Source organism: Perissodus microlepis, chromosome 3 (assembly GCF_051167445.1).
Source record: "Perissodus microlepis isolate ML-2025 ecotype Zambia chromosome 3, ASM5116744v1, whole genome shotgun sequence".
Lineage (NCBI taxonomy): Eukaryota > Metazoa > Chordata > Actinopteri > Cichliformes > Cichlidae > Perissodus > Perissodus microlepis.
The window spans coordinates 43,146,678-43,203,813 of record NC_140463.1 but is presented as its reverse complement, the minus strand read 5'-3'; the positions used below and the strand labels follow the sequence as shown (position 1 = coordinate 43,203,813).

The 57,136-nt window shown below is 38.2% G+C and overlaps 9 protein-coding genes and 1 pseudogene across 9 annotated transcripts; 1 reads left to right on the top strand and 9 right to left on the bottom strand.

The window, feature by feature from the left end:
- Positions 1–209: 209 nt before the first annotated feature.
- Positions 210–4,587, bottom strand: LOC146391614 (uncharacterized). The gene is made up of 6 exons (XM_084922878.1): positions 4,539–4,587; positions 3,997–4,341; positions 3,843–3,881; positions 1,893–2,000; positions 1,751–1,782; positions 210–332 (listed from the first exon to the last, which is right to left on the bottom strand). The coding sequence occupies exons 1-6, from the start codon at positions 4,585–4,587 to the stop codon at positions 210–212; spliced, it is 696 nt and encodes a 231-aa protein (XP_084779004.1).
- A 2,836-nt stretch (positions 4,588–7,423) lies between these two features.
- Positions 7,424–8,977, bottom strand: LOC146391613 (uncharacterized). Its single transcript, XM_084922877.1, has 6 exons — positions 8,929–8,977; positions 8,460–8,804; positions 8,301–8,339; positions 8,071–8,178; positions 7,934–7,956; positions 7,424–7,546 (listed from the first exon to the last, which is right to left on the bottom strand). Exons 1-6 carry the CDS (start codon positions 8,975–8,977, stop codon positions 7,424–7,426), a joined length of 687 nt encoding a protein of 228 aa, XP_084779003.1.
- A 5,704-nt stretch (positions 8,978–14,681) lies between these two features.
- Positions 14,682–18,133, bottom strand: LOC146391612 (uncharacterized). The gene is made up of 6 exons (XM_084922876.1): positions 18,088–18,133; positions 17,581–17,925; positions 17,447–17,485; positions 17,245–17,355; positions 17,104–17,135; positions 14,682–14,798 (listed from the first exon to the last, which is right to left on the bottom strand). Exons 1-6 carry the CDS (start codon positions 18,131–18,133, stop codon positions 14,682–14,684), a joined length of 690 nt encoding a protein of 229 aa, XP_084779002.1.
- A 4,900-nt stretch (positions 18,134–23,033) lies between these two features.
- On the bottom strand, positions 23,034–25,879 carry LOC146391611 (uncharacterized). The gene is made up of 6 exons (XM_084922875.1): positions 25,834–25,879; positions 25,301–25,645; positions 25,174–25,209; positions 24,971–25,081; positions 24,836–24,864; positions 23,034–23,232 (listed from the first exon to the last, which is right to left on the bottom strand). The coding sequence occupies exons 1-6, from the start codon at positions 25,877–25,879 to the stop codon at positions 23,110–23,112; spliced, it is 690 nt and encodes a 229-aa protein (XP_084779001.1). The 3' UTR covers positions 23,034–23,109.
- Positions 25,880–29,870: 3,991 nt separating this feature from the next.
- Positions 29,871–31,786, bottom strand: LOC146391610 (uncharacterized). The gene is made up of 6 exons (XM_084918941.1): positions 31,738–31,786; positions 31,268–31,612; positions 31,109–31,147; positions 30,844–30,954; positions 30,710–30,738; positions 29,871–30,033 (listed from the first exon to the last, which is right to left on the bottom strand). The coding sequence occupies exons 1-6, from the start codon at positions 31,784–31,786 to the stop codon at positions 29,911–29,913; spliced, it is 696 nt and encodes a 231-aa protein (XP_084775067.1). The 3' UTR covers positions 29,871–29,910.
- Positions 31,787–35,231: 3,445 nt separating this feature from the next.
- LOC146391609 (uncharacterized) lies at positions 35,232–37,183 on the bottom strand. Its single transcript, XM_084918927.1, has 6 exons — positions 37,138–37,183; positions 36,675–37,013; positions 36,523–36,564; positions 36,292–36,402; positions 36,153–36,181; positions 35,232–35,484 (listed from the first exon to the last, which is right to left on the bottom strand). The coding sequence occupies exons 1-6, from the start codon at positions 37,181–37,183 to the stop codon at positions 35,362–35,364; spliced, it is 690 nt and encodes a 229-aa protein (XP_084775053.1). The 3' UTR covers positions 35,232–35,361.
- A 2,206-nt stretch (positions 37,184–39,389) lies between these two features.
- On the top strand, positions 39,390–41,324 carry LOC146391608 (immunoglobulin alpha-2 heavy chain-like). Its single transcript, XM_084918915.1, has 2 exons — positions 39,390–39,749; positions 40,678–41,324. The coding sequence occupies exons 1-2, from the start codon at positions 39,497–39,499 to the stop codon at positions 41,121–41,123; spliced, it is 699 nt and encodes a 232-aa protein (XP_084775041.1). The 5' UTR covers positions 39,390–39,496; the 3' UTR covers positions 41,124–41,324.
- Positions 41,325–43,822: 2,498 nt separating this feature from the next.
- Positions 43,823–45,161, bottom strand: LOC146391607 (uncharacterized; annotated as a pseudogene).
- Positions 45,162–47,895: 2,734 nt separating this feature from the next.
- On the bottom strand, positions 47,896–49,968 carry LOC146391606 (uncharacterized). Its single transcript, XM_084924560.1, has 5 exons — positions 49,910–49,968; positions 49,091–49,756; positions 48,400–48,522; positions 48,283–48,305; positions 47,896–48,133 (listed from the first exon to the last, which is right to left on the bottom strand). Exons 1-5 carry the CDS (start codon positions 49,962–49,964, stop codon positions 47,999–48,001), a joined length of 1,002 nt encoding a protein of 333 aa, XP_084780686.1. The 5' UTR covers positions 49,965–49,968; the 3' UTR covers positions 47,896–47,998.
- Positions 49,969–52,021: 2,053 nt separating this feature from the next.
- LOC146391605 (uncharacterized) lies at positions 52,022–56,192 on the bottom strand. Its single transcript, XM_084922874.1, has 6 exons — positions 56,150–56,192; positions 55,729–56,073; positions 55,306–55,638; positions 54,646–54,771; positions 54,528–54,550; positions 52,022–52,264 (listed from the first exon to the last, which is right to left on the bottom strand). Exons 1-6 carry the CDS (start codon positions 56,190–56,192, stop codon positions 52,022–52,024), a joined length of 1,113 nt encoding a protein of 370 aa, XP_084779000.1.
- Between the last annotated feature and the right edge of the window lie 944 nt (positions 56,193–57,136).

The window sequence follows — 57,136 nt, the reverse complement described above, 5'->3', positions numbered from 1 at the left end:
CTCTTCCTGTCAAGTGATCAGTATCTCGCTCATGCCTCCCTCCCCCTGAAGACGACCTGACTCTCCCTATGAGTAACTTTATATGCCCATATTTTATTTGACATGAAGACAAATTAAGGCTGAAAAACAAACATAAAAATGTTTAGTCAAAGGTTATAAAGACTAAACCACTAAACACGTTCTACCATCATGAACACAGAGAATCAGCTCTATGCACTGGCAGCATAAACAACATGAGTTTCCACTTGTGTCTCTATTGCAGGCCTTCTGCTTCTAGGTGTTTGTGGGTGGAGTCTCAATGCTGCAGAGTTCAGGTAAACGGAGTCCACATTCTGTAGGTGAAAACATTTACAGTCACAGACCAAAAAAAAAAACACAGAGTCAATACTTTCACTATTCTTGACTGTGTCAGTCTGATAGCATATGAGAGATAATTGGACTTGGCTTCAAAAAAGTAGGGTGAGAATCAAATCAAAATTTATTTATAGAGCACATATTAAAACAACAGTGTTGACCATAGTGCTTCACAGTCAGTAAAAGCATGAGACAGTTAAAACAAACAATAAAAGAGGACAACAAACAATAGGTAACAACACAACAAGCTAGACCAGCCAACTAGACCGAATCAAAAGCCAATGTAAAAAACTAAGTTTTAAGACGTGATTTAAAAGACTGGATAGACTCGGCAGTACGAATATGAACAGGGAGGTTATTCCAGAGTCTAGGTGCCACGGATGCAAAGGCCCGGTCACCTCTCGACTTCATTCGAGTCCTAGTTTGTGCTAGGAGCCTGTGATTGGACGATCTAAGTGCTCTGTTGGGATTGTATGAATGGAGTAGTTCAGAAAGATAGCTGGGCGCTAAATTATTCAGAATATTAAAAGTGAACAAAAGAATTTTAAAATCTATACGATATTTAACAGGGAGCCAATGTAATTTGGCTAAAATTGGAGTTATGTGTTCATGGATTCAGCTGCATTTTGAATTAACTGAAGCCGGCAAAGAGAGGAGTGTTGGAGGCCCGAGTAGAGGGAGTTACAGTAGTCCAATCTGGATGTAATAAATGCGTGGATAAGCTTTGATGTTAAATTTCAGATGCTTGTGATTTAGAAAGCATCTGAAATCTACCACAGGTGTCAGTGGTCAAGAGGCTTGGTAGAACCTGACCAGGCTTTCATTATGTAGAAGTGGCGCAGCCGGGCAGGGGAATCAAACCTCACATTTGAGCTGCAAAAGTTTAACCATGATACATGAGCTTACTCAGTGTGACTGTATTACAGTCTAATGAAGACAATGCAGAAACATATATTAGTCTGTGCCCAGATCAAAGTCAAATTAATTTCATTAATTCAATATTCTCTGTGATAAATTGATCAATCAGTCTGATTGGTGTCACTGCGATACCAGCAGTGTAAAACGAACTATATGCATTACATCATCATGTAATCACTTGATTGATGCAGAAATTCAGTGAATATCATTTGGACCTACTTTGTTTCTGTGATGTTAGCAAGAAACTGGGCGACATGTGTAACATGAAAATATGTTGCAATGAATGATGTCTGAAAAAGATTTAGTGACAATGTGGTGCTTGTAACCTTTGACAGAAACTCTGCTTTTACATTTTTCCTCAATAAGGGGAGAGATTTTCTTCCTTGCTTGAAGGCCGAGGTTTTTCTTAGATTAATCACACATTTAATCCTCCTGTTAAATCGTAAACCTTTTAAAATTGCAATAAAGAATGATTTACCTCGCTGCTTTGCTCTGGCTGCTGTTGTGGAGCTAAATGCCAAATATAAAAGTGTGATTAGTTTATTACCAACACAGTACTTTTATTAGGACTTGTTGATCAGCTTGTAAGAGTAGGTGAAAGAAATTATAGCCACATTTACCTGTTTGAGGTTTCCTGACTTTTAAAACCAGAACAATGACCACTATAGTGAGTAAACCAGTCAGACCAGCCAGGATGATGATCAATGGTTGTGTCGTTCTGTTGAACTCTTCCAAAAAAATGAATTAGATTAACTGTGTGATTAGTGTGGTTAAGACCAGTGTTGGGACTAACGCGTTATTAAGTAACGCGTTACAGTAACTACGTTATTATTGTGGTAACGAGCACGGTAACTAGTTAGTATGCCAAAACCAGGAACGCGTTACTCGTTACTGGGATTTAGATAGGCTCGTTATTCGTTACTTCGTGTGGTGGTTATCGCGGAGCTTCCACAGATTCAATAACATTAGCAAGTGGTGGAAGCCAGCAGGTGGATGAAGGAAAAGGGAGGCAAGAGGAGAGACCCGAAGCGGCCGCCGGTCCGAGTATCAGGTGAACTGAACTGAAGCTAGCATGACGGAGTTTCTATACAGCTGGGTGGGTGCTATGTTACTGATGTTGAACTTTATTTTGTTCATAGGTTAATTATTAGAGTTGCCAACTGTCCCGTAAAAAACAGAATCGTCTCGTATTCAGAGAAACTATTACGGGTTTCGTATTGAGGTGAAAAGGAACATTTTGTCCCGGACTTCAGCTACAATGAAAAAGACACAAAGCTGGAGTTATTCTGTGTTTACGCTGCACAGCTGCCTCTTCTTCTCTCATTCTCTGCCCCTCCCTCTCCTGTTTCTACTTCAATCATGAAACTGATCAATGATCAGCTGATCGGCTTTTCTCTCTTGTTTATTTATCGCCCACTTTGCACCAGAAAGAGGAAACCAGGGGATGTCGCGCTAAACAACAGCAGCACGTTTAAGCTTGATCAGCTGTTGTTAGAATTTATTTAATATTACTTTCTACTATCAGCTGATGTTTGCTGGAGCCACAGCTGTAAAGCTGCTGGTCATGATGTCGGTTTGGATATGTGGTGAGAGGGAAACATGAAGATGAAACCAGGAGATGTCCTTACTGGATCATCAGAGCTGAACAGGTGATGGAGAAACAGGTTTACCTTTTAGGTGACAGGAATGAGTTGAAGGGAAGTTATGAATTGTTTCTGAGAGACAAATAACACCAGGATCCTTTTTTTACTTAGCTGACAGCTGGTAACTGTGCAGGGGCGGGTCTAGCAAAGTGTTGCCAGGGGGCCAGGTAGGGCATTAACAGGGAAAGGGGGGCACAAAGAAATACTTTTCTTTCTTATTCTCATTTAAAATGTCTCGCTTTTAAAAAAATAATTATCTGAGTCTTACAACAAACGATTGATAGATTAATGCATATATACCATCAGAACAGTGTACATCACTGTCACAACAGCGTTTGTTTTCATTCAAAGGCTTTATGATTTTTCCTATAATGGTGGGCCGGTCTCTAGTCAAATTCCCCGGGACGATTTTTTTTTCGTCCCAGTCCAGCCCTGTAAGCAGCTCATCTGCAGTCTGGTGTTACCTACATCTTCCTATTCAGAAGGCAGAATTTCTGAGTTCTGAGTACAATCGAAAGCACCACGACTGCAGTTTTTGTGTTGGATGTAAAAAGCAACGACGGTCCAGGCGTGGGATTTCTCTCATGGAAGTGTGCACATTATTTTTTTCCTTTCTATTGGTAGGTGGCACAGTGCAAGTAAGCAAGCTAGAAGACTGGCAGTCTGGCTGGGTATCCAGTTACGGAAGCAACACATTAACAAGAGAAGTCTGAGTAAAACCAAAGTTACTTTCCCTAGTAACTAGTTACTCTGAAAGTAACGAGTAACTTGAAGTAACTGAGTTACTTTTGATAGAAGTAACTAGTAATGTAACTAAGTTACTAATTTAAAGTAACTTACCCAACACTGGTTAAGACATATTATACAAGATACTGAAAGTACTTCACAGTGAAGATTAAAATCTTTCCACTCATCACGGAATCTCACCTTCAGTCATAAAATCCTCTCCTTCACTGGTTTCACCACCTGTGACCACGATTGTTGTATTATTTTACAATTTGCTGTTTGTAGTTACTGTGTTTCCACATGACATGATGAGAAACACTAAAGTTGCAAAGAAAGGTTTTTAACCTAAACTCACCTTGAATTCTCAACTCTACCCTAGTGGAAATAATTATATGATAGTCCAAGAAAAATCCACAGAAATACAGGCCAGCCTCAGACAAATCCACTGACTTTATTTGAAGAAAGACGGCGACGTTGTTGGAAGTCATATTGAATTTTCTATTTTGAAATCCATGACAGAATAAAGCTTGTCCATTGGAGCCATACATAGAGGCAATGCAGCTCAACGTAGCTCTGTTGACCACTCTGAACCACTCTGTATGCGTTGAACTTCTGGAAATGTTGGAGCACTGCAGTGTGACTTCTTCACCAGACTGGACCTCCACAGTCTGAAATTCAGAACCAGAGACAGAGAGCCAGCCTGAAACAAACAGCAAAGACAAAATTAGATCCAACTCAAAGTGTACAGTACAACAGACGCTGTAAGAGGGCAAAAACGTTTCATTTCATATATTTACTTAACTATTTTGTAACAATCAAATTTTAAATCGAATGGGTCCTCATGCCATTACTTGGAGCTGAGAGTAGTAAATTGCCAGTCAGTCTGTAGATACTTACTGAATTTACAGAAAAACAAAGCTGTTATAAAGATGAAGCTCGTCATCATGTGTTAAATCTTGTCACTGCTTGGACTGTTAGTAAACCACACACCTCTTAAAAAGGGGTTTAGAGGGGCGGGGTGTTTTTTTTTTTTTTTATCTGTCCAATGACCTGCCAATACAATACAGTATATTTGCATATATTTTAGCTCTTGTCAAATTCAAATGTTGAGGTTATTTATTTCGAACATAGCTTAACAATGAGTCACAGATACAGAAAAAGACCAACTCCTCAGAAGCCCTTGGAGTTTTAATGCCTGGCTTGGTATATACAAGAAAACCACTAAGAGCTAGAAGAAGGGGGTCTTGGTTTGTTTTTTTCATTTTACAGAATAGAACTCGTAGCTCAGACTTGTTAATAAGACTACCTCTTGTGCTGTTGGCCAACAGGGTACAGTTGGCTGAAGACAGAAGAAGAATGCTTGCATGCTAGGAGGCAGCAAGAAAAAAGGAACTTTAAATATAGGGACTTAGACTGGTAAATGAGATAGCTGGGTGATATGATGGAGAGATGGAAGGTAGGTAGTCTGTCAAAGAGACCAGGTGGAAGGTAAGCAATGCCAGGAGCACTGAGTTCAACCTGCTCTACCATAGCCTAGATAGGAAGAGATATCATTTAATGGTAATCTTTAAGGAAGAAGAATATGTTAATAGTGTTGTGGAGGTGACAAAAGTGTCAGACAGGTATATGAGTTTGAAGCTGGAAGTTGAAGGGGTGCTTTCAGTGTGCATGGCCCAAAAGATGGATGTCAATAGGAAGAGAGAGAGGAATTATGGAGTTACATGGACAGGTGAGCAGAACGGAGTTCTAAGGTGTTGGGTAGGTATAGTGTTAAGGAAAGAAATGCAGACTGCCAGATAGCAGTGGATTTTTCAAAGGGATAAAAAAAAGCTGTGGTGATGACATACACAAAGAGGGAGGAACATAAGATGATGCATAAGTTTGGAACAATGTGCACACATCTAGACTGGTAAAGAGAGAAGTTGCAAAGGAAAAGGCAAATGATGATTTGTATGTGAGGCTGTACACTAAGGAAACCACAAAGGCTTGTATTGGTTGCCAAGGCAAAGATCTTGAGGTGGAAAGGACCCAGCCAACATGCACATATGGGCCTCACCTGGGATTTGCTCGGGGTGGATGAGTACCATGTGGGCACTGGCTCAAAATGGGCTTTTTGTATGGGTTCCACTTGGGTTCCTCACATTAAACCAATATGGACAATCCAAAGTGGGCACATATAGTAGGTCCTTGCTGGGTCAAAGATGGGAAATACTTAACTTGGTTCGAAATGGGAAAGACACGTTCACGGACTCACTTGGGTCAGTTGGGGCCCATTTAGTTTCAGATTTTCCTACCACCATATAACACTTATATGGACATTTAACATGGGGCCATTACAGATCCGTGGTCATTCCTGTATGGGTCCATTTTTCAGCCCATTTCTAAACCATATGGGCCCCACATGTAAATGTTGGCTAGAGACGTGCAGCAGGTTAGGGTGATTTAGGATAGAGACGTAAATGTTATGTATGGCTTTAAATACTTATTATACACAATAAATATTGAACACTTTGAGGCAAGTTAGTTGCATCAAGAAACCCTTTTTGTTGAAGACTCATTTCTTCTGTTTATTAGCTAGGTTACAAAATTGTCTTTTGTTTGCCTTTGGTTCACATTTTGTGATATTGCAAAATGTGAGCTTTCTCCTGAGGAAAGACATTGAGACATTTTCATTATGTGTCAATTATTGAGCAGAAATGAGACTAAAAGCCTGAAATACTCAAATTACATCATCTACTTAAAAAAAATAGATGATGCATATTTTTGCATTTTGTTTTCACCAAGTGAAAAAAAAGTAGAGCACGAGAAATGACTGGGACTCTTTGCTAAGAATCCAGGATAAGGAGACAGGTAAGAGTTACAGGACACAGCCAGAGCTCAGGCACCACAATCTCTCAATCTCTCAATCTCACAATCTCTAATCAAATCACCTGGTAGCAACTATCACAGCTACATCAGGCTGCTTTTATGGCATTACATTCGGTGCAATTTGCAGAAAATCACATACATTAAACCTTTAAATAATATTTTACTATGATTTAAATAATAAAATGTAAAAATACAGGAGCCTCTTTAAATGGTAAATAGCCTGTATTTGTATAGCGCTTTACTAGTCCCTAAGGACCCCAAAGCACTTAACACATCCAGTCATCCACCCGTTCACACACTTTCACACACTGATGATGGCAAGCTACATTGTAGCCACAGCCACTGACAGAGGCGAGGCTACCGGACACTGGTGCCACTGGGCCCTCTGACCACCACCAGTAGGCAATGGGTGAAGTGTCTTGCCCAAGGACACAACGACCGAGATTGTCCAAGCCGGGGCTCGAACCGGCAACCTTCCAATTACAAGGCGAACTCCCAACCTAAATCACAACCTTGCCATCTTTATGCTTCCTTAAGAGCTCTGACTTCAAAAATCGCATGAATTTCATCTCAGTTGTTGTCAGACAACACTGGGTATTGCTTGCAAGGAAATGTGTATTGCTCTTCTCCCAGAGCAGACCATGAAACATTCCTTGAAAGAAAATTTCACAATCAGCGTTAGACCATTGTCTGACTTCTGCTTTATCTACACATTTGAAGCTCAGTGTTTTTCCTTTCAAACAAATGTGCACAATAAAAAAGACAGAAACACAAAAGTAAAGATACAAAGACTTTAGTGCAAATTTTATTATTTTTATTTTTTGCCAGCCAGTTTTTGCCATGTCATCCACAAAACATCCACAAAACTACATCAGCAGGTTACTATCATAAAGCATGAGCTCCACTTATTGAGTCTATCTGGCAGCAGCATACACAACATGTGTCTCCAGCTCTGTCTGTGCCACAGACCTGCAGCTGCTTTTGACCTTCATCTGTATATCCATCCCCGTGTACTTCAGATTTTCTGAGCTCACTTTCTGAAAATCAAATAGTTACACAGCTGAGTTACAACACATATGTGAAATGTTTATTGACTTGTGGTTTGTACCCAAAAAATATTTTGCATTAAATGGGATTTTTTGATTTTAATTCCATAATACCTTATCTATACCAGTTGGGCAGCACAGTATTGAACAAAATTAAATTAAGAATCCAAGTTAAGTTAAAATATTATCATATCCAGTAAACTAAAAGAAATGAGGAGAATTTTAATGACATAAGTCCTACTGATGTTACAGTACTAAAATGTTTCCCTGCTGTGAGTAATAACGTTTTGCCTGATTCAGATAATATTTGGGATATTTGTTTTCAACTCATAACATTAAGCTTATAAATTCTAATTTAAGACGAATTTTTTTTTTCACCTTGTTTCTCTCTGGTTTAGGTTCTGCAGATAAGGAGCAAATATAAAAATGTGATTAGCTCTTTAATACCACCATACTTTGCTTTGAATTTCAAATCAACTTATAAGAGGAGGCACAACAATTACAGCAAATTTTACCTGTTTGAAGTTTCCAGATTTTTAGAACCAGAAGAATGACCACCACAGTGAGTAAACCAGTCACACCACTCAGGACGATGCTCATCACATGTGTATTACCAGGCTCTTCTGTAAAAGAGATTATAATAGAACATCACTCTAATTCAATCTGTTTGATTTACACCTAATATTAATAATAATAATCATCACAATGAAAAACAAAATGTTAAGAGTCAGAAAAGTAATTTTACTTTCAGTCTTAAAATCCTCTCCTTCATTGGTTTCACCGCCTGTAAAGAAACATGGCTATTATAATATTTTGTGATTTCCTTTTTGTCTGTGAGTTGATTTTGGATTACATATGAACATAAAACTAACCTGGAAGACAAAAGTCCTCCCTACAAGCTTACCTTGAATTCTTAACTCGACTGCATTGGAAATGACCGTATGCTTATTCACATAAAATCCACAGAAATACAGCCCGACATCAGATAAATCCACTTGTGTGATTTTAAGAAACACAGAGGTGTTGTTGGAACTCATATTGAATTTTCCATTTTGAAATCCATCACAGAATGAAGCTTTGCCCTGAGATCCATACATAGCAGCAATACAGCTGGGCTTAGTTCTGTTGATAACTTTGAACCAGTCTGTCTGTGTTGGATGACTCGAAATGTTGGAGCACTTCAACGTGACTTCTTCATCAAGTTGGACCTCCACAGTTTGAATCTCAGAACCTGAAACAGAGATCCAGCCTGTAATGAAGAACATGATGTTTATGTCTGAGCCTACAGTGTTACAGGACAACAACATCCATTATATCTCTTTAATGACTTTACTTATTCCATTATTTGAAAGTACTGTGGTGCCAGTACTTACTGAGACTGGAGAGAAATAAAGCTGTGCTCAAGACGAGGCTCCTCATCATGCGTTTAGTCCTGTAACTGCATGGATATGTTGTACAACACAACTCATATAAAGGGGTTCGGAGGGGCGGAGTGTATTTTTCCTTTTTATCTTGCCAGTGATCTGCCTATACAATGTAATGCTTTTGCATACATTTCTGTTTATAAATCCAGTTACAAAGTTTACAAATGTTACCAAAAAACTTGTAATATTTTCACAGTGTGGCAGAAATTCATAAAAAGTAACTCTGAAACTCCCGCAGTCCTCTCCTCGGCCCTAAAATGGTTTACATTTAAAACGAAACAAGAATGTGGTACTTTGGCATCATAGTGGGCCCATTTTTCTGTTGAATTTCAGCTTCACTGAAAATGTGTTGGAACAGACATTTATGAGAGATGTCCTGAAACATGTCAGAAGTTCTTATTTGCAGTGTGAGCTAAGTATTTATTTACTCAGTCAGAGGCAAAACCACGTGCTTTGTTTGTGGAGAACAGATTGCTGTATTTAAAGTGGACATGGAACACCACATTTATTAAGGCTATTTTACACCATAGAGCCCTACTCTCAAAAACTGTCATAGATGTAACACTGTCTGCGCAGCTGGGTTTAAGAAATAAGTGCTTAAAGTTAAAGTTTTCAAAACATGTTTAGTTGGTTGGTTGCAGTCAATAGACTTACTTTATTTATGTTAGCTAACCAACCCTAAAACTAAAACTAAGGATATACATTAAGGATATACTGTCCACTTTCACTCTCTGTCTTATTAGGAGGTTCTTCATTGTTTGGCTAGCTGCACTGAGACAGAAAAACCTAACTGTTAGCTGTAATGTTCGGGTTTGTAAAACACTTTATAACACAATGTCTTTTCAGCTACTCCAAGCCGCTCTGCTCTTTGCTTTTGCTCTGGCTCGAGCTCTTTTCTAATCATCCACTCTCTCTGTCCCTCCTGAACTAGGGCTGGGTACCGTCACTGATTTCTACAACTGATTAAATTCTGATTCAAAAGATCCCTATTCAATTCAATTCGATTCCATCTTGACTCAGGAAGTCAGAAATATTATAATTCTGATCATTTATATTGGATATGTACTGTCAAAAGAACCCTCTAAACCTTGTAAATTTAAAAAAAAAAATACTCCAAATTATTTGACTATTTCTCTGCAATCACAAACTCAATGTAAACTATTTAGGTATAAAAAAATTGACACTTGTGAGACTTCATCAGATGTTTTTGTGTCATGGTAATTAAAATATGAAGGAATTTTTCCTGGCCTGGCTTTTTATAGCAGATCAAAAAACAGAAGAAAACCATGAATCAACATATGAACATTACCTGATGCTGAAGTGAAGTAAAGTTACAGAGGTTTTATTAGAGACACAGCCAAGTGTTTTGCAATTTGGTATAAGTTTAAATTTCTTCAGTACTGAACAGCAGAAATAAGGTTTCTTGTTGGAGGTCATTTTTGAAAAAAAATAAAAACAGCAGCCGACAGCACTGAACACAGTGGTAGACTGGTGCTTAGTAAGCGAGTGAATAATGCACAAAATAGACATTTTTAATGGGAAACTGGTCTTGAAGTACACTGAGAAGGAAGTGTGATTTTATCATGGTGGGAGCAAACAGCAAAAGTAAGAGCGAATTCAAGCATAGTTTTGATCTTCTTTAGCCGCTGGTTGAGTGAATTTTGGTTGGAGAGTGACGAAACCTGCAGTTTCGGAACCTGTAAGATTTCAGTTTTCAACACCCGATAGTATATAGGTACACGCTAGTGCTGTCTGGTCATCAGTGTTGGTCAAGTTACTTGAAAAAAGTAATCAGTAACTAATTACTGATTACTTCCTGAAATAAGTAATACCGTTACTTCATTGATTACTTATTTTCAAAAGTAGTTAGTTACTTAGTTAATTAGTAACTTTTTAAAACATGATTTATCCCCTAAATAGGTAACAAAGCAATAGATCTTTCAGCCCAATTCTACTTTTTCTACATAATCCATCATACAAAATGTAATCAAATGGAAAAGTCTCTTGCAACATTCTCTGACTGGAAGAAATTTGTTTAACATTTAAACCTATTTTCTGCACATTCCAGCACATAAAATAAAATATTGTTTTTTGTTTACACTCACTCTTTCAATAGATGCACGTAAAACACAGCAGAAAATAAATAAAATCAAAGACTCAGCGGTCCCGTTGCCCTATTTTCACCTGTATAGCAGGAGTGGGGCAGGCGGAGGTTTACCCTGGTGCAGGCGTGCCGCAGTAGTCAGTGGAAGGATACGGCAGTTTGTCTGTGAATTTCCCATTCCGTGGTAGCGTACTTGGTACTTGCTCGGACATTTAGGGGGTTTTTCACTGTAAAAAGAAGTTTTCTTCCCACGCAGTGAGCAGTGGAGGCTAATGTTTTTGTCACTTTTCACGGAATCAAACTCAAAGTGAGGTCAGTACTTCCACGCTTTAAACGCTGCACGCTCATACTCTCTTCCGCACTCGTTATATTATCCATTTTTGAGTTGCACACAGCTGTTGCCACGAACGTCGCACTCGCTTACGTCACTGTCATGAAACACACTCGCAAAAAAATCACGGTTTTAGTAACGCAGCGTGCTTACGGGAAAGTAACAGTAATCTAATTACCTTTTTTGCAATAGTAATCCCTTACTTTACTCGTTACTCGAAAAAAGTAATCGGAACGCGTTACTGCCGAACTCTGCTGGTCATGCTTTGTGTTTACATATTTTGGGCAATCAGTTTACCTGCTCTTTAATCGTTTGTTGTTTTAGCTGTTTGCCGTTTGTTGAAATACTTTTATGAGCTTTAAGCTGAGATTCTGGCATTTCTGACAAAATACATTTATATTTAAAATCAATTTCAAGAATTAATGAATTGATATTGCATTATTCACATTAAAATTGATTTGAATCAGGAAATCCATTTTTTAAACCTACCCCTATCCTGGACCCAGTATGCTACTGAAATAGGGAAAGTCTTGATGGTCATGATGAGGAACGGCTGTGGCCTCCACCCTCCCCTAAGCTCTGCCTCTGCTGCTTCATTCCTCCCCTATAGCTGAGCCACCAGCCACACCCCACTACAGAGACCTTTCCACATATAAGCATACATGATCAGAAGATGTTAGTTTTCTTTGAACCTCCTTTCATATTTGAATAAGCAATGATGAAACAGTTCTAAGTGATGAAGTCTAATAAATCCAGATATAGATCTTCTTTCAGTAACAATCACTGTCCACTATCCTTTGCATTTAAAGCTCAGATGTTGTCCAAAACACACTCAATTTCACCCACCGTAAATGAAAAACGAAAAAGATGGTAGCTAAAGTTAAGCGCTTTAAGATTTTGTCAAAACCTACAGATTTTTGTGTTGTCCTCGGGTCAAAAATGACCCCAGGTGTATGGCAAACAAGTGTATGGGAATCCCGAGGACATTACAAGGGTTAACTAGTGATAAAATATTGGCTAATTCATATTTTCATTGTCTAATTGTAACATCTACCCATACCTGTAGGGGATTTTTGAGCCTGATGTTTATATAACTCTAAATATTTATATGATCAATAAATTATCAAAAGTAGAAGAAGATTTAAGACCGCTCCTTATTGAATATCTTTTGCACACACACACATGTACTGAATGTGTTCTGTGACCATGGCAGATACATAACTTGCCTCTCTAAATTTTCAAGGCTTGTGGTCCCTCTTGGTTAAAACACATTCAGACTGCTGCCATGCTGTCTGTATTGCTGTTTGTTGTCTTTGTAAAGATGAATAAAACTCATAAAGAAATCTTGGTTTGTGAAGTGCATTGAAGATGTCCACAACAAACTCTCAAGCACCTGTGTGGTGATACAGCTTGAGGGAAGATCAATTTACTTCCACAACCATCTTCACTAACCAATCACTAACCACACACTTTTTTTTCTGGGGACATCAAGGCTTTTATGGCAATGGTTCTCATGCAGAAGGCTGATGGCCAAACTTTCTGCACCTTGCTGATAGAGACTCTTGTTCAGATTCAGTAGCACACTAGGCTTTTATACTCTCCTTTAGCAACCAAAGTGCTTTATACTGCATGTATCTATTTACACAAGCACTTTTTTCTACACTTCAGTGCTTTCCATCCAATATTCACTCTCCAGTAAAACATTGGGAATCAATGTGGGGTTCAGTATCTTGCCCAAGGATACTTTGGCATGCAGACTGGAACAACAAGGGATTGAATTACGAACCTTCTCAAGAGTTGATGACCTGCCTCCTGATCTACAATTACCTTGTTTTTACATGCTATGATTAGTGTATTATAGGTTGTTTTTAAGGGTACATCTATAGCCTTAACTTGAAGACTGACTATCTATCTATCTATCTATCTTCATAACTACACTGCAGAAAGGAAGAGTGTCAACGTGTTTCACTTCCTGCCTACCTGAATGTGGAACTGTGCATTCTATGTACAATGCATGAAGCTGAGTGGAGTGAGCATGTCAGTGGCTCCGCAGAATAAAGGGCGGAGCCTAAGATAAGAATGCCACACGTTCACACAGGCACCTCCCACAGTAGAACATTTAGGAAAGTTAAAGTCATAGCATACATTCAGAGAACATGAGTGCTTAACTGAGTTGAATTTTTGTCACCTCAAGTCAGCCTAGCACTTTGCCACTAAAGAGGCATTTTGACAAAGGGAAGCGCTGCTCACTGAAGTTTTCTCTCAGAGCCCTTTTTTTCCCCCTAACCCGATCAGTAACCCTATCAGTAACCCTATCAGTAAATGCATGTGAAAACAGTGAATCCAACCTCTGCTCATGGTTAAAGTCACTTAGATCAACTATATTCATTGTTCTGATGCATGCAAAGAAAGAATGAAGTGAAATAAGTAAGTGTGAAAACAACACAGTATTTGTTGCGTGTGGTTTTAAAGGCTAGCGTTTCTGTGGCTTTCAATTCGGCTGATAAACAGTGCTGTCACCACAGTGGAAAATAACAGGGGGAGGTGCACAAGACCTGTTGCGCGCCAGAATGTGCTCAAGAACATGGTCAGGCAAGAAAACTGTTGATATACACACTGACTGTGTCAGGATGTAATAGAGGAAAATGAAAAAAAAAGTTTAAATAAATTTAGATGATGTAACTTTAGTATAACTAATGTACTTTTAAATCTGTGATTTCATTGTTTCCATCAGTAAAGAGGTAACTGTTGCAGGATTTTAATTTTCTTTGTTTCTTAATCATCTGTAGTCTTGAAATCAGCAAATCCTTACTGTTCCACAGATTTTATTCATGACTCAAACACTGTTTTTCATGAAAGCTTGCAGGATGGAAAAAATTTTTAATTACATTTCATTATAAAACATATCATTATATTTTTCTAAAGTCTGTGAAAATACAAAGGTTGGTGTTATCTAGTCAAAAGATATTTGCTGCCTCTTCTTAAACTTTGCTGTGAACCATTACTGCCTGTACAGGCCTTGTGAGTTCAGCACTCAGACCACACTGTGAAGTCTCTTCCTGTCAAGTGATCAGTATCTCGCTCATGCCTCCTTCCCACTGAACACCACTTGACTCTCCCTATTAGTAAACTTTATATGCCCTTCTTTTATTTGATATGAAGACAAATTAAGGCAGAAAAAAACAAACTTAAAAATGTTTAGTCCAGGGTAAAAAAAAAACTTAACCACTAAACGTGCTATCTCATCACGAACACAGAGAATCAGCTCTATGCACTGGCAGCATAAACAACATGAGTTTCCACTTGTGTCTCTATTGCAGGCCTTCTGCTTCTTGGTGTTTGTGGGTGGAGTCTCAACACTGCAGAGTAAACAGAGCCCACATTCTGTAGGTGAAAAATTTACAGTCACATACAAAAACAACCACAGTCATTACTTTCATTATTCTTGACTGTGACCGTCTGATAGCATATGAGAGATCATTCTGGGCTTGGCTTCAAAAAAAGTAGGGTGGTCAAGAGGCTAAGTAGAGTCTGATCACGCTTTCATATGCAGAAGTAGCCCAGTCAAGGCAGGCGAATCAAACCTCACTGCTATGAGGCAACAGTAGCAACACTGCACCACTAGATATACTGTAGCACTCTGGCATGATAATTACTTTAACATACTAGCTGCACATTTGAGCTGGAAAAGTTTAACCATGATACATGAGGTTACTCAGTGTGTTGAGATTTGACACAGTATCACAGCCTAATGAAGAAAATGCTGAAAACACATTAGTCTGGTTCATCTTTAACTGTGACATTTGTTCTTTAGATTAATTTGAAGCCACAGTCAGTGATAACAGGTGTCATGATGGTGTTTACCAGCTACAATGTCTTCTACATCTCTGTGTACGCTTACACTAAATGTGATGTTTGATACATATTTTTTTCTGCACACAATTGATAGATACGGTATCGAAGTGTCATGAACTGGCTGTGTGAAGCAGGCAAGATAGGACCCAAAACAGACTCACGGAGGCGAGAATAAACTCAGAATGCAGCTTTATTGCTAAATACCAGAAATACAAAAACTAACTAAACAGATAAGCATGCAGGTAGAACACACGGCGGGGAATGAGGGAGATTGCAAAGCAGCATAGAGGGAGACGCAGGCATAAATACACAGAAGCGTAATGCGGGAAGTGAACATGATGCCACAGGGGAAGCAGAACTAAATACGCTGAACATGGAACACAAGACTGTCAAAATAAAACTGACTGTGACAACTGGACATGAAACACGATTAACTGGGGAGACAGGATGGAACACAAGGAGAGGAACATGGGAACAGAAAAGGAAACAAGACACTAGGACACACACAAATACACCAAACATACAGAGAGGGACACAGAGAATCTCAGGATTAACTACATGAACCTTAAATAATAAGCCATAGTACAAAATGTCCCGAAAACACAATAAACACAAAACGCTGGGTCAAAATTACCCAGAATCAAGACAGGTAGGTATGAGATGATAATAAGAAAGCTTGGCTGTTGTAAAAAAACATACAAAAAGAACAAAAAACCCCAAAAGAAAAAGTATGTTGCAAAATCATTATTTCAGTTCAGCATGCAGCCCTTATTTAAGGAGCCTCTTTCAACCTGTCCAGGTTTTCACATGGAGAAATGGTCTAGCCAGGCAGTGGGCCATCAAAACCCCTGGTAGCAACTATCAGTGTTGCCACACTAGGCTGCTTTTTTGGCAGATAAAGATAAAAGATAAAAACTGAAGAAACCACAGTTCTCAAACTAAGTGGGAGAGATTTCGCAAGTCTGGGGGCCACTGTGGTGAAATGCTTTATGTCCTTCAGTTTTGTCTAGTCTCGTATGATGTACAATAAGTATGATAGCTGCTGCTTCTCCATGGAGAGCTCTAAAAGTTGGAATCTTGAAATGTGCTCTGGATTCAAGGCAGTGCAGCTGAGTTAACAATGGTGAGGCATCAGAGTACTTTAGTTTGTGTGTCAGAGGAGGATAATAGCAGTGCAGTCTACAGGTTTACTGTTTGCAAGCATCTGCACAGATAGCATGCTAGCCAAGAACCCAGAGTGGAACTAAAGCCAAGTGAATGTCAACCTCAGCCCTTGTCCAATGAGCAAAGCCAGCGACAGGTGAACTTTATCAGGCAACAAACTATTGAGCAGTGAGGCTGCAGCCTCTGTTTCTATCGGTTCATGTGTCTATAGATGAAACACTGTAGTGATGGCTTTACAGGCCCTTTGTGCTGGTTTTCATTTTTGCTTTCTGCTATCAGCTTTGTGTTCATACCATATTCAAAGAGAAAGATCACATGTGTCTCCTCATTAGGATAGGGATTTGACTTGGTGTGTGGAACTGGAGCATATAGGTTTATATTTTCAACTAATAATTATGAGAAAATGTGTTTCAGGTCATTTTATGGAGAAATATGAAAGTATTTTCAGGGGTAGTATAATGAATTACTTTTTCTTCGGAATAGTAGTAACCTAAGTACTGTGTTACAAAAGAGTTTTAAGAAAAGTAATACATTACTTTTTTTGAGTAATGACCCCAACACTGATCACAGCAAAAACAGAAAATACCTCAACCAAGCAAGAGTCATCAAATGTTTAATGGTTCTGTTAAATCATAAACATTTTATATATAGAGATAATAAATTGATTTACCTCACTGCTTTGCTCTGGTTGCTGTTGTGGACCTAAAGGCCAAATATGAAATTGTAATTAGTTTATTAGCAACACAGTACTTTGCTTTGGGTTTGTTGATCAGCAGCAGGAGTAGGTGAAACTAATTATAGCCACATTTACCTGTTTGAAGTTTCCTGATTTTTAAAACCAGAATAATGACGACCATAGTGAGTAAACCAGTCACACCAGCCAGGATGATGCTCAATGGTTGGGTCATTCTGTTGCACTCTTCTAAAAAGAGTGGTTAAGATATTTTTTTACAAGATACTGAACGTACTGCACAGTGAAGATTAAAATCTTTCCACTCATCACGGAATCTCACCTTCAGTCTTAAAATCCTCTCCTTCACTGGTTTCACCACCTGTGACCATGATTGTTGTATTATTTTACTGTGTTTCCACATGACATGATGAGAAACACTAAAGTTGCAAAGAAAGGTTTTTAACCAAAACTCACCTTGAATTCTCAACTCTACCCTTGTGGAAATAATTATATGATAGTCCAAGAAAAATCCACAGAAATACAGGCCAGCATCAGACAAATCCACTGACTTTATTTGAAGATAGACGGCGACGTTGTTGGAAGTCATATTGAATTTTCCATTTTGAAATCCATGACAGAATAAAGCTTGTCCATTGGAGCCATACATAGAGGCAATGCAGCTCAACGTAGCTCTGTTGACCACTCTGAACCACTCTGTATGGGTTGAACTTCTGGAAATGTTGGAGCACTGCAGTGTGACTTCTTCACCAGACTGGACCTCCACAGTCTGAAATTCAGAACCAGAGACAGAGAGCCAGCCTGAAACAAACACAAGATTCATTCTAGAGAGCGCAGTACCAGAATATTGTAACAGTGAAACCGTTTTAATGAATTTGCGGTGTCCTAATAATCAAATTGAAATACTGGAAGGTTAGCTGTTGCATAATTTGGAGTAGAGAGTAGTAAGGTACCACTACTTACTTATGCCGCATTGAAACAAAGCTGTTATAAAGATGAGGCTCCTCATTGTGTCATTAAATCTGCCACTGATCGGATAGTTTGTAACACGCAGCTCTTATAAGGGGTTTAGAGGGGCGGGGTGTTTTTCTTTAACTTACCAATGACCTATCGGTAGTGTGCAATGCCTCTGCATGTAGTCAAGTTTCATCTGTTATCAATAGAATACATAAATGTTTTGTACATGGAGATTCCATGCTTTTCAGATGCAAAAAGAATATCTCCTATGAAATTTTTATTATTTTAAACTATTATCCTTTTCTAGTCCCTAAACATCTGGTATAACATGGAAAAGAATACCTGTAGTATCATTATGTTATATTGGGTACAGTTTTCTATGGTTTCTATTTGGAGTTTTCTTTTTGAGGCTGATATGTGTCCTGGTGAAGCTCACCAACATTTTCACATTTCTGGTGCACACTCAGGTCTTTCTTAAATTGTACATGTAAAACAAGTGTGTTCTGGTTACATACCTGTTTCAACTTAGTACATAGTTTAGCCAAGGTACATTATATAACTGTGTATGTGTGTGTGTGTCTACATCTAAGGTAAAATGTGATTTTGTCTGACGGACGCAAAAGTAGGTTTACATAGTTTTCTGGGCGATACAGTCATGAAACTTTACAGGCGTGTAGCTCAGTTCAGAGAACTTCTGTACATTAACATTAGCATTTTAATTATGCTGGTATTTTTGCCCCAGAAGTGACAACATTTAGACAGGAGTGGATAGTGCTATGTTATCAATGCTAACATTAGCAGGCTTGATTATTCAGCAGCATTTAAAAGTTACAGACAAGAATAGGGATGGGTATCGAAAACCGGTTCTTGTTGAGAACCGGTTCCCACTGTTTCAATTCCTTGGAATTGTTTGCCATTTTTGCAAACGATTCCCTTATCGATTCCAGTCGCCCCGAATAACGTCACCATGTTGCGGAGCGTCATTTACCTGGCAGGAAACACGGCGCCTAAGCGGCTCAAACGCTCAAAAGTTTGGTTATACTTTACGAGAACGGATGACAACAGGGCAACTTGCAAAGTAGATATTTCATTTAAGGGAGGAAACACTACGAATATGCAAAAGCATTTGCTAACAAAACACGCGATAACCTTAAATGAATGTCGTGTTTTTAATTCCGCTCCGGACTCGTGAATCTCAACCCAGCAGCAGCGGTAACGTTTGCACGTCCTCTCCCGTTAATGCGGCAGGTAAATAATCAACTAACAGTGCATATTATGTTACCGCGATCTGCCTTATTACAAAACCTGCCATTACTGTGCATTTAGGTGACCATGATGAGAGAGACAGACAGAGTCTGGCTGCCTCTGATGCTGGCAGTACTCGCTGCAGTCTACCGGTAGCGTCTCCTTTCAGGCCAGGATTGACGAATGTCACCGAGCAGTGACTAAGTTTGTGGTAAAAGGCTTGCACCTATTTTCCACAGCAGATGCCCCCAATTTTAGGTAAGTGAATGTGTTTAATTGTAGGCAGGGACATTACTGGATATTCTTGTGTAATTGCTACAGAATAATTTATGTTATACTTTGTTATTGCTACAGAAGAATATTTATTTTATTATTTTACATTTATAATTTTTTTTTCCTGGGGACCCTGTGACACCCCATTGAAGAGCCGTAGGCTGTGAATCTCTTAAGATCTCACTGTTGGGTTTGTAAGGCCATGTTACTCCTAAATTTCTATCTTGTTCAAAGAGAAGATATAAAACAAAGTTCTAAGCTAATCGACCTTAGTGTTCTCCTTTTTTAAAAAGAATCGGTAAGAGAATCGATAAAGAATCGAATCGTTAAACAGAATCGAAAATGGAATCGGAATCGTGAAAATCTTATCAATACCCATCCCTAGACAAGAATGACAAAAAGTACAATTTACATTCATACCTGCCAACTACTAAACCTTTTTAGTTCATAGTGACTCCATGACCACAGAATCACATACCTGTTTTAGTGTTTTTCACATGGTTCTTCATACAGCATTGTAGTTACACACAGACCAAATCCTTAAAACTGCAATTTTAAGCATAGTGTCATAATAAGGGTCTAACACTGAGGCAGAGACAGAGTTTGCAGTTTATATTTTCTGACAGAAAAGACTGTCTGAAGAGGGAATATTCAGACGTTAAGTGGGAATAACTGAGCTTTGGACCAGGAGTAAGCTTAATAACTTTTGTGTTTCTCTCAGGGCAGCAATGACTACAGTTGTGGTTTCAACTTGTGCTATATTAGATACCAAAGGTTTAGTCCAGACTTATTGAAAGGACCAATTTTATCTCGTTATTTTGTCCCACTTATAAGCGCCTGTTTAAAGTTATTTTTAGAGCAATGCAGCACTTCCCTTTTTATCTATTTTTTAACTCAAGCCCAAGCTTGGAGAAGCCAAAAGGTGTGGGTTTAATCCAATTTAATACAACTGAATCCTACAAAAGTGAGAACTCACCAGATGCTTTTGAAACCTCTCAGCTTTGATGGCTTTCATTGTACTCTGTACTTCCTGTAACTTCTGGTTTGTGGAATGATGATACTGTGGTTTTTCCACCTTTGTCAGGAATGGGACTGCATCTTCCATACAACAGACAGAGGTGTTAAAGCATCCACAAACCTGATACACTGGGTTAGATGTCATAGTCTCTTAGACATGCTCTTAGAGGAGTGCTACTCACCACAGTTCATTTTCTTTTCTTTTGTTGAATAAAATATTTAAGAATAGCTTTTAAACAGCATCAGATTAAGAGTGTTGGTTATTTATTTGCTGATCACCTGAGTGATTACTAGTTGCTGGACTGGGACAAAAAATCGGCCCTGGCATTTTTGGTCCTGGCAGCCCACCATGGTCACTCAAAAAGAAAAGAAAAAAGGAAAAAAATAATGTATATGTCATGCATACACATATTATGTGTATACTACCAGTTAAAAGTTTGGACACACCTTCTCATTTAATGATTTTGCTTTCATACATCGAATATATGATGCAAAATATATGTAGCAAAGATTGATAAATAACTCTAAATATGTCTTACATTTTAGATTGCTGAAAGTAGCCACCCTTTGCTTTGTTGACAGCATTGCAAACCCTCGGCCTGCCCTCAGTGAGCTTCATGATGTGGTCACCTGAAATGGTTTTCCCTTCAAAATTTCGATCAATGTCGCCTGCACTGGCACCTGGAAGAAAATTGACTATGGTTGCTGGTGTCTCTAGCTTCACATGTCTCAGAACAGAATTGTCAAAAACCAAAGTTTGATCTCAGTCAAGTGTGTCGCCGAGTGGGGAAAAGCGTTTAGAGGCTGAGGAGTAACTAAACATCTGACACATGAACAGGAAAGTGCAGGAGGGACAGGTAAAGAGGCCATGCTGCTAGCGTGTCAGCTATGAGCTAAGCTAAGCTAGCAAAACCCTAAAGACACAGTGAGTGAATACTGTAACTATGCATTTACGAGTGAAGCGAGTGTGCTACGGGTGAAGCACGTGAAGATTACACTGCTACGCAGATAAGCTACCCAGCACATCACCGTTTGATGGAAAAGGCAGGAAGTGATACTCTACCACAGAAAGAGTGAACACCAAGTGACAGCGCCTCAACCTAGATATTTATACACACATAAAGGTTTCTGAAAGTCAAAACTATTGGATTTATGAAGCTGAATTTAATAAATTGTGCATAAATTAGCAGCATTTATTTTCCGATTTGGATGTACGCATTTGTAAAATAGTTTTACATGTAACCAAATTGCTGTGTATCTGTGGGTGGATTCAAGCATGCGCTTGGGAGTCTTCAGAAGTTGCACACAAATAATTGTACACAATCTTAAAGCTTAGTTTACACTTATGGATCATATGTTGCACATTTGCAACCCTTTTGAGACATATTTCTCTCAATACAGCAGCAGCATACTGTCACTGTGAGGCCAGGTTACTAGCTATAGCTGGTACTACTGGCAGCACTGACAGCTAACATGCAGGTTAATTTTGTACATTTTGCTGAATCTATTTTTAGTTTATTTTCTTTTTATTGTTTTCTGTCAGCTTTTGACCTCCACCTTTTCATCACTTCTTCTAGAAGCTGCGTAAGAGGTTTGATTAGGCATTGTCCAGTGTAAGTAATGAAAAAGAAGGAATGGATTGCTGTCAGTGCTTGTATGGCCAGTACATCGGCCCAAAAGTGTGTAGGCCCACCAAGAAAATGCCCAGTAAGCCACATTACCAGTCCAGACCTTGTGGTGCCCTGACTTTAAATCTATTTTCACAGTGCTTTTCATTTATGTTGATCTGATGTCTCAGCAACTTGAATGAATTTCAATGATATTTTATGACTCTGACACTTGGATTATGTGATGACACTAATCATTGATAAAGAACATTACTGAGAACACTGAGATATTTTTTAAATTAAAAACTTGTTCATAATATGACCAAAATATGTTCTGTGTTTAATCTCTAACCATAGGCATTATGATTGTATAAAACTGAAGCAACTTGTGTAATAAAATGTTGAGTTACGTTGTTATTATTGCCCAGTAAGTTTGTTTGACAGCCTAAGAAATTTAAAAGACATTGAAGATAAAGTTAAGACATATAAACACAGAAAGCTAGTTTGAATCGATCATTATTCTGTTGCTTTTATATCGTCCACGAGCTCTGATTTTAGAGCCCTTGTGGTTTTCACCTCAGCTCTGCTCACACCACACTGTGCTTTTCTTATTATCTGTCTCTTCCAGACCATTAGACTCTGAGAAAATTGCATTAATCAGTTATTTCTAAGTCTTCTTTATCATGTCTACGTTTTTCTTCTCAGCAACATGTGAATAAATAAGAAAAACAAAGAGACACAAAGCAGAGATTTAGAAGAAAAAACAACCTTGAATGCAAATTTTATTCATAATTTTATTTTTTTCCAAGATTCATGTCACCCACAACACAAACACAGAAATATATCAGCAGGTTATATTAATAAGAACTAATTCTTCTTCCTAAGTCTATCGTGTGGCAGCATACACAACGTTAGGCTCCGGCTCTCTCTGTGTCGCAGGCCTGCGGCTTCTTTTAGCTTTTGTCTGGAAACTCAGAGCTGCGTAGTTCAAATCATCTGAGTTCATATTCTGGAAAAGTAAAATACTTTTTTAAACAGATGAACACAATCAACACAATCTGAAAGGTTTGTGGATTTGTGAGTCACATGACATACGATTTCAGTAAGATTTTATTAGTTGAATTAAACAAGAATCAATAATGATTCTAACGTCTTAGAGTGGTTGCATTAATTTTCTTTAAAACACTGTTTTGCAACTGATTTACCGGTTGCATATGGATTTCACAAACTACACAATGTAAAGAACAGCAGAGCAGAAACAGACATTTCTATCCTCCCCAACAAAGTAACTTCTAACCAACCAGGAACATTTATTTTGAGACATATTTTAGAAGAATAATTTATAATAATAATCTAATATATTTATAATTTTTTGTACACTAACTTTTAAAGTTACAATTGGTGTTAGAAATCGAATTTCGCCGACAATGTATCATAATGGTGTATGTATTCCTTGCATTTTTGTGTATAATTTTTAAACTAAACTATTACTTATTTGCAGCTATCATCAAGCTTTTTTTCTGATGGGATTATTTTTTTACTTTTTTAAAATTTCTGTCAGATACTGATGAATGTGGTTGATGAGAAGAAAAGACATATGGATGCCATAGGTTGATATTAGTCATAGAATAATTACATGTTAAAAAACTAGTTCATGCATTTATTACTTCCAGGCTGGACTACTGTAATTCATTATTATCAGGATGTCCAAAAAACTCACTGAAAAGCCTTCAGCTAATCCAAAATGCTGCAGCAAGAGTACTGACAGGGACTAGAAGGAGAGAGCATATTTCTCCTGTTTTGGCTTCCCTTCATTGGCTTCCTGTTAAGTCCAGAATTGAATTCAAAATCCTGCTCCTCACATACAAGGTCTTAAATAATCAGGCCCCATCTTATCTTAATGACCTTGTAGTACCATATCACCCTATTAGAGCACTTCGCTCTCGCTCTGCAGGCCTACTTGTTGTTCCTAGAGTATTTAAAAGTAGAATGGGAGGCAGAGCCTTCAGTTTTCAGGCCCCTCTTCTGTGGAACCAGCTTCCAGTTTGGATTCGGGAGACAGAAACTATCTCTACTTTTAAGATTAGGCTTAAAACTTTCCTTTTTCCTAAAGCATATAGTTAGGGCTGGACCAGGTGACCCTGAATCCTCCCTTAGTTATGCTGCAATAGACGTAGGCTGCCGGGGGATTCCCATGATGCATTGAGTTTTTCCTTTCCAGTTACCTTTCTCACTCACTATGTATTAATAGACCTCTCTGCATTGAATCATATCTGTTATTAACCTCTGTCTCTCTTCCACAGCATGTCTTTTATCCTGTCTTCCTTCTCTCACCCCAACCGGTCGCAGCAGATGGCCGCCCCTCCCTGAGCCTGGTTCTGCCGGAGGTTTCTTCCTGTTAAAAGGGAGTTTTTCCTTCCCACTGTCGCCAAAGTGCTTGCTCATAGGGGGTCATATGATTGTTGGGTTTTTCTCTGTATCTATGAAGCGCCTTGAGGCGACTTTTGTTGTGATTTGGCGCTATATAAATAAAATTGAATTGAATTGAATTGAAATGCATCTTTTTAAATCATGACATACAGTTCACACAATATGAGTAAAAACACATTTACCTTTAGTTCTTCACCCTTAGGTTCCGTAGCTAAACAGCAAATAGAAAATTGAGATGAGTTAATTTTCACAAACATATTTTTTATCTCCCTGTTTCAGTTTACTATAGCAGGTGAAACAGTTACAGCCAAGTCTACCTGTTTGTAGGTTCCTGACTTTTAGAACCAGAACAATGACCACCATAGTAAGTAAACCAGTCAGACTACCCAGCACGATGCTCATCAGGTTTATGCATCTTTCAGTCTCTTCTACAAACATAATTGGAGTGGAATATTTCAGTCTGGTTGAAGTCTGAGCTCAACAACAATCAAAATGCTTAGAGACAGGAAAATAATCTTACTTTCAGCCTTAAACTTTTCATCATTCGTTTCACCACCTGTAAAGAAACATGGGTATTATAATACTTTGTGACTTCCAGTTCTTATTGAAAGTCTCATCATGTTGTTCTGCTACTAAGGAAAGCTTACCTTCAAATCTTAACTCTACTGCATTGGAAATAATAATATGCACATCTATGTAAAATCCACAGAAATACAGCCCAGCATCAGATAAACCCACTTGTGTGATTTTAAGAAAGACAGAAGTGACATTCGAACTCATATTAAATTTTCCATTTTGAAATCCGTTACAGAAAGAAGCTTGGCCATGAGACCCAAACATAGAGGAGATGCAGCTCGTTTTAGTCGCGTTGATCACTCTGAACCACTCTGTATGTGTTTGACTTGTGGAAATGTTGGAGCACTGCAGTGTGACGTCTTCACCAGGCTGGACCGCCACAGTGTGAACCTCAGAGCCCGAGACAAAGATCCATCCTGAATCAAACAACAAAGACAAAATGAGATTTAACTCAAAGTGTACGGTACAACAGACGCTGTAACAGGGCGACAACTTTGATTTGATTTAATTATGTCACTGCTTTCTAAACTCAAATTTAAAATCTGTTGGGCTCCTCGTTCCATTACTTATTTTAAGGTGAGAGTAGTAATGTGCCAGTACTTACTGAGGCTGCAGAAAATCAAAGCTGTTATCAAGACGAAGCTCCTCATCGTGTGTTTAATCCTTCACTGCTCGGACAGCAGTGAACCACACAGCTTTTATAAAGGGGTTTAGAGGGGCGGGGTGATTTTAGTTTGTCATCTTGCCAATGAACTACAAAGGCAATGCAATGCATTTACATATCTTTTAGCACTGGCTATTATCAAATAACATTAATGTAGTTTGTTTATTTGTTTGTTTATTTCTTATTTTGTGTTATGATATTCACACTCTTAGGATCCAGTGTTTTATCTGTTTTTTGATCAAGTATCCTAGTTTAGTCCCTTGTGATCTGGTGCAGCATATAAAGGAAAACAAAAATGGGGAACAATAGTGTTTTTAAAATTTAATATACTTTTCACATATGATGTTTGCATTCAGTAGACCTAAGTTAAAGCTCATTATATATATCCTAAAGTTGTGAAATTATTTAAAGCTGTTTAACCCTGTAGTTGTTTTCCCATACTTTCTGTGAGCTTTTGCAATCAGAATTATGCAGATAACCCTGCAAAGTTGATAGACGATGCATGCACATCACATGACCAATTTAAGATGATATAGCAGCAAGATCCACCCTTGATTAGTCTTCGTTTCAACTTGTGTTGAAAGTGCAGACTCAAACTACCAAGTAATAAAGGCCAAGTAAAAACAAAGTTATGATAAATAATTTACACCATACTTTGTCTCAATACTATCATCATTTATTACAAGAAAAAAACGAAAACAAAAAGTATTTTCTAAGAAACATGACTTAGTTAATAACCTTAAAGATGTAGGGATGTAGATCGACCAGTATATTGAGAGCTTCCCTCTTGCGCTCAGCTCTCTTATCACCACGACTGACCAGTACAGCATCCGCGTCACTGCAGCCGTAGCACCTATCTATCCGTTGATTTCCCCCTCCCCCCACTTGTGGACAAGATCAAAAGACATCCTCCACTTGAGGCAAAAGCTCATCTCTGATCCGGAGCGGGCACTCAACCCTTTTCCGGTTGAGGACCATGGCATCAGACTTGGAGATGCTGATTCTCATCCCCACCATTTCACACTCCAACAGAACCACATCATCTGCGAAAAGCAGAAACAAGATTTTGAAACTACCCAAGCAGAATCTTTCTGCCACTTGGCTATGCGAGAAATTCTGTCCATAAAAAAAATATTTAAAAAATCAGTGACAAGTCCTAGCAGTCCAGGAACAAGTCTACATCGCCACTGACACCGGCCTCCTGCTAAGTAGGGCTGGGTATCGTCACTGATTTCTAGAATCTATTCGATTCCGATTAACAAGGTCCCAAATCGTTTTGATCCACGATTCGGTTCAATTCGATTCGATTCTTGGAAATTTGGCCTCAGACAGTCAGAAATATTATAATTCAGATCATGCATCAGTACATTTCCATATTTTTTATATCTGTAAAAAGAAAGCTGACACTTGCGAAACTTTATCAAAGGTGTGAGCATCACAGCAGATGCCTTTGTGTCAAAGTAGCTGAGGATAAAACACAGAAAAACATGAAGGTAATTTTCCTGGCCTGGGATTCTATAAAAATATTCTACAGTAGATCAAAAATGAAAGAAAACCATTAATCAACATATGAACATTACCTGATGCTGTTAAAGAGGTTTTATTAGAGACACAGCTAAGCGTTTTGCAATTTTGCATAATTTTAAAAAGTTTAAATTTGTTCAGTATCGAACAGCAGAAATGAGGCTTTCTTTTCGGAAGTAAGTAAAAGGAAAAAAACAGATTTTTAGATGGGAAACTGTTTTTGAAGTACACACACAGAGAGAGAGAGAGCTGTGCATGAAGTGTGATTTTATTGTGGTGGAAGCAAAACAGTAAAAGTCAGAGGGAATTCATGATGATGTTTATGTGAAGCGTAGTTTGGATCTTTTGCTGCTGGTTCAGTCAATATTGTTTGGAGAGAGATAAAACCTACAGCTTCAGAATCAGCGCAAAAAGGGCGTAAACAAAGCGTGGACCCGCCGAAACATCAGAATCAGCGAGCTGTCGGCTTTCAGCCCCGACCGTGTCCGTGCCGTCGGATGAGAAAGGCAACATCTCACTGATTCTGATCCGTCAGCGGGTCCGCGGTTTGTGTTTACGTCTATGTGCAGAATCCCTGTACCTGCTCTCATTTACTGTTTTAGCTGTTTGGTGGTTGTTGAAATTTTGTGAGGTTTAACCTGAGATTCTGGCATTTCGGGCAAAATAAATTTATATAAAAAAATCAATTCAGGATTTTAATGAATCGATATCACGTTATCCAAGCTAGATTCAATTTTAATCGATAAATTGATAATCAAAACCCACCCCTACTGCTAAGCCACCTGTAGCTCTCTTGTCAACATTCTCCTGTCAAGCCACGCGAGGATTCCTGTTTCTGATGATGGCGACTTGGCAAACCCGAAGATCAGGCCTCAGAGGCCTCAGCCTCTGAATGCTGCTCTGCGGCCTGCAGACCACCTGAACTGCCTTTAGGTTTTGGTTTGTTTTTTTTTTTGGACTCTTGTGCTTCAGATTGTCTTTGTTCAATTCTTAATCTAACAAATGTACTTCTGGAAGAATGGTCAAAACTTCCCATAAATACACACCTAAACCTTGTTTGGACCAGTTGGATGGCATACTATACACAGTATATACACTACCAGTCAAAAGTTTGGAAACACCTTCTCATTTAATGGTTTTTCTTTATTTTTACCTCTTTTCTACATTGTAGATACAAACTGAAGACATCAAATATATGAAACAGGAAATTTGGAATTATGTGGCAAAGAAACAATTGATAAATATCTCATGAATAAATAAATATGCTTTATTTTAGATTCCTGAAAGTAGCCACCTTTTGCTTTGTTGATAATATTGCAAACCCTTGGCCTTCTCTCAATGAGCTTCATGATGTAGTCACCTTAAATAATTTTCTCTTTTTCGTTGGTGGAAAAGTCAGGTTGGTACCCAGCTGACAGCAGTATTTGACAACTGTTAGAATTCATATTATAGCCAGAACCAATCAGCTGAGTAAAAAAAAAACGGCAGTCCATTTAAGAACTGAAGGTCAGTTGGTCCAGAAAATTGCAAATTGTAAATGTGTGCAGTTGCAAAAACCATCAACTACTCCTAAAAACTGTCCTCAACTAGACCTCAACTATGTCCAACTGTTTATTGAATCTGATTTGTGGGTTCAACCAGCCCCACGCTATGACAGAGGTCCAATAATGTCTGGTAGTGCCAGATGGATCGGACACATTGGGATATAAGGACAAAGCTGAAAGAGCAGTTCAACACACTGATCTCCAATTGAAGCTCCTGCACATTGGATCTGCAGTAGAGACTGACAATCATACACCTGGTAAGCAGAAATGCTATTACACCACCAGCAGGAAAACCAACAACAGAACAAAAGCAACAACAAAGTCAAATCTGGGTCTTTTACCCCAACAGAGCAAACAGACAGAGAGGTTTTCATTACTCTTCAATTATTGCGTAAAAATGTAACTAAAAGTCTAAAAGACTGCAAATTCCTCTACTGTAAAAATTCATTTGACTGCCTGCAAAAAAGGAACTGTACAGTGTTCTTCCTCTTTTTAATAAAAATATAAGTAGAGCACAGGAAATATGTGACACTCTGCCCTAAACATTTATCAAAATGTCTAAACATAACAACCGGTTTAAATTAGAACTATGTCACCTTTATACTTCCTGAAGGGCTTGGAAACCTTGTGATTTTAACCTCAGTTGGGCTCAGACCACACAGTGCTGTCTCTTCCTGTTAAAAAATGTATTTCTACTCTCCCACAACAGAGCATTAGACTCTCCCCAAAACAAAGTTCCACAATCGGTGTAAGACCATTGACTTCTCCTTCATCAACATACTTTAAGTGTAGTGTTTTTCCTCTCCAACAAAAGTTGGACAAATAAAAAAGACAATGACACAAAAGTAAAGATACAAACACAACTTGAATGCAAATTTTATTTGTTTTATTTTTTGCCATATCCTCCACAAAACAAAACCTTATCTGCAGGTTATCACAAAGCATGAGTCTATCTGGTGGCAGCGTACACAACATGTGGCTCCAGCTCTCTCTGTGTCACAGGCCTCCGGTTTCTTTGGACGTTTTTCTGGAAGTTCAGAGCTGCGTAGTTCAGATCGTCTGAGCTCACATTCTGAAAACCAGAATATTTACACAGCTGAGTTTGCTACATATATATCATGCATTTGAAGATATGTGGGTTAAACCAAAAATGATTTTACATAAAATGTGATTTTTAGAGTTTAATACTAAAACATCATACTGGAAGAACACCTGTGCTGTCCAGTGTTAAACACAATTCAATTAGATTATACAGTACAAAAAGAGTTTAGCTTCAGTAACATAGGCCAGAAATTGGAACTAATGCGGCTATCTATCTAGGTAAAGATGTCTTTAAAAAAACATTTTCAGAGAAGAAAACAATAATCTTCAGAAGAAGGAAACTACTGAGCAGGGATAGTTCAGTAGGTAGAGTGGTTGCCCCATAATTGGGAGGTTGGGGGTTCAAATCCACTGAACGGCTACCCTGAGGTACACTTGAGCAAGGTCCCGTCCCTACACACTGCTCCCCGGGCGCCTGCTTAGTGGCTGCCCACTGCTTCACTGAGTGTATGGGTCAAATGCAGAGAAAAACAAGCAATTTCCCCATGGGGATCAATAAAGTATACATTATTAATTCTACAGTTACCATGACCTTAACAAACTCTTAGACACTTCTCTTTCCAACATTAATATATCATGACATATTGGTTGTGCATTCTAAGGAAAAAGAAAACAACAGTAACAACAAAAAACAAATAAACATTTACCTTGTTGCTTTTTGGTTCTTGTTCTGCCACTAAATACCAAATACAAAAGTGTCATTAGTTCATTATTACCAGCGTACAAGAGGAATAAGATTTACCTGCCAAAAAGAGGTGAAACAAATTAAAGCCATGTGTACCTTTTTGAAGTTTCCAGATTTTTAAAACCAGAATAATAACCACTATAGTGAGTAAACCAGCCAGACTACCCAGGATGGTGCTTAGCAGGTGTGTCATTCTGTCAGACTCTTCTGCAAAAAACAAATCAAAACAAAAACCCATCAGTCCACTTTAGTTGGATTGATTGAAACATAATATTTTTATATATATATATATATATATATATATATATATATATATATATATATGAAAAGCAAAATTTTAGAAGCCATAAAATAATTTTACTTTCCGTCTTAAAACCCTCTTCTTCATTGGTTTCACCGCCTGTAAAGAAACATGGCTATTATAATATTTTGTGATTTCCTTTTTGTCTCTGAGCTGATTTTGGCTTACGTATGAACATAAAACTAACCTGGAAGACAAAATTTCTCCCTACAAGCTTACCTTGAATTCTTAACTCGACTGCATTGGAAATGACCATATGCTTATTCACGTAAAATCCACAGAAATACAGCCCGACATCAGATAAATCCACTTGTGTGATTTTAAGAAACACAGAGGTGTTGTTGGAACTCATATTGAATTTTCCATTTTGAAATCCATCACAGAATGAAGCTTTGCCTTGAGATCCATACATAGCAGCAATACAGCTGGGCTTAGTTCTGTTGATAACTTTGAACCAGTCTGTCTGTGTTGGATGACTCGAAATGTTGGAGCACTTCAACGTGACTTCTTCATCAAGTTGGACCTCCACAGTTTGAATCTCAGAACCTGAAACAGAGATCCAGCCTGTAATGAAAGAACATGATGTTTATGTCTGAGCCTACAGTGTTACAGGACAACAACATCAACTATATCTGTTTACCGGCTTTTCTCATTCCATTATTTGAAAGTACTGAGGTGCCAGTACTTACTGAGGCTGGAGAGAAATAAAGCTGTGCTCAAGACGAAGCTCCTCATCATGCGTTTAATCCTGTAACTGCATGGATAGTTTGTATCACACAGCTCTTATATGGGGGTTAAGAGGGGCGGGGAGTCTTTTGTTTGTGTGTGTGTGTGTTGGCTTTATATTTTGTGTTTCATCTTGCCAGTTCCGCCCTATACAATGCAATAGCGTTGCATGTTTTAGCTTAAGCGAATATCCATTAACATAAAATTTCCACTTTATCATTTTACATTATGTCTGCTTGAGATAAGATTTTCAGAAAATTATACAAATACTTAACAATCCAGTCTGCAGCTTCTGCAGTTACAAGTATTTATGCGTTTCTAGTCCTTAAAGGTCTAAAAGGAAGCAAGAAGAGGGTGCATTGGTTTTATGCTTGGTGCATTTATTAAGGATCCCATTTATCATGTATTATAATGTATTATAATCCAAACTTCAGCTCTAAATTGTCTTTGATCTAGTGACACAGGACACAAAACAGAAAATATGAAATGTACACAAGTATTCACGACCTTTCCTCAATACTTGAAGCGCTTTTGGCAAGCTCAAGCTGCATCAGACTGGATGGGGAGGATTGTGCACAGCTATTTTCAGATCTCTCCAAAGACATTCGGTCAAGTTCAAGTCTGGGCTCTGGCTGGGCTACTCAAAGACATTCACAGAGTGGTCCAGAAGCCACTGCTTTCTTGTCTTGGATTTCTGCTTAGGTTTTTTGGCCTGTTGGAAGATGAGCCTTTGCTCCAGTCCGAGGACCACAGTGCTCTGGAGCAAGTTAATATCAATAATGACTTTGTACATTGCTGCATTTATCTTTCCCTCGACCTTGACAAGTCTCCCAGTTCCCACAATATAATGTTGCCACCACCATGCTTCATTGTAGGGATAGTATTGCCCAGCTGTGCCTGGTTTCCTCCAGATATAACCCTTAGCATTCAGGCCAAAGAGTTCAGTCCTTGTTTCATCAGATTAGAGAATTTTGTTTCTCAGGTTATGGGAGTCCTTCAGGTGTCTGTTGGCAAACTGTCTGTTGGCAGGCTGTCATGTGCTTTTTCCTGAGGAGTGGCTTCCATCTGGTCACTACCAAACAGGTCTAATTGCTGGAGTGCTGCAGAAATAGTTGTTCTTCTGGAAAGTTCTCCTCTCTTTACAGAGAAATCCCAGGGTGACCATCAGGTTCTTGGTCACCTCCCTGAGTAATAGCCTTCTAAAGCGATTCATCATGTTGGCAATATCTGATAGAATCGGTGGAAACAGGATGGAGCTAAGCATCCTTGTAGCATTATTCTCAAAAAGACTTGTGGCTGTAATTGCTGTCAAAGTTCCTTCAACAAAGTATGGAGTAAAGGCTATAAATTCTTATGTATATGTTATCCTTGACCTAGCCTTGACCCAATATTGGTCATGTGAAGCATCACATAAGCCAAGATGAGAAAAAAGGCAATTACCATTACTCATGGTCAAGGGTGAAACGTCTGTGAGACCTTGCCCCACCTCATCATGTGACTTGTTAAAGTTACTGGAGGCAAGATATGAAGAAGAGTTTGAATTTGAAGGGAAGGGATCATAAGACTGCATTGTAAGTGGCTGACAGCTGGTGTTGTAAGCCACCACCTCTGTTCAATGATGGGCATTCTTGAAAATATTGCTTTGCATTTTGTACAGATATGACCTTTTTACTCTAGTATAACCATGAATATGACTTCTGTGGTTCCAGTATGTCCTTAACCTGCTGTTTGAGCTCTTAGGTATAAGAATACCAGTCCTTTATTCTATGTTGTTTTTTTGTTCACACTGGTGGCGCGAATGAGGATAACCAGTGAAGGTGACTAAGGCATGTTGACAACACCACCTGGGGAGGGAGCTACACCCCACGAGAGATTTCTATAGCCAATGTGGATGTTATACTAACTACCAAAGCCCACAGGCTCGTTATTAGCAAGCAGAGGTGAGGCAGATTAATTTTACAAATAAAAATTCATTAGGAAAAACTATTAAAAGCATAGAACTGTAAAATCAAAGAAGTTCTTAAGGTAGCAAGGCTGAGAATGCAAGACTGTTAATTAAAACACTTTATTTAAAAAAACAGTGATTAAAACGACAAGGCTCGCTGCCACAGTGCTACCCTAGTAAAATAGAAGCTCGATAGAATAACTAAACAAAATGGTGAAGACCGGCCACTTGAGGAGGCAGCCTACAGAGAGGAGTGCCCAAGGGTGCCACCAATTACTCACCCGTGTAACTTCACTGCAGACCTCACTGTCACTCACACTGCAATCTAAATGGTGCAATCTACCTATTCCCGGTGTGTACACTCTCATACATTGGGGGCGTTTTCCACTTCACGTGGCTAGCCCCACAGCAAGCGGCCGTACCTCCACTAAAGCAACAAAACATATAAAACATTAAACAATTCAGTAAAAGAGCCGAAACAAAATACACCCTAAGATACAGTTCTTTATAAAAGCATGATTAAAATATATCAAACAATTCAGAGTAAAAGACCATGAAACCATGAGTCAGTCAAGGCCAGTCCATAAGCATTTATAAAATGACAACAAGACTACACAAGACAGCAGCAGTGGCACAATCCACTCTCTAGAGGGCAATACTAAAATGAGCAGCTTTCCTGAAGAAACAAACCGCTCTGCAGCGCTTAGCCATCTAACGCTCTCGGCCACCTTGGATGTGAAAAGTATGCCAAATGCACCGTGTGGTAGTGAAGCGCAGTTGTTTCTTATAAGGCCTCTAATTATCAGCTGGGAAGGTGTGGATGTTAGCGCTGCATTCGCGGACATCATGTAAAAGCCTACCCAAAATCTACTTCACTACAACAAGCAAAACAATTTCAGTGAATACCTGATAATATTCGGCTCTTGACCAGACTATGGACAAAGGTCTTCGCTTTGTATAAGTTTGAAGCATAGATACTTTACATGTTTACCTTCACACAAGTAATGTGAGAATGAGTGAAGTGATTTACCATTGTCAGATGAGACTGGTATATCCTTTAAAGGGAACTGTGTGTTTGTGGTTTCGGGTGAATACGTTATTTTTGGCTCACATAGTATTCGCACATAGTCACTTCTGGGCACTGGAATATTCTGTGATTATTTTATAGTATTTCAGATGTATAAATATAGCCGCTGGTTTTAATAGATCACATTAATGTTGATTTTATACTTTTTTAAAGCATTTTTTACTATCGAAGCCTCATGATTGTCACCTCAGTTGCGCCCAGACCACATGTTGCTGTTTCTTCCTGTCAGATGTCAGACTGACATATGTATGTCACTCCACCCACAGCAGACCATTAGATTCTCCCACGAGGAAGTCAACAGACATCACTCTCATTTCTGACTCACTCACTATGATCTGATTCACTCACTAAATATATTTTTATCTCAAAAAATCATCTGAAAATAACAGAAAAGCAGAGGATGCAAACATGGACTGAATGCACATTTATTTAGTTATTTTGTAAGACATTTATGTGAACCACAACACATACAAACAAAAATAAAAAAATCATCAGAAAGTTAACAGGAATAAGGTATATTCTGTTCAGAGCTGGAGCTCCAGGCGCTTCCTCAGTCTATCTTGTAGCAGCATACACAACATGAGACTCCAGCTCTCTCTGCGTCACAGGCCTGCAGCTTCTTTTGGTCTTTTTCTGGAAATTCAGAGCTGCGTAGTTCAGATTGTCTGAAGTCATGTTCTGAAAATCAGGATATTTAGTTAAACACTGCATGAAACAACCAAGGTGGATTTGTGGGTTATGTGAGTTTCAGAGTGAGATTTTTAGAGGTAAATATAATATAAATGAGAAACCACATATACAGCACAGATTATTTTCTTTCTGTTTTTTTGAAGCATTCTACACTTTGCAACTATAATTCAAAAACTATCACACACAGCAGACACTCAGGTTTTGATAGAAAAAGAAAAAAAAGTCCTTTTGGAAAAATAAACGTGTTTAAACAGTTTCACAGACAGGAAATATGTCATAAGGACCAACTCTTCACAGTGAACGCTTCAGCTAGCATTTTACCCACATTACATTTTAGAGTTATAATTTGAGTTTTGCAAACTATAGATTTTGCCTGTTTAAAAAAAAAACAAACAAAAAAATTAACTTTTTATTTAGTCTTAGTCATTTAGATGAACTATTACTAAATAATTTAAAGTTATTAAGTTTTTCTACATTTCTGATATTATTTAAAGTCAAAGAAAATAAAAGATTACAATTGCTTGCTTGAGTTTACTCTATGATGCAACAGGTCGAGGCTACTCACAGAGTAATTATGCGTTTCAATGAAGCTTTTGAATCACAGAAAACAGTTGTCAGTTGAAAAAAAAGAAGAAAAACTCAAAAAATGAGTTTACCTTGTTATTTTCTTTTTGCTCTCCAGCAGCTAAATGGAAATACCAAAAATGATTGCTTGTTATTAACAAACGAAATACATTGTTTTGGACAGGCTAATCAGTTTAGAAGATGAGTGAAGTAATTTGTAAGTAACCTCACCTTTTTGAGATTTCCAGATTTTTAGAACCAGAATAACGACCACTAAAGTGAGCAGAGCTGTCAGACCTCCAAGGGCGATGATTATGAGGTTTGTCGTTCCACTGGGCTCTTCTACAAAAATAATTAGATAAAAATATAATTTTTATGATTACTTTAGATATACTATTGATGATAGTGAAATAACTAAATGGAAACTGAAAAACATATTTTGAAGCAAAAAATCAATCTTACGATCAGTCTTATTAAAATCCTCCTCTTCTCTGGGTTCACTGCCTGTAAAGAATCATCGTTATCATAACATTTTGTGATTGCATGACATGTTTTCATGCTAAGCATGATGAAGAAACGAAACAAAAATATCTAAATCATGAACAAAAGCTTACCTTGAATTCTTAACTCAACTGCATTGGAAATGACTATGTGCCCATCGATGTAAAATCCACAGAAATACAGCCCAGCATCAGATAAATCCACTCGTTTGATTTGAAGGAAGACAAAAGAGACGTTGGAACTCATATTAAAATTTCTGTTTCTAAATCCATCACAGAATGACGCTTCGCTGTCAGATCCATACATAGAAAAAACACAGCTGGGCTTAGTTTTATTGACCACTCTGAACCAGTCTGTCTGCGTTGGATAGTCGGAAATGTTGGAACACTGCAGTGTGACCTCGTCCCCGTGCTGGACCTCCACAGTCTGAAACTCAGAAGCTGAGATCCAGCCTGAAACAAAAAAACAGATACAACATAACACTTATTTATGTAACGGACAGAGAGAATTACATTAGTTTAACATTAAATTAGATTTTTCTTTCAAATGTAGAGAATAATGATATGCTGTACTTACTGCGGCTGCAGAAAACCACTGCTGTTATTAAAGTGAACCTCCTCATTCTGCGTGTAACCATCTTACAGTCAGGAAACTTTATGTTCTGTAGGGGGGTTTCATTTCATTAGAAAGGGGTGTGGTATTGAATACATCATGCCAGAGGATTTGAATCTACACAGCCTATTTTCATCAGTACCGTTTAAAATGTCAGGCAGCAATTCATTCACACTCGTGCAGGTTTATAGAAGAGTTATCGACGCCTTGTGTGCAAGTAACAGCACACCAGCAAGTGAGACAATAAACATGAATCTGGTGCTGTGCTTTATTGGCAAGAGAAGTTGTTTTGAAGATATGTAAGACTGTTATTTAGGTACTCCCCCACGCGCTAAGAAACCAGCTGATTCCACTTATGTCCAACTGCGAATATTCGCTTCTGCTTCTTATTGCAGCCCATGAGCGTCTCATGTGTCCTCATAAAGATTCGGGTTATCCATTCTTTGCTACACAAGTAGATGATGATACTTCCTCTTCCTGTTTACTGCTGATCATTATCAAACTTACCAAAGCTGCATAGTGTCACTAGTACTCAGTCAGCTATGTAGCCTTTTGGGATACCAGTGCCCAGTATGGAGGGGGTCAAAGGTGTACAGCCACAAACGCTCTGAGGCACTAATGTTTATTCAATATTTGCTAGTAAGAACGCTTTTTAATAGTTCATTCTGTTCTATCTCGTGTTTCATGAACACAAAGTCTTCCAACATGTTCTTTTTTAATGTAGTTATCACAGCCTCTGTTTCCTTGTCATGTCTAAGTTATATCACTTAACTAAACATGGATGTATAAAAAACACTGAACCCTCTAGCTGATGTGTGTGTTTGAATGGGAGACTGACCAGGAATTGCATGTTAATGAGGCCAGTAAGTTACGTTAGGTGCTTTCATGAAAAAAATGAAAAATTTATTATCAGTTATATTAAAAACAAATTATTATGCTCACTTCTAGCTCTGGTATTTTATTCTTTAATACCAAATAATCTGTGTTTATCTTTTACTGGGTCTGATAGGCCCTTGGTTCATCCACCGTCTGAAATGAGTCTGCAGATTTTCTTGGGAGTTGCTGCCTTTTCTAAACAGAAAACTGACCTGAATGTGGGGCTTCTGTTCTTTTAGGGAGATCAGTTCTTGCTCGCAGGTAGAAAACACTGGAGTGGAAGGAGCATTTGTTACATTCAATAATCTCATTTTATGAAACTTTGGATTTGTTTGATATGAGCATTCATATCAAACATATAATGCTATATACATGGAAGAAAATGGGAAAAGGGTTTATAGGCCTAGTTGAATATATGCAAATTTAGGTCTGTTAGAAAATCAGACAGTTTATATCACAAATAGCTCTGTTTGTGGATGCAGCTTCTAATACTCTATAAGACCTCCAAGAGTTTTCTTTATCAGCTGATTCTCTGAGATCATAGTCTGCCTCTATTAGTCAACCTCAGCAACACGACCACCTGACTCACCACACATTTCAGCTTGTTAGCTCTAGGAGGCACTCCAGATCTCTGTATACTTAAGAAGAGCTGAATTCCACTGCAGTAAATATTTATCCTGAGTCAGTTTTACTGATGTTTTGAACAGTTTGAACAACTTTTCACTAGGACATCATTCTTTTTGGTCTGAAAAGAACTTTGAATTTGCTCTTTGTGTCAAGTTCAATGAAACTGCATATAACTACATATAACTGACAAACAATATTAAATGTTTAGTAAACAAATGACTTCATGAGGACTTAAATATAAATTTGTTTCTCAAATATAAGTGTTTTGTCTCATATACATAGTTACAGTCAGGTATTACAAAAAAGACTTCCACGTATTTATTTTATTATTATTTTTTTTTATTTTAAAAATAGATAATATAACTGCATGACTATTTAAAAAGTGGAGAAATGTAGAATATTCTGTATTTGACATGTGTGGCTTTGCTGTAAAACGGATTTATTTTTCTATGACACTGAGACGGAAGTTTAAAACAACACACGGGGTGACCCTTTTAAGAACCAATCAAGAGTAACCCAGTTTTTATGCTGTTGGCTGCTCTTTTCCTCCAAATCTTCAGTTGACAAGACCTCTGAAAAGATGCATCTCTGTATCATCCTCTGTGGGATATGTAAGTGTCTCAGTAGAAGATTCATGTATATTCCGGTAGGGTTATATTTTCACACCTGATTATGCTTCTTTAATAATGTGTATTTTTCTGACACAGTTCATCTGTCAGCTGTGATCCAGTCAGCTACAGTCAAGCAGGAGACTGGGGTGAGATTTGCTGCTGTTGGGGACAACGTGACTTTGCGTTGCTTTTATGAAAGCCAAGTGGCGATGCACTTCTCCTGGTACCGACAATTCTTAGGAAGCCAACCTAAGCGCCTCTCTACAATTTACAAATATGATAAGCCATCTGAAGTCTTCCACACATTGGAGAAGAACCCTCGTTTCTCTGTGGAAAGAAAGGAAGGGACCAATCATCTACAAATCTCTGGTGTCCGCCTCTCAGATTCAGCTACATACTACTGCGGGAGCTCACACTCCAACATGGTGGAATTTGGAGAAGGGATCTTTCTGAGTGTTCGAGGTATTTTGCTTCTATTTTTCATGAACACCTTTTATTCCATGTTCCTTTAGCGTTCCCATGCTTAGAGTCTAGGGCCGATGTGCCAGGTCCCCCCAGTCACTCCCTCCAGCTCTTCCAAGGGGACACTGGGGCCTTCACAAACCAGACAAAAGATTTACTCTTTCCATTGAGTCTTTGGTCTGCCTTGTCTGAAAGACCTCGACTGGCTACCTTTTTTATTTTCTTTTTTTAAAATCCTTGCCATCCAAAAAGATTCTTGTTTTATTGTCTAAATATTATAACTGGTAAATGAACTGGTTCTTATATGGAGCTTTTCTACTCTAACTGAGCACTCAAATCGCTTTAAACCAGCGGTCCCCAACCTTTTTTGCTCACGGACTGGTTTATGTCCAACAATGTTTTCACAGACTGGCATTTAAGGTGTTGCAGATAAATACAACAAAATAAAACCAGTACCAGTAACAAACCCCCCCCAATATTTATTCATAACACACAGGAAAAGACCTAGGGAAACCGAGTAAACAATAAAAACCAATAAAAACCCTGAAAACCATAAATTTCACACATGATGTGGATTTTTATATTTCTACTTACCTCCTTTGTTTTTTGTCCTCTCCACTTATTTTTTTTTTTTCAGTTCACCTTTGCCTTATCAGCCTTTGTCTATTCAGTCTAGCCTAATGTGGATTTAGCTTATATTTTATTTTCATCTAGCCAGTTAGCGAGTATATTTTTTACCTGCCGTTATTGTGCATTTTTTTGTTTTTTGTTTATTTTGCAGTGTCCTTTTCTTTGAAACCCTGCTAATATTTTGTTGGTGTAGATTGAGAAGATCATCAACAGTATGTTCATTAATACATGCATATACATTCCAGATCTACAAAAAATGACACATAAAGCTACTTTCTCAAATTTCTACTTTTTTCAGGAGCTAATCACAAGACAATTGACCAAGAACCAGCATCCATGACCATCCAAGTTGGCGACTCAGTGATGTTCAACTGTACAGTACACACTGGAACCTGTGACGAAGAACATAGCGTCTACTGGTTTAGACGCGGATCTCACCCAGGAATTGTTCACACACATATAAATACAAGTAAACCAGTCTCTGTGAAGTCTCCTTCACAGAGCTGTGTGTACCATTTGCAGAAAATGAACCTTAGCTCTGTTGATACTGGAACCTATTACTGTGCGGTGTCCTCCTGTGGGGAGATACTGTTTGGTAATGGAAGCAAGCTTATCATCAGCGATGATGTTAAAGACCGAGATGCTGAGGTAAAAATTTTGGTGTGGCTCTCTATCATTAGAGCCGGGATTCTCTTGATCTTTCTACCCTCGTGTATTTGTGTATTTGTCAGAAAGAGCTGTTAATTCAGCAAACTTGTGTTACGCAAAACATAAACACAAGTTTATTTGTTCAAGAAGAAAATAGATGAAGAGATGAACAGGTGTCAACATGTTCATGTACTCAGTCGCAATATTTGCCGTTGTACATTTTTAATTTTAGAATATAAGTTTATTACTGTAAAGACTTTTAAAAAAATTGGACGCAATTAGTAACACCCACCCAGACATAGGGCATTTTAGAATCTGTATTATAGATTTCATACATTCTTTGTCATAATGATTGATTACATTTTCACATTGTGTTAGAGTTTGCTCATGTTTCATTTATATTCATTTTTTACATGAGTACATAAGTACTCTAAAGTGTGTAGTTAGTTTGTTGACCATCCCCGTGTATACACAGATAGTTGTAACTGGAGTGATAATATGTTTATTGTTTAATAATTGTTAAAAATAAAGACGTATCAAGAAACTTGAAATGTCTTGTTTGTCTCGTTTCTTTTAGTAAATGAATTCGTTTCTAATTCACAAACCATAAGCTCACACACACACACGCACGCACACACACACACACACGCACAGCAAAATAATGCAAAGAAGCAATTTTTTAAGACTGATAATCCTTTGCAAACAGTAATAGTTATTTAGTAATCAGTAAGTTTCTAAGCAAAAAGCAAAAACATAGCTTACTTTTCTTTACTCGTTGTCTAAGAGGGGGAGATGTCATTGTATTGCATATCATGCTTAAAACCACCGATGTGTAAGAATAAAGTGAATGTGGAGTTTCAAACAGGCACATAACGTTTTGTTTAGGACTATGATAAGATCACTACAGTACTACCATTATTTTTTGATATGTAGAGCACAAAAAACTGATGACGACATAACATATAGAAATGAGACTCATACCTAAATTCATTATACATCTATAATGTAAAAGCATAAACATAAAGTACGGTAACACACAATATTTTCCGATACAATCATAATGTTAAATAGGATCTTGCTGATACTTCTGTAAGAAGCTTTCCAAGTCACAGTGGTACAATGGTCCTTTTTTTTTCCTGGTGTATTTCGATTCAGGCCTTTCAGTCTCTTTGACTGACCATGACATCAGAATAAACCACGGTGTCCTGACTGTTTTTCACTGGAGATCTGCAGGCGGAAATTCTGGGAGCAGAAGACACTGAAGCATAGATGACTCCAGATCTACTCTGAAAAAACATGAAATTTATATAGATACGTCACACATGTTCTGACTGCTTGGACAAAGAGAGACAACAGCTCATATTTTATTTTATGAGGTAAAGGGCCATTGGTCCTCATGTAGTTATAGTTCAAATAAAATGTCAACACTTTTATGCTTGAAATCCCCTGTCTGTAATAGCATAGCAGTAAGTCTATTTATTCCCAAATAGCTAACATATTGCACTATAAAGCCAGTATTTACGTTGTTTTTGATTATGTACAAGGGCTGAAAACTATGACCACAAATCTGGCACAATGCTCACAACATTTTTCAAATTCTTAACTCTGAGGTTGCATTTCCCAGAATTTCTTTACAGCAATACTATTAAATTAAGTCAGCAGTGTAATGCATATGCATGTATAGATAGGTGGCAGTAAATGTAGAAAGCAAAATCAAGAAAGCCAAAGAGCTTGCTGTAGGTGTGTTTGAGAGTCATAGAGACAAGCAGCAGGAAGGAGGGAGCTGAGCACACCAAGCCCACATCAAACCAGCGAAGCTCGTGCAGCCAATGAATCTTCAGTTAACTCCTGCATGACAAAATATAGCACAAAAGAAAACAAAAGAGAGACCCCTAGTGCCAGGATGATCTTGAGATAACCAAACGTGCAAAGACGTGTACCTCTCTCACAACCTTTAATTCATGTTTCAAAATGCCAATTTACTTTGTATGAGAATAAACCATCGCAATGATTGTAATACACTGTCTACTAGGGAATAATCTTTCACCTAACAAAGCAGGAAATATAAGCCCTGTCTTCCTGACAAGAAATTTAAAGCTTTACCCTCTTAAAATCTCAATTTCAAGAGATTAACTTGATTGACAGAGTCTGCAAAGACATTTAGAACAAAGCCTAACAGACACACAAAAGTCCACTATTCTGAGAAAGTTTCTAAAAACTTTGATGACTCCAGTTTCCATAATGTCAAGGAACCATGTTTGTTACTGCTGATGATTTATTCATCATCACTGAAATAAAGATTTTGAGTGATTTCAGGGTTTTTGGAGACTAACTATAGTTTTTAGTTAAGTGTTTTGGTAAATGCACTTGGACCTCTTATTTAAAGGCTAAAACTAACACATTTATACTGAGTATAGTATATTTTGGATCTAATCATTGGTATATGCGGTTTGCATTTAGGTTGTAAGGTATCTAACTAGTGTGGAAAGAATAATATGAGCCTTTTAAGAAAGCTTTAGGGTATAAAACTTGCAGAATAAACAAAGGACAAAAGATACAAAAACATTGGCTGTTTTGTGGAGATCCATCAGATTCAGATGGTACTGTAAACAAAGATGTAGACAATCAGTGGTAGTTACTGTATATATTTGAAATGTGAACATATAGAATGAAAGCATTATGTACTATAAAGTGACATTTAGCCTCTCAGCTGGATAGTTAAAGAGAGAGAGCGTTCAGTGTAAAGTATCATTTTACATACTTTTCAGGTCTTTTCTGTGATTCTTCCAATGTGCTCATGCAAGTAGAAGAGTCGTTATCCCAAGGATAATATTTGAAAGCATCAATGCAATAAAAGCAGGGCTGATATCATGTAATTTGGTGACACGAGCATCTCATTAATGAGAGAAGAATAAAGAACAAATAAATAATTACATTTACATTACATCAGCTTAGGTATGTTAGACTTACTAATACAAACATGCACGTCTTACTGCGAATTTTGATTGTGGTTCCATTTGCAAACATCGTATGTCCACATGAAGTCACAGCACAATAGTAGGTCCCAGCATCGTCGAAGGTGAGGTAAAAATGGTAAATGGCCTGTATTTATATAGCGCTTTATTAGTCCCTAAGGACCCCAAAGCGCTTTACATATCCAGTCATCCACCCATTCACACACACATTCACACACTGGTGATGGCAAGCTACATTGTAGCCACAGCCACCCTGGGGCGCACTGACAGAGGCGAGGCTGCCAGGACACTGGTGCCACCATGCCCTCTGACCACCACCAGTAGGCAACGGGTTCCATATGAAGCGGTTATACACGCAGATAATTTCTCCACTTTCATGTGTTCTCATTTCCAGATGAATAAATCATCTCTGGAACAGAATTCTCAGATTTTTTTATCCATGTGATACTAGTATGTTCTGGTGCACAGCAGAGTGAACTGAACAGCTGATAGTCACAGAGTCTGCTGACTGCACTGTCTGGGACTCTGACTGATGGATGACAGAGTCACTGATCAGGTTTGTACCTTGGAAAAGAAACGGTTGACCCAGTTATTAGCTTTGTAGTCAATTTGAGAGAAAGAAAAAAAGATAAATTAATCAATAAAAACTTTTGAAATGCAAACACATTGTACCTTTAATCAGGCGAAAAGTTCCTTGTCCAAAGTCACACTTATTTAGTGTTAACACGCCACAGTAGTATGCACCAGTGTCGTCCCGTATAGCCGTATAGTCTTGGATATGGTCAGATGACTCTTGAAGCTTTTAGATTTTACTAAAAAATGCTGAGACGGTTCTTTGAATATTGTCAGATTATACAGAGTATCTGTTGAAGCCACTAGCTGCAGTCTTTTGCTAGTGGTCAGTTTGTACCACACTCTCATCTTGGAGCATCGTGTTGAATGTGACACGTGATGGTAACTCTGTCTCCTAGTTTTACTGCTTGAAAGGAAACAGGCTGAGAGATGTCTATTAACAGTGCTTCGCCTGAAATAAGCAGAGGAATAAGTAGCATAACAATCAGTTTTATGTATATAATGCCAAATAAAAAGATATTATGAGTGGACTTTGTAACTTACACAGAGACCAGAGTTGGAATACATTAAGAATGTAAACCATCATTTTCGCTGCTTCAAGCTTCATCTTCCACACAGCAGATCTGACTTACTGAAGTGTCAGTGACAGCACTCATAACAGATTCAGCCTTGCAGGGCTAACCAGTGCGAAACCAAGCTGCTAACTATGGACACCGATATCTACACTTTAGCAAATTTAAAAAAGTAAGATTGAATGAAACAAAAACAGAACTCCACTCACCAAAACTGAAAGACTAACTTTCTGGAAGATCTGTACCACGAACAAGCCAGTTACTAAAGGACCATTAGGTACACATAGAAACGTCCACTCCAAACTTACCAATTCCTATCAAGGGGAAGCAGCTGAAAAAACTAACTGTAAGAAGAACTACCTCAAAGCCAACTCCGAAGAACACCAATTACATCGGTTAACAGAGTCTGCTGACTGCATTAACGGTACTGCACCTCCTTACCTGGCAGAGCTTCTTAGCATTTACCGCCCCAGGAGATCTTTGAGGTCAGCAGACCTGATGCTTTTAGATGTTCCCAGGTACAGACTAAAGACTAGGGGAGAGAGGGCTTTTGCTGTGGCTGCACCCAGACTGTGGAACAGTTTACCTCCTCACATCAGATTCTCCACAAGCCTAGGAACCTTTAAAACTGCTCTTAAAACTCACCTCTTCTCATTGGCCTTTAGTAAGGTTTAACTTATTGTTTTAATCTATTGTTTTATCAGTGAGGTGTTTTATGTATTTGTGTTTTATTGTATTTTATATTTGTATTTTATTGTACAGCACTTTGGTCAGCCTCGGTTGTTTTTAAATGTGCTTTATAAATAAACTTGACTTGACTTGACTTGACTACATCATGTTACAATGGATCCAAATACTTTTACTGAATTTTTCCATTTTTGTGTTTTGCACATTATATAGAAGCTAGTTTGTCACATCTATGAAATGCTGGCTTGCCATGTGCCATAATGTTGTCATAATGTTGTCATAATGTTGCTATCTAAGGTCATTTAGGATACCGCAGAACAGGCCAGGAGAAAACAGAATGACATTATGGCTAAATGGTTTAAATGCATGGTTCTCACAAGCCAGAATTGTGAAGGCTTTTTTTTACTCTAATGACTATATACTGCATTCACCTGACTTTTAGCAGAGGCAACAAATCAACCTCAGCATACTGAGAGCCACAGATGCTGAGACATCCTGCTTAAACCACAAGGCATTTTTACTGTTAACAGCAAAGAGTCTATAAAAGTATCCTGCTTCTATAGTTAGAGTCAACAAGTAGAAAAAACATGTCAAGAAATATTTAGAAGACTTGACCTAATGTATGTTCACACCTTACACGTAATATCTGTGTGACAGAACCTGTTGGCTAACCTCACCAGTGCACAGAGGTTTAGGTGATTTCTTTTTCTTAGAAAAGGTCCACCCATTTGTGGTAAGTGCTTAAATTTGAGCTCCACTGCACCTAGCATTTGTTAGAAACGCTTTCAATAAGCAATGAATCAAATGTCACGAGTTACATTACTCTGATGAACCCTTGTCTTTTAAAAGTTCTTAATAGGATAAATAGTAATCTGTAACATATTGCATATCAAAAGTAACCCTCCTGAAACCTGTTATTAAACGCCAACCCAAAACACAATCACTGGATACACATGTAGAAACACATGTTTTTGCACATTTAGAAATCATGGAGCTTGTGCAAACAGCTGTCACCATCCTTGTATCTTCTTCTGTGGTTCCCTATTACACACCCTCCTTTTTTCTTTTTTCTTTTTTGAGGGTTTGTTTCTCTGGTTGTGTTTTTACTTCCTGGCTTTGTTCTTTGGGATCCCTTTTAAGGTCTATTTTACAAAGAAAGTTTAACATGCACTGCATCTTTTGCTAATCTGCTTTCATAATTGTAACAGGTTACTTAAAATTCCAAGGAAACTTTCACCAGTGTACTGAAACTGTACCATAATATAATATTTTATGATTAGCTGATAACGTCTGTGGCCCATTAGCCACTACTACCCAAGACTCTGTGAAACCAGCCATTTCAAGATGCTTGTCTAAGTGTGGTTGTATATAGACCACTGATTTGCACCTCCTCTTGTCTGCATGTTGAAGTGTCCTTAGAGAAGATACTTATCCTCAGTACCCCCAGGTTGTTTGTACACTTTACTTAAAAGGTCATTTTTAAATCATGTCTTATGTTTGCTGCCTGCCTTGTGGAGTTCATTTGTCATTACAATACAATGTTAGGCCAGTATAACATTATGATGAAGTGCTTCTCTTGCATGGCTCTCATAAACCACACATCAGAGCGCTTTTTTTTTTGTTTGTTTTTACATGAGACAAATCAACCTCTGGGTTCTGTGAACTACTGATGCTACGACATCCTGGTGAAACCACAGAGTATTTTTTACTGTTAACTCCAAAGAGACTATAGAAAAACATGTCTTCTTTTTGATGGTACGCATCAGCAAGAGGAAAGATGCTTCTCTGTGTAGCAAACAGAAAAATAGCCCACCAAGAGTTGCTCATAATGACTTTGACCTGGTATTTAGTAGATGTTATGCCAGTTAAGCAGCACTGAAGCATGGTTGGCTAATTTTGCATGCAGTGTGTTGAGGGGGCAGAATGCACAGCTGTGAATGTGAATCTTCTCTTTCAAATGTTGAGCTTGGTTGTTGACATGCACCATCATCATTCCGTGTTGAAACTGCATTGGTCACTTCATGCAAACCCCCCAAATACATTTTCAAAGAGCTTTTATTAATACAGGGCAAACCTTTAATTTATACAATTTCAAACAAATATAAAGTACATTCTTCTGAAATCTCCAGAGCAACTTAAATAAAGACAGTTTTGGTCCACTTCTTCACCTCTGTTCCTTCACACTGGAGTATACGCACTCACTCTGGGTTTGATCTGTTTTTTTTCTTGATCTGTTAGTCTTGTGGTTGCGCAAAGCAGCGTAATGAAGGTTTTCTTTGTATTCACTGTCTTGATGTAACTGGTGAAAAAGAAAAAATGGTCCACCATTATTGTATAAGACGTTATAAGACATTATTGTATAAAGAGCTAGGCTGCAGCAGCTTACAGGAGAGAAAGAATAAAGATGCTATGCTATTATTAATTTTTATAGTAGAAAACGATTCTTACCTCTGTGCTAGTTGTAGAAGTTTCTGAAGGTGTTACAAAAGAAATTAAAACATTATTTTGATTTCAATGGAACAGGACGATCAAAACTTAATGTTGCCTTAAAAGAGTAACACTTACCTGCGCACCGCCTGTGCTGTTTTTTCAATTTGTACAACGTGAATGCCAGAAAACCAGTCAGGATTGCAGTTAATGCCAAGGCTCCACTGAAGAAATGCACCAAGAGAAGAGATTCTGCTTTTTCTGCAGAGAGCAACAAATATGACAGTGCTTTTAGCCTTTTTTTTTTTCTGGTTTAGGGAAAAAAAGACTTAAACAATACCAACGTTCAAACAGTACTAACATGCCTGTTTCTACTGGTTGATAGTGGTTGTTGCAAATTGTTGGTATTAATCATGATTATCACAAAAAGACACCAAATTAAAGAAATTTACTTTAGGCTGATATAGGACAGAATTCCAAAGTATCCATGAAAATGCATTTTACAATTATCTCCAGCTAATATGGATGCAGCAAGTCGGTGAAGTGGTCAGCAGTTATGCCTCACAGCAAGAAATGTAAAGCTGCTGATAAACAGGAACCTTTCTGTCTGCAACAGAAAGGTTTATATGTTCTCCCTGAACCTGCATGTTTTCCTTTGGTTTCTCCAGCATCCCCACGCAATTCATTTTTAATGGTCAGATAAGAAAGGCTAACAGCAGCCTGAGTTGGAAAACATGTTTATGAAAAATCATTATTCTTGATGGGTTGTACGTATTATATCTAGATCTACTTTTATGCTTTAAGGAATTAATCCTACAAAGTTACTTACCCTTCACTGCAGTCCCACTTCCATACAGTATGTGTCCACATGAGGCCACAGCGCAATAGTGCTGAGAAAGATTCAGGCTCTTCATCGGCAAGTTGTACACACAGGTGCTACCTTGTGTGTTGGGTTTCCTCTCACAGGGATCGTTCCTGCTTCCATTGGTGTAAATGATTCCTGGAAGACTTGCTTCAGACTTTCTGAACCAGTAAACACTGTGTTCTCCATCACAGGTCCCAGGTTGTACTGTACAGTTCAGAACCATAGAGTGCACTGGCTGTAGGGTTTCAGATGACAACTGGTAGACTAAAGCTCGGATGTTCTGATCTGAACCCTTTACACTGACAATTGTGCCTTCACAAAATTTAAAGTCATATAAATTGCTCATTACGCAGTAGTAAGTAGCTGAGTCTGAAGTTCTCAAATCTGATATCTTCAGTAAGTTTCCAGTAAGCAGTGAAAAACGGGGATTGTTGAACGGATCCTGAAAAGTACCATTACGACTGTGCTTGTAGTATGTAGACATCAGCCTGGGTCTATTTCCTAAAGTTTGCTTATACCAGTAAAGCATCACTGCTGATTTGTCTTCACATTGGCATTCAAAAGTCAGAGTTTCCCCAACATGGGCTGGTTTAAAATGTAACACTGTATTTTTCAAGAGCGTTGTATGAGCTGAGGAGAAAAAATGAGGACACAAATCACATAAATGTGAAAATAAATGTAATATATATCCAAAATATGCATCTTCCACCATAAGAATGCAACAAGCAAACATGTTGGTTTTAGGTTAAAATGAACAAGAAGAAGGTACAAAGCACAACTTACCCATATTTGCCACGAACAGACAGATGAAATACAAAGCACAGGTTGGAGGTGTCATCGTGCTTCAAATGCTGTGAGGAATGAACACAATCTGTATACGTTTTCCACTCTTCACAGAGAAGACTGTGTCTGATTGGCCAGTCAGTCTGAAGGTCCTATTTTGGAAACAGTCAAAATAAACTCTCTCCTTAGCAATAGATTGCATGGTTTATATATTTATACAATTCAATTTCTATTTGCAATTCCAACAATATTTCTATTAAGTCAATTAACTATGATTACATGTATAAAATATAAAACTTTATAAAGTTTTATCCAACTTCACAAAAGCTTCAAAAGGTAAGTTTTTGTAATTAAACAAAACCATAGCATTTAACTTTGTTATAACCCACAAATGAAGAAGAAATGAGGATTTACTTCCCTGCTTGGTAATGTTAGTACAGTCCAGCAGCGGGACAAGCAGTGTTTTCACTGAATTGGCATTGTTAACGGTGTAACTTTAATTTTTACACTTGGTAAAGTTATTCGGTGGATTAGATTAAACCTTCAGGTCAGGGAATATGTTTGACAGCTCTGCACTAGAATAAGAATCACATAGAAATAATATACCATACATGTAAAATATCACAGTGGCCCATAGCGAGGGTGGGAGTAGGAGTCGATGTAACTACTGTTGGTTTGATTAGCTTAGCAGCATCAGAAATGTTCATGATTCCACTGCAAATTTCTGAAGTAGTTTAGGACATGAATGTCTGTTTTAAAAAAATTAGTCACCTTCATTTTTCAATGGACACATTTGAGTTGGTTATGGGTACACATAACTGAAATGAGACAACTGACATCTGACCCATTTGGATAATCTCAAGAAGCCAGTGCACAATTCAAGCAACATAGCAACCACTTATAACTAATTGCTATTAGTGACTGCATTGGTAAAGGAACACCTAAGACTGTTCACTGGTCGACAGACATCAAAAGTATGTCTGTGATGCCCAACTCTTGGTTTTATTTCATCACTTTATAAACCACTTCACTATAAATTATGTTAAACAGTATATAGTACATTTAGTGATTAAAACACTGTAAAGTGTTTGCCAAAGTAAATAAAGGAATGCTTCAGCTCATGGAAAGCTGAATGTTACATGGTATTCACTTCAATACTGCATCTCCCACTGCATTAAACATGAACGCTACTCCGTTCAGACATTTTCTAAACAGGGTTGTTGCCACTAATGAGGTAACACGCAATACACAAAATGGCTTCTCTTGACTCTTCTGTCTGAACTTGAGCACACTGTGGCCTAGAAGCCACAGGCCAGCCTTCCTGTACACAAGCTAGGTCTCAAGTTTCCACCAGTGGAAACCTGTTCTCACCTTATTCACCACAGGACTCAAAACAAAAATCAACTGCTGTGAGCTGGCTACTTTAAAGGTTGCACCCTCCACTCAAGTCACTGGTTACACGGGAGTATTAATAGATCAGATGGGTTTTTTGTGTTTGTCTGTGTCAGCATCTATTTCTCACCATTACATTACATTGTTTCTACTCAGTGGTTTTCTTTGGTTTTGCTTTTTTTAACCATAGTAAACAAACTGTACACTAATTTCTTTGTGTTGTGTCATAACTTTTGCAAAGTGTAAAGCCTCCTGTGGTCGTGGGCGACTGTTTTCACACATGTACTCCTGTTCACACTTCACCAACTTCATTTAAGGTGTAGTTGAAAAATACTTTCACCACTGCATTTCATGCTGTTTTGGTTTTACTTCCTGGAGTTTTAAGATATGCATCTATAAGAGACATCATATTTTAAGATGGTCAAAACTTTGTAAAATTGCATTAGATCTTCCACACAGCTACAGTGGGGCATAAAAGTACTTAGTCAGCCATCAATTGTGCGAGTTCTCCCACTTAAAAAGATGAACGAGACCTGTAATTTTCATCATAGATATACCTCAACTATGAGAGACAGAATTAGAAAAAAAACCCTCAGAAAATCACATTGTCTGATTTTTAAAGAATTTATTTGCAAATCAGGGTGGAAAATAAGTATTTTCTCAATAACAAAATTGAATGTCAGTACTATTACATACCCTTCAAATGGTTAAATGTTTTCTTCAAGTCTTCAGAAGGTTTTCACACATTGTTGCTGGTATTTTGGCCCATTCCTCCATGCAGATCTCCTCTAGAGCAGTAATGTTTTGGGGCTGTCGCTGGGCTAGACGGACTTTCAACTCCCTCCGAAGATTTTCTATGGGGTTGAGATCTGGAGACTTACTAGGCAACTCCAGGACCTTAAAATGCTTCTTATGAAGCGACTCCTTTGTTACCCGAGTGGTGTGTTTGGGATCACTGTCATGCTGAAAGACCCAGCCATGTTTCATCTTCAATGCTCTTGCTGATGGAAGGAGGTTTTCAATCAAAATCTGACGATACATGGCCCCATTCATTCTTTCCTTTACATGGATCAGTCATCCTGGTCCCTTTACAGAAAAACAGCCCAAAGCATGATGTTTCCACCCCCATGCTTCACAGTAGGTATGGTGTTCTTTGGATGCAACTCAGCATTCTTTCTCCTCCAAACATGTAGAGTTTTTACCAAAAAGACCATGTGACATTTTCCCCATCCTTTTCTCAATCATCCAAATGCTCTACAGGAAACTTCAGACAGGCCTGGACATGTACTGGCTTAAGCTGGGGGACAAAACTGGTACTGCAGGATTTGAGTCCCTGGCGGCGTAGCGTGTTATTGATAGAAGCTTTTGTTACTTTGGCCTCAGCTCTCAGCGCGTCATTCACAAAGTCCCCCCGTGTGGTTCTGAGATTTTTGCTCACTGTTCTTGTGATTATTTTGACCCCATGGGGTGAGATCTTGCGTGAAGGCAATAATGGAAATAATTTGGTTGCTATAATAACGTGTTACCATATGTTGCAAGTGCACTCCAGGCCAGCTAGCTGTTAACCAGACTGTTGACAGCTAGCCAAGTGACCTTTTCAGTTTCAGCTGACTGCAGGTTTCCCCAACTTTATAAACAGATCATGAAACTGACGTCATTGTTAGTCAGTGGTGCCAGTTTCAGTCATTATGCAAATGTACTGTTTTTACGGTTGGGAAAATCTGCAGTCAGCTGAGACTGAAGAGGTCAAGTGGATAAGTGATGAAACATTTCTCTCATGGCTACGTCCAGATGAACAGAAATAACTTTTTGGGATTTTGTTACTTGGATGATTGAGCATGCATCAAGACATCTGACTTGTATAGTTAAGTTATAATTCTTTTCATAGCTATCGTATCTTCATCTCCTGAAATACAAAAACTTAATCAAAATTGAGTTTTGAAAATGTAAAACAGATGGATAAAACTTTACAGAATGTTTGAGCCCTCAGACAGACTGCAAATCAACTTTGTGTCAATGATTCCCACAAAGACGACGGTTTATTGTGTTAACATCCCATCTGAGTGGTGTTTGAAAGTTTTTGTCCTTCTGTGGGAGATGTGACCAAAGAATCTGTCGTATTACTAATGATAGCCTGTGCTGTCTTACCTGTACGTTCTTAAAACTATGATAACAATTTTCAAACATTTTTTTTACACTAAGGTGTGGACCCTCCTCTTTTGGAGTGCCCATTTTAAAGCACACTTTTGGAGGAGAGATGTAAAATGAATAATAGAAATAGTTTGTTTTTGTGGACAATGTATCAATCACGTGAGAATAAGTGTGATAGCTGCCTATGAGTGGCTTTTTATTTGAAAAGTCAGTAATGAGTGTGCAGTTTATACAGATGTGTTTTCAGGAGCTGAGCTCCACAACCTATTTCTGCCTCTCAGTAATATTGTTATTTGAATGTAACAGCGCAAAGAACAGTATTTGCCCACCACAGGCAATAATTGCCACGTATGTATTGAAGTTATTTTTTATAGCGAGCAAAGTGGTTTGTAGAGTCACAGCAAACAATTCCACACGTTCACATCTCAGTCACCCACAAAAAGAAAGGTAGCACCGCATTCTTCAGGACAATTTGTGAAATGGAAAGACTTTCATCCAAAAGTAGCATTATTTTAAAACAGTACATTTTGTCTCTACAGTGCAACGTACAGTAAATAACTGAAGAGAAATACATTCTGTTAGTGATAAGCAGGGTTTTAAATATGACATTCCATGGAAATCATGCTGGTTTTTAAATCTTAAGTATATAAAAATACAGTTTAGGTGAAGTTGCCGCAATGTACTAAGCTTCAGTGACTGAGAAAGATCTCCAATCAGGAAGAACCTGCAGAAACTCTTAAAGGCACAAGACACACACAGAACAAAATCCAGCAACCATCATGAGCATTGCAAGACATCCTTTAGCCATTATTTGTCATAGCTTGGTCGTATTCCCCTGATGAAACTTTGATGTTCTGTTGTCAGGGTTTAAGTGTAGAGTAAATTACAGCGTCTCCATTGGCTTTTACTGTAGGTTGTCTGGGCCTGATACTATTGTGAGCCAAACCCACAGATGTATAGATGACTGTATCACCAGTCTGTGAACAAAGGAAATTCTAATAAAATAATCTATTGCTCTTTGATGACTGGGATAGGCCATCATGGGGTGGATGGATGGATTAAGACAAACTCTCACCTGATCGCCTTCATCGGCCGCTTCTGTGAAAAAACACAAACATTAAAAGATACCTATAGTTAGTAGTTACTGCAGAATAACAGAATGTGGATCTCGTCCTGCATAAAGTTTTACACACCTGCAGATTTTTTCATTCTTGTCTTGCAAAATGTCACTACAAGGAGGAGCGTCACAGATCCAAGAACCATGTTTGACAGCATCAGTGCAATAACGGTCGGACTCAGTGATATGCTTTCAGCGTCTGCTGTAAACATGATACATGATTTAACATTTAATATTTGATTTAGAGAAAACTAATTGTGACAAATTGGATTTTTGTAAGTTTAGCTACTTACTCTGACCACAGGCATTTCTTTTTCTACACAAATGAGCCAAATTCAAACAGGAGAGAAACAGATAAAAATAAATAAATAAATAAAGTAAACACCATATTTAGAATTCCTTTTATAACTTTCTCTGTGATAACCTGTTGGCAAGTGAAAACCTTATCTCATCTCTGATCTCTTCAAAGCTACCACATTTCTTTGACAAACACTTATCTCGGAGAGGAGGATCTGCCACTTGACTGAGCGGTTTGTGGGGTTTGGGGGCTGTTATTTTTAAAGGGTTTAATTTGATCTGACATTCTGATAAAAAGGACAAATCTGGCAAAGTTTCACAAACTTGTTGTCTTTGGATCTAATCTACTGGAAACTACACTTTAAAGAAACATTTAAAAACCGTTGAACCTTAAAGTAGAAGCCTTAAAAAGTTTAAAAATTCACTGCTAGTGTCTTACCATTATTGATTGTTGTCCCATTTCCAAGCAGTATTTGTCCACATGCATTGACGGCACAGTAGTAGACCCCAGCGTCATCCCGGCTACTGACGACAAAGTTGTACTTGCAGGTAGTTCGTCCTCTGTCAGTTCTCTGGGAGATGTTGTTCTTATTGTCAGAGCAATAAATCATCTCTGGAGCAAAATGATCCGAGTTTTTCAGCCACATGAAACTAGTGAGTTCTGCTGTGCATTGAGCAGAGTGAACAGAACAGCTGAGAGTCACAGAGTCTCCGGACCTCACTGACTTTGATTCTGGCTGCTGGACGACAGAGTCGCTGATTGTCTTTGCACCTTGGAAAACAAACCATTTGGACTGTGATTATTAGCACTGTGTTCATATTCAGTTGAAATTATGTGAAATGCAAACATGTCCAAACGTACCTGTCAACATCAGAAATGTTCCTGACCCAAACTGAACCTCACTTATGTGTAAGACTCCACAGAAGTATGTTCCAACATCTTCCCATGATGTTTTATTTATGGTCAGATGATTGTTAGTCATGTCAAATTTAACTGAAGAACGGTTAACAAATTCATCACTGAACTCTCTCACATTATACTGAGAATTAGTTTTTACCACCAGCTGTAGTTTCCTCCCTGTAGTCACCTTGTACCACACGGTTTTCTTTGATGCGCTCTTTATGAAGCATTTAATTGTAGCTGAGTCGCCAATCGTCACTGTTTTCAAAGATTCAGGCTGAGAGACTTCACTTAACTGTGCTGCACCTGAAATAATTCAGACAGACTCAGTTTCACACAAATGAAGATCAAAAGTTTACACAAGTAAATTTGTTTTACTTACATAAAGAGCAGAGCAGGAAAACATTCACAAAGGACATCTTCATCTTGTCTCCTTCTTCAGTACAGCAGTCCACACCTAATGAAGCAGCAGTATACTTCTCAGATTTAAAAACGCCAGCTTGTCCTACATTTTGCCACATCTGACAGGTCTGATTGGTTCATCACCATCACACTGCAGAACATGATTGGCTCTGTCGAGTAACGTGGCGCAGAGAGAGATTGAGGTCCCCCCTGGCCGCCCCCTGCCATCAAAGCTGAGGGGGTTAAAGGACTTGACATTCAGCCTTGTGTGTTAAAAAAGTTCAGAGTGCTAAAACAGAACTTTTTCCTACAGTTTGGTGATCATCTTCATTCGTAATCAAAGACAAATCACAAATGTAAGTGATCAATATGCAGAGAAATGCAGTTTGAGTTTTGGAAATGTCTGTTCTAATCTTTAGAGTTTTGTGTGTAGACATGAGCCATAATCAATCTTTTGTATTCATGTGCTGGACTGAGAAGATAAGAACTGTGTCACCAACCCATCATTATACTTTTGAACGAGTGTCAAACACAGGTTGATGGTTCATGTGGTTTTTCCGGGATTGTATTGAGTAAATTGTGATTGAAAAACACAGTTTTAAAGAGAAAAAGTATTTGGATTAAAAGTGAATTTACCAATGAAATCTAAAATGAATGAAACTGAAAGTGAAGAATGATACGGTGTGGCGGAAGATCAGTTGACCTGATTGATTGACTATATATTAGAGAGAGAAAGATGTGGCGAGTCGGCACTTGACAAAGTCTAAACAGGGATGGTTGGAGGTGTTGTGGGTCTGTTCTCAGCGGTCCTGTGAGATTAACAGCAGAGAGTCCAGCAGAGATGCAAAGAGGTAGCAGACTGCCCACAATCTGGACTTCCTGTGATGTCAATAATCCAGTCATTCATAACACAAAGCAAATCCAGGCATATCTTGAGTATTTTTGAGTATTTTTACTGAGCACATTA

Bases quoted from the DNA above. Each gene is read 5' to 3' on its own strand.
- LOC146391614 (XM_084922878.1), bottom strand. From the start codon at position 4,587: ATGATGACGAGCTTCATCTTTATAACAGCTTTGTTTTTCTGTAAATTC. The intron at 4,342-4,538 runs GTAAGTATCTAC...TGTTTGTTTCAG, and splicing joins TTTGTTTTTCTGTAAATTCA to GCTGGCTCTCTGTCTCTGGT. The intron at 2,001-3,842 runs GTGAGATTCCGT...TTTTTTTGGAAG, and splicing joins AGAGGATTTTATGACTGAAG to AGTTCAACAGAACGACACAA.
- LOC146391613 (XM_084922877.1), bottom strand. From the start codon at position 8,977: ATGATGAGGAGCCTCGTCTTGAGCACAGCTTTATTTCTCTCCAGTCTC. The intron at 7,957-8,070 runs GTAAAATTTGCT...CCTTATCTGCAG, and splicing joins AATCTGGAAACTTCAAACAG to AACCTAAACCAGAGAGAAAC. The intron at 7,547-7,933 runs GTGAAAAAAAAA...TTTGATTTTCAG, and splicing joins CTAAACCAGAGAGAAACAAG to AAAGTGAGCTCAGAAAATCT.
- LOC146391612 (XM_084922876.1), bottom strand. From the start codon at position 18,133: ATGAGGAGCCTCATCTTTATAACAGCTTTGTTTCAATGCGGCATAA. The intron at 17,926-18,087 runs GTAAGTAGTGGT...TGTTTGTTTCAG, and splicing joins TTTGTTTCAATGCGGCATAA to GCTGGCTCTCTGTCTCTGGT. The intron at 14,799-17,103 runs GTAAATCAATTT...TTTCACCTACAG, and splicing joins AACCAGAGCAAAGCAGTGAG to AATGTGGGCTCTGTTTACTC.
- LOC146391611 (XM_084922875.1), bottom strand. From the start codon at position 25,879: ATGAGGAGCTTCGTCTTGATAACAGCTTTGATTTTCTGCAGCCTCA. The intron at 25,210-25,300 runs GTAAGCTTTCCT...GTTTCTTTACAG, and splicing joins AGTAGAGTTAAGATTTGAAG to GTGGTGAAACGAATGATGAA. The intron at 24,865-24,970 runs GTAGACTTGGCT...TTTGCTGTTTAG, and splicing joins AGTCAGGAACCTACAAACAG to CTACGGAACCTAAGGGTGAA.
- LOC146391610 (XM_084918941.1), bottom strand. From the start codon at position 31,786: ATGATGAGGAGCTTCGTCTTGAGCACAGCTTTATTTCTCTCCAGCCTC. The intron at 31,148-31,267 runs GTAAGCTTGTAG...GTTTCTTTACAG, and splicing joins AGTCGAGTTAAGAATTCAAG to GCGGTGAAACCAATGAAGAA. The intron at 30,955-31,108 runs GTAAAATTATTT...TGTTTTTTGCAG, and splicing joins AGAGGGTTTTAAGACGGAAA to AAGAGTCTGACAGAATGACA.
- LOC146391609 (XM_084918927.1), bottom strand. From the start codon at position 37,183: ATGAGGAGGTTCACTTTAATAACAGCAGTGGTTTTCTGCAGCCGCA. The intron at 37,014-37,137 runs GTAAGTACAGCA...TTTTTGTTTCAG, and splicing joins AGTGGTTTTCTGCAGCCGCA to GCTGGATCTCAGCTTCTGAG. The intron at 36,565-36,674 runs GTAAGCTTTTGT...GATTCTTTACAG, and splicing joins AGTTGAGTTAAGAATTCAAG to GCAGTGAACCCAGAGAAGAG.
- LOC146391608 (XM_084918915.1), top strand. From the start codon at position 39,497: ATGCACTTCTCCTGGTACCGACAATTCTTAGGAAGCCAACCTAAGCGC. The intron at 39,750-40,677 runs GTATTTTGCTTC...TACTTTTTTCAG, and splicing joins GATCTTTCTGAGTGTTCGAG to GAGCTAATCACAAGACAATT.
- LOC146391606 (XM_084924560.1), bottom strand. From the start codon at position 49,964: ATGACACCTCCAACCTGTGCTTTGTATTTCATCTGTCTGTTCGTGGCA. The intron at 49,757-49,909 runs GTAAGTTGTGCT...TTTTCTCCTCAG, and splicing joins TCTGTTCGTGGCAAATATGG to CTCATACAACGCTCTTGAAA. The intron at 48,306-48,399 runs GTAAGTGTTACT...TAACACCTTCAG, and splicing joins ACAGCACAGGCGGTGCGCAG to AAACTTCTACAACTAGCACA.
- LOC146391605 (XM_084922874.1), bottom strand. From the start codon at position 56,192: ATGAAGATGTCCTTTGTGAATGTTTTCCTGCTCTGCTCTTTAT. The intron at 56,074-56,149 runs GTAAGTAAAACA...GAATTATTTCAG, and splicing joins TTTCCTGCTCTGCTCTTTAT to GTGCAGCACAGTTAAGTGAA. The intron at 54,772-55,305 runs GTAAGACACTAG...TCATGTTTACAG, and splicing joins TGGGACAACAATCAATAATG to CAGACGCTGAAAGCATATCA.